Genomic DNA, 72,089 nt, shown 5'->3' with positions numbered 1-72,089 from the left:
ACGACTGCCTAACGGGGAACAGTGGGTTAACTGCCTTGTTCAAGGGAAGAACGACAGATTGTTACTTTGTCAGATACTGTTCCAACGCTCTAACCACTCTAACCGCTACCTTCCGCCCAACAATTGTATCTGCATCGTGTCTGTATTTTAGAATGCTGACAAAACTCCTGTAAAAACACATTTTAATTTAAATGCAAAGGCAAGGCAACAAGGCAATATGTTCCCAGTGTTTACAAATGTAAAATAATGCGCCAGTAGTACTTTCACGTTCTAGTTACTAATTATCCACACGGGTTATTATTTATTTACCTTAGCAAAATATCAACTAAACGAGATCTATTTATTATTAACTTACTCGATCTCTCTCACTTAGATTATATATGGCAGTGCAAGAAGAGAAAGTGAATTCACACCCACGCATTTGTTTATTATGCAGGATTAAATGTTGCACTAGATATAGGCTCTAATAATAATAATAAGAATATTCTGGTGAAATATTGCAACACTTCTTGAAGCAAATATTATTATGTTTTATGAATGTAGTCTATAAAGGACTTAATCTTTGTATATGTTGTTATTGTCTTAATTTATCTTCTAATATACATTTATAAATGTTCATTCATTACGCTAGTAACATGATCAAGTGGCCGGCAGAAAATCAAAACTAACCCACGTGTAGTTAAGTTATTATTAATTGTATTCTATAAATCATCAACTGAAAGATACACAGTGTCGTATGATTAGAGTGAATGGAGATCTGGTTATTCATTGTCGAATGTTATAAACCAACATCTAAACCAATATATAAACCCGCAGACTTAACTCTCCAAAACAAACAGTTGTGTGTAGATTTGCAAAAATTACCCATGTGAAGTCAAAACTTCATCTGAGATGACTGTGACGGTAGGATAAATGTAAGTGTTATTTTACTGTAATATTTTAAAGCACGCTGCGCATATATTCTAGGCCTTTTAAGTTGTTTTGATATATAGATTTTTTTTTTATCGAAATAAAGCCTATTGAGCTGTCATCCTTGGCCGCAATTGTGCAATTGTTTATAGTTGATATAATTGAAACATTGGAATAATTCAGAGGATTTTAGCCCATGTGTAAGTGTATTCTTCGATAATTGAATGCAATTTTGGATGGAAGCCTTGAATTGATACATTCAATTTATTATCAATGTATTATCAATTTCCTATGTTTAAGCAAACAACATGATCTTATTCAACCAAATCACCTATTTATTTATTTGATTCATACTCGATTCTGGGATTATTTAGTCTGGATTTGATTAGGCCTACGGGCCTATTGTCCAAATGGGAAAATGTGTAGACTATAACGTCAGTGTGTGTCAGACTCAGATGACATAAAATACTGTGCTTCTAAACCAATGTACCCTAGGCCTATCCTATTGGTGCTTAGTTTAGATTATATGATAGCCTAATTTAGTAGCATTTGTAATATATTTCTGTATCATATATCCTTAGTATCTCACATCTGCTATGAAATATTGACATTTCAAAAACTGTGGAAAATGTATAAACCAAGGTCTAGGATTTTGATTTTCAAATGCATCAGTGTCGCCTCAGCTACAGTCATAACACTGAATTGAAAATAGGCCTGATTCGGAGTATTTTCAGGTTTCTGAACGTATTATGAGTTCACCGGTGGTGGAAACAGTACCCAATTGTCATTCTTGAGTAAAAGTAAAGATACCTTAATAGAAAATTACTCAAGTACACTCCAACACTCAGACATAATTTACACACAAGCATGTGTGATTAGTGAGTCCGACAGATCATAGGCAGTATAGGGATGACCAGGGATGTTCTCTTGATAAGATCGGTGATTGGACCATTTTTCTGTCCTGCTAAGCATTCAAAATGTAACGAGTACTTTTAGTTGTCAGGGAAAATGTATGGAGTAAAAAGTACATTATTTCCTTTATGAATGTAGTAAAACTAAAAGTTGTCAAAAATATAAATAGTAAAGTACAGATACCCCCCAAAACGACTAAAGTAGTACTTTAAAGTATTTTTAGTTAAGTAATACACCACTTGAAGTCGTCCAGGCGATTTACACCAGCTCAGTAAAATCCGTAACCTTTGGAAATATTTACATACTATTGAATACAATGATTAATGGTCGTTTATTAGGGTACTTAACAATTGTCCCAACCCCCCCAAAATTGGGGCCTTGCAAAACAGGGATAACGTAGAAGAAGTCCGAGAGCAATACGAATAGAATAAACCAAGGGAAATGAATGTTCGTGCTGTATCTTGGTACTGAAGCAAGGTTAGGAATGTATTTGGCCAATGAATAATACATTAGATTAGCAGGGCTATTAGTATGAGTGTTATATGGTGTATACTGGTCTATAGCCTAGGAGTTGGTGCTAATTTAGCACCAACACCTATAGGCCATTATACACACAATACTATTAGGCTACTAATAGAACGAATAACATGTATTTAGCAAGGTGATTCGAAAATTGTTTTATGTGTGTTTTATGTAACCGCAGTGAGGACCCGTGGCGTGCCGCTCGCATAATTAAAGGCTACATGCAACAGCACAACATACCACAGCGCGAGGTGGTGGACGTAACCGGACTAAATCAGTCTCACCTCTCACAGCACCTCAACAAAGGCACGCCCATGAAAACTCAGAAGCGAGCGGCGCTCTACACCTGGTATGTCAGGAAACAGCGGGAAGTTCTCAGACGTAAGTTAATATTTGAGTTTCTCACAAAGCCTTTGATACAGTTCGAGTCACAGAGGTGTGTTGGCCTGGGCGTCATAATACTAATGGCCACCCACAACACAATTTGCGTGAAAATAAATGTCATATTTCGGCTCTACATATGGTCAGTATCATATTCTAGTAAGCCTATACCTCAAATGTGCCTGATTTATCATTAGGACCTAGGCTACATATTGTGAAATTGTCCCTCATTAAATTATGCCTGATTTCTTCTTATTGTCTTATTGATTTATTTTGTCTCCATTCCAGCCAATACAATGTTTTTATGTGACATGAGATGCATCAAATGTACCTTGTTCTTATTTTCCAGAATTCAACCAGGCAGTGCAAGGTTCTGTCAACAACATGACTGACAAAGGCAGTCAGGATCAGGTGCTGTTTTTCTTCCCAGAGTTCAACCCTCCTGGTCAGGGTATGGGGCAGCAAGGGGAGGAGGTGGGCTCTGAACCTTCCTGCAAGAAAATGAGACGGAACCGTTTCAAATGGGGGCCTGCATCCCAACAGATCCTCTACCAGGCCTATGAAAGACAGAAGAACCCCAGCAAAGAGGAGCGAGAGGCTCTGGTGGAGGAGTGCAACAGGTGAGCGGAGGACACTTTGGAGAATGAGAAAGTTACACCTTTTGGGCCGCGTCCCAAATGCCACCCTATTTCCTATTTAGTGCACTGGTGCCAATATGGCTCTGGTCAAAAGTAATGTACTATATAGGGAATAGGGTGCCATTTGGGAAAAAGTGACACAACTTTGTTCTTCCTTTCAATAATTGATTGTTTGGCACATCTTATTTGATACTAACTCCATTATTACAGCAGCATATGGCCCTAGCTTAGAATGATCTTGACAGGGTTGAATGTCTCTCGTTGTTTACTGTATCCAACTATCATTCCAATGCAACTACCATTATATTTCCCCTTTGTTCTTTTCCATTTTATTCCATTGATACTATTTAAATCTCTCCTCCTATAGGGCTGAGTGTCTCCAGAGAGGGGTGTCTCCGTCTAAAGCTCATGGGCTGGGCTCTAACCTGGTCACTGAGGTACGGGTCTATAACTGGTTTGCCAACCGACGTAAGGAGGAGGCCTTCCGTCAGAAGCTGGCGATGGACGCCTACCCCATACCCATCCACAGCATGAACCCTCTCCTGTCTCACAGCCACAACTCCCCACACCACCACAGCTCCCAGACCAGCGCATCCCCCCCTAGTAAGATGCAAGGTAGCGTCTCCACACCACATGCATACCACAGTTCATTACTCTGCTATTATATCTAATATAATACTACACACAATCATGGAATCATAAAAAATGTGGGCTTTCCTCTTTCTGTACCTGTCCCAGCCATGATCTGAGTGCATTTAATTACTATGGTATCATGATCAGGGACATGTCTTTGACAGTTAGAAGAACAATGGTTGGCAAAATAATTGGATGATTTTATTTTCATACCCAAGCAAGAGTGAAAAGAGGGAGAGAAAAATGGTTGATGAGATCAGGGAGAGAGAAGAGAGAGGGCAAGTGATCAATAAGAGTCACTGAGGGAGCTGAGCAAATGTCATTGTTATTCTGATATTTGACAACACACTGAGAACAATCCACATTGTACCTGCAATCTCCACTCCAAAGTCAGCAGGCAGGCAGGAGCAGGAGAGTGGCACAAAGTGCAGCAGTCCTGTGACAGGGCAGGGTCAGGGCAGGGTCAGGTAGGGATTCAGCGCTAGTTGAACCTATAACCACTACTTCCACATTCACTCTATAAGCATAAGGTCGGTCGGTCAATGGTGACTTTTTGGGGAATCAACAAAGTTCCTGAAGTTGTAAAGAGGAAATCCAACAAACTGACCGTTAAACATCATAATGCTGTTTGCACTCAGTGCAATTTAGCCATCTACCGGCGTCTATAAGAGATAACATGGAGCTGATATCTTGGCACAGCATTATCCTCAGTGCCATCGCTCACCTCCATAAAAGCAATGATTGGAGAGACTCAATCAAAGCCCCTTGTCGTTCTTTCAAGTTAGAACACGAGGTCAACTCTCTAGAAAAACAAACCGTTTGCCTCGGGTTGCTCTTTTACCTTTGGTTATACTGGGCCCATTAGCCCATGCTCTGTTTGCTTGTGGTTTTTACCAGCACACCTGACCAAGCATTGACCTCAGGTTTCAAATTGAGGAGCTAGGTTCAATGATAGGCTTGTGTGGAGGGGAGAGAGAAGGGGCTGGTTGTAGAGGGATAGGTTAAGGGTCAGAAGCGGAAGGTATTTTGCTCCCCTTAGCCCTCGGTTGCCTGCTTACAAGGTGTCCTGCCGGTGTGCTGCCAACAGCATCAGCTGTTTTTCAGTGTCAGCCACTGGCCTGACAATAGCACCCCAGCAGGTTGCCTCATCGCGTTGCTAGGCCACGGCCTGTGTTATGCATGCTTAATGGACAGTTAAAATCCTTGGCTACTACATCTCCCAGTCCTTTGATAAGTGGCTCCCCTGACTTCTCCTCTCTATACCCCAGCCTGGCAGGGGTCCCTATTGTCTGTGGCGTATTGGAAGACTGCAGTGACTGTAACCTAGGTTCATTTATCACTGCTGGGCCTTGGGGAGGGGCTATTTTAAAGCCTCCCCCCTCACCTTTATAGGGCGTCAGTATAGTGGCCGAGGGAGGCTGGGGCTGGGCGCTCTCCAGACCAGAGCAGCAGGGGCTGTCCTCTGGGGTATTGGCTCTTTTCTGGCCAGACAGGACTGATGACCCCTTGTGCTCCAGCCTATAGTGAGATGTGGGTAGCCCCCTCCTTCAGCGCCACTACAACAGTTATGTGAGGGAGGTCACTATCAGGTCACATCAAGGAAAACCTCTTACTCCTGGAGTTTTCATTGATTCTCTTACTTCTGTTGATAAGGGTGAGTTAACTTGATTGGTCACAATGGTAGAAACAGTCAAATAGTATTTTTTGAGGAAAGATGAGGTTATTCTACAGTCAGTGTTTGGTAAAAGACCAAACCAAAACAAATGTATAAATAGATATCTTCTGTTACTAGTCACGTGTTAATACATACATGTAATAGGTGATTCCCATACACTGTTGGTCTAATCAAACTGTTTCATCAGCTGAATGATCCATGTGTCTGAGGCCATAACACTTTTAGGGCCATAGTGTCCCCGTGGATCGTTCATTTAACCATACAACCTGCGTTTTTATTGAGAATAGGCAATTGGAATTGAACCCTTTTCTAAACGAAACAGATGCCAATACGTGTGTGTTTGTGTGTGTGTGTCACCATACGTTATGGGAAAGGATGTCACGACCATACTGTTATGTTGTGTATAATTGTTATGATTCTTTCTTTGAGAGTGAATCTGGAAATAAGTAGAGGGCGCTCAACCAATGTGAGTCGAGGTGCAGCCCAAAAATGTGATAATCATTGAAAAGGAAAAGGCGCAACGCTCGCTCACCATTCAAAACTCATTCTTTTATTTTAAGCTAAAAGATGAACGTTTCAGCCACTTTGAGGGTGAATCTGAAAGCTAAGCTTAGGGAGCAGTTTCATACATCTCTCAGCAAAGTATAGAGGTGGGCGGATTTTCTTTTTTACTGCTACTTCTGTGTCAATAATATTGAGTGTGTTGTCCAGAGTTCTAAATAGGCCCTCCCTTTATGTTGACCTGCATCAAAGCTGAGATAAAGACGTTGACGTGCCAATCAACCCAGATAATTCAGCAACAGTAGCATATTTTTCACCAGAATGTGCTAAGAGATTGAATTGAACCTCTGATAACCTGCTGATATTTCATTTTTTTTTTAGCATATTCCCTCGTCTCACACGGCAAAGCCTGCTGATTCAGGAATCTCCCACCTAATCTGACACACTGGAAAGGTTTTAGCTGTAAGATTAAGACGGCAGTGAGGGGAGTGTGGTTCAATACCTGGTAGACTGGTGTAATGGGCACGTTCTATTCATTTGGTAATCCTCTGAAAACAGTGTTATTTCATTTAATAACAGTGAGAGTAAAACCCCATATTATAGGAGGGAAAAATGGTGAGCAGGTTGTGTTGCCTCAATGCCTTGTGTCACCCAAGGCTACAGTATGTGGGAGTTTGCCTGGCCAAGGGATAGAGAGGCAAGGCCTGCCTACTGCCTGGTCCTGCTCTGACCACTGGGAGCCCCAGCCTGGTCAGAGAGGTACCAAGGCCTGCTACGTCCTACAGAGACCCGGGAGGTCTCTAATATGCACCGAAGCTTCAATGACCAGTGCCTGGGGATGGGAAGAGGGGCTTTGATATTACATGGGTCACACAGAGCACTGAAGCCTTTTAAACCTGCTGTAACTCCCTGCTGCCTACGCTATCACTCCCCTTCACAGGGTTCTCACCCTCCCCCTGGTCTACTTCTAGTCTCCCCTGGTCCAGTGCTCAGTGTGCTTGGTATTGTAGTTGATTTAGCTCAAGCCATATTTCAGCTGAGAATTTGGTGATAGAGAGGAGCTAGCAAACTTTTTTTAGGATGTAAATAAGAGTGGATGTAGGACACAGTCTGAAACTGGCCAAATGTCATGCAGCTAGAAAGTACAGTAGTTGTTTAAATTTTGGGTTGTTTTTGTCTCTAATATAATGTTATTTTGAGGAAGAAAGATTTCTTAATCTCAAGCTATATTGACAGCATCTTTATAATATCCCAATAACAAACTGGGGGTGCATAGGTTGGTATGTGGACACCGCTGGCCACCCCACTGGTGTCCCAGAAATGGAGCCCTCCTCCTCCTTCCAAATGACCAATTGCCTCAGACAGACTAGACAACGGAAGCTTTCCTGACTGGGATTGGGGTTCCCTGCAGCCAGATTTACTGCCTGACACAGGAAAACAAAGCTGGCCTGAATAGCACCTCTCTCCCCTTGACACTTTACAGGATGTCCAGCTTGGAGATAAATGCCTGTTTATGAGTCCTCTGCCATTGTGAGGGTATGGGGGTCATGGGCCTGATGGAGTGCGTTATTGTTCTGTAGCGGTGTTAACAAGTGCTGTGGGGTTGCTAGTGTGATGTTCTAGACAATATGAGGTCTGTATGTGGTTCTCTTGTGGTCTGCCTGGACAGACTGGACAACATGTTTGTTGTTAGTGGATGAAATACAGTCAAGATGAAAATGGTAAATTCTCTGGTCTGATTTAGTCGTATTTCCCAGGCAGTAAAGCATGTTTTTACTAAGGTAAACTTTATTTTGAGTGAGATACGGTCTCCCATTCTTTTATGGCAGACATATGATGCTTGGTGTCTCCTGTCTGTGACTGTCTGTAGCTGTTTGGGACTGTCAGTGGCTGTCTGGGACTGTTTGGGACTGTCTGGCTGTCTGGGACTGTCTGTGACTATCTGGGACTGTGACAGACAGGGCACTCAGTGTGACATGCGTGGGTCAGGGACAGAGGGCACAGGGAAGATCTGGGATCTGAGAGTAAACACTGTCACAGTGGTTTTGTCCCAAATGGCACCCTATTCCCTACATAGTGCACTACTATATGCCCTGGTCTAAAGTAGGGCACTATATAGGGAATAGGGTGCCATTTAGGACTGGCCCAGTGTCACAACCCACTGCTCTGCTCTGCAGGGGGGAGGGAGGGAGACTCTGTGTGAGACTGAGACTACAGGATAAGAATGTGTTTGACATTGGTTGTAAATGTGTAATGTTTGCTCTGTTGGTATCAAAGGGGGCCAGGCAAACATCTGTTTGATAGGAGGAGAGCAGCATTCCTTTGGCCCCCGGTGGCCAATGGAGGTGGGAGACAACAAGGGGTCTAGACACGGGATTAAGAGATGGGTCATTCAATGATGTCACAGAATTCACTGACTAAGTGTTTGGAGAGTGGAAGGATAGGTGAGAACATAACAGGGTTCTCTATTGATGACATACTGCACATAGAAGGCATTTCTTCACTTCCATACCTTTACCTGGGCACAGAGGGATCCTTTCCATGCTGGGTAGGAATCACTGTGCTGCCATATTTATAGACCTATCCAAGGCCTTTGATACTGTCGACCCTCCCCTACTCATTCAAAGGTTGTCTAAAATGGGCCTCGACCAGGCGTATTACAAGTGGTTTGGGAACTATCTGTCAGACAAGACACAATGTGTGCTTTCTGATGGTGTCAAGTTACCTCGATATTACAAAAGGTGTCCGGCAGGAGTCTATTTTTTGACCTGTCCTCTTTTCTATTTGTATAAATAATATTGGTCTATCTGAAAAAGCCTGTAACATCGATCTGTATGCAGATGACACTATTGCCCCTATGGCTGACCAGGCTATGTTGGAGCTGCAATGCTTTGATTTAAGATTGGTACGTAGTGCGGGAAAAACGAAATGTTTGCTGCTTTATAATTCTCATATAAATATTTCAGATGCTTACACATTTATGCAATGGATGATTCTTTCATCAAGCAGATTCCCGCCTATAAATATATGGACTTTTGGATTGACAATAATTTTACATTCATAAAACATACGGATGAGCTAGTTATAAAGTTGAGATTTACAGTAGGCTTATTTTATAGAAATAGATAATGTCTCTCTCTATACAGCAGGAAGCAGATTGTACAGTCAACTTTACATGCCCGTCCTTGACTATGGTGACACCATTTATCGGAATGTCGCAGCCACAACTCTTAAACCTTTGGATGCCGTCTATCATAGCGCCCTTCGCTTTATCACAGGTGACAGTTTTAATACGCATCACTGCATCCTGTATCAAAAGGTTGGCCGGTCCTTATTAACGTCCCGTAGACCACTTCATTACTCCCTTTTTGTTTACAAAGCTCAACTACACAAGCTTCCGACCTACCTCACTTCACTGTTAAAATAACAAAATATGAGACACCAAACCGGTTCACAGGGATGGTTATGTACTGATCTAGGTAAATCTGCCTTCAGGTTTTGTGCCCCCCATTGTTGGAATAACCTACAAAACTCCCTGCATTTTGACTCTCTGGTGCCTCTATGGCAGTTTAGGACTTTAATGTTGAATGAATGTAATGAGAATTACAAATGTTTGGATTGAATGTAAATAATTGTATTTGTGGTGTTTGAAGCTGTAGTGTTGATTTTCTAAAAAACAATGGTGCTTGAGTTCATAAAGTCTAGGACTGGGGTTGTGGGGGACTGGTGTACGGTGTATTGTACTCACTAAATGGCCTTGGCTGAGCTGGGCTGATAGCACCAGTGGAGGGGTCAGTGTGTTTGTTTGCTCTCCCTGTTTGAGTCAAAGAGCAGGTGAGTCTGATGGGTTGGAGCACCTGCTGACATAGCACACTTAGTCATACTGAGAGGCCTGCTACCGTCTCTCTACCCTATATACTGTTATCCTGTGTAACACAGATGTTGTTAGGTCAAGAAATAAACTCTCAATCTAACAATCTGTCAATTTCTCTCACTCTTTACCTCCCTCCCTCCAGTGCGGTACAGCCAACAGGGACCCAGTGAGGTCAGCTCCTCGACGACCATCAGCCACCATGGCAGCATGTCGACCAGCCAGTCGGTGTTACAGCAGGTGTCTCCGGGTGGCTTGGACCCCAGCCACAGTCTGCTGTCACCTGATGCCAAGATGGTGAGTAACACACCTGGGCCCTCCTGGCCTCTGATTAGATAAGGACCAGGGCTGCGTTTAACATGAGGTCCGTTCCAAATGGCACCCTATTCCCTCTGTACTGCATTACTTATGCCCTATATAGTGTACCATAGTGCTCTGGACAAAGGTAGTGCACTATATAAGGCAATAGGGTATAATTTGGTACGCAACCATAGACATATAAAGCAGGTCCCGGAGCCAGACTGCCATGGAACAGTCTGTAGGTAACAACAGTTAGAGCATTGTGCTTCTCTCTGTGGAAAGTGCAGATAGGCAGGCATGCGGCAGGCCTTGGCTCAGGCCATACAGAACGCCTTCACCACTAAAGTGAACCGGGTAGGTCCAGAGCTGAGCCGATAAACCTGACAAAGAAACATCCTGCATTATGCGTTTATTGATTAAATGCCCTGTAAAAAGAAGCGGAGATTGGAGCGCTCAGCACTGCTTGCTCTGCCAGGGAAATGACGACAGCGCTTGATTATGTTCAATGTTTTTTCTACCTTCAGAAAAGGGAGCGCGAGGGGAGAAACTCAGCCCTCTGCCCTAGTCCAATATTTGATGGGTGAAAATGAAACTTGACAGTACAGTACATGCAGAAACTAACTCTTGAACGCTGGTGCCAAAAAACAATTATATTGTATTCTTAGTATCAGAATAATAACGAGTTTATGACACTAACCAGATTTGCCATGTTTAAATCGAACAAAGTTGAAAATAAACCTTTTTATTTAGTGAGAGATCCCTGATGATTCATAGTACATTTGTCATCCTCTCCTGTCAGTAGGATGTTAGTTTTTCGTAGGGAGGGCAGGTCAGTATAGTGTGGAACAGGTCAGAGCAGACAGGTTGTTATCTATGGGTACCGTACAGATGACTGTCTGAGTCCCAAATGGAACCCTATTCCCTCTATAGTGCACTACTTTTGACCAGGGCCCATAGTGCACTATATAGGGAACAGAGTGTCATTTGAGATACATCCACTGTCTGACCATCCCCTCCTCTCGGAGTAGTTGGCAGGGAATATGAAAACATACTCGCGTGCGTGAACATACACACACCCACGTGCACACACATGCATACACACTACTACTTTCAGTCTGTGCTTTTACACTTTATCATCAGATTTCTTATTTTTTATTGTCTTCCTTCTCGGGATTTGCTCGGTGTAGATGACTGGAGTTACACAAACACAGTGTTACGCAAACACAGTGTTACACAAACACAGTTACACAAACACAGTGTCACACAAACACAGTGTTACGCAAACACAGTGTCACACAAACATAGTTAAACAAACACAGTGTCACACAAACACAGTGTTACACAAACACAGTGTTACACAAACACAGTGTTACACAAACACAGTTACACAAACACAGTGTCACACAAACACAGTGTTACACAAACACAGTGTCACACAAACACAGTGTTACGCAAACACAGTGTTACACAAACACAGTTACACAAACACAGTGTCACACAAACACAGTGTTACACAAACACAGTGTTACACAAACACAGTTACACAAACACAGTGTCACACAAACACAGTGTTACACAAACACAGTGTCACACAAACACAGTGTTACGCAAACACAGTGTTACACAAACACAGTTACACAAACACAGTGTCACACAAACACAGTGTTACGCAAACACAGTGTTACATAAACACAGTTACACAAACACAGTGTCACACAAACACAGTGTTACGCAAACACAGTGTTACACAAACACAGTTACACAAACACAGTGTCACACAAACACAGTGTTACGCAAACACAGTGTCACACAAACATAGTTACACAAACACAGTGTCACACAAACACAGTGTTACACAAACACAGTGTTACACAAACACAGTGTTACACAAACACAGTTACACAAACACAGTGTCACACAAACACAGTGTTACACAAACACAGTGTCACACAAACACAGTGTTACGCAAACACAGTGTCACACAAACATAGTTACACAAACACAGTGTCACACAAACACAGTGTTACACAAACACAGTGTTACACAAACACAGTTACACAAACACAGTGTCACACAAACACAGTGTTACACAAACACAGTGTCACACAAACACAGTGTTACGCAAACACAGTGTTACACAAACACAGTTACACAAACACAGTGTCACACAAACACAGTGTTACGCAAACACAGTGTTACATAAACACAGTTACACAAACACAGTGTCACACAAACACAGTGTTACGCAAACACAGTGTTACACAAACACAGTTACACAAACACAGTGTTACACAAACACAGAGTTACACAAACACAGTGTCACACAAACACAGTGTTACACAAACACAGTGTCACACAAACACAGTGTTACACAAACACAGTGTTACACAAATACAGTGTTACACAAACACAGTGTTACACAAATACAGTGTTACACAAACACAGTGTTACACAAACACAGTGTCACACAAACACAGTGTCACACAAACACAGTGTCACACAAACACAGTGTTACACAAATACAGTGTTACACAAACACAGTGTCACACAAACACAGTGTTACACAAACACAGTGTCACACAAACACAGTGTCACACAAACACAGTGTCACACAAACACAGTGTTACACAAATACAGTGTTACACAAACACAGTGTCACACAAACACAGTGTTACACAAACACAGTGTCACATCCTCTCACAGTGTTACACAAACACAGTGTCACACAAACACAGTGTTACACAAACACAGTGTTACACAAACACAGCAGAACTAACACAACATTTATCTGTGTGAGCTGCATTGCTGAGAACATCTGGTTTCACTTCTACAGTGATTTACTATACTCTATACCCTGATTTAACCATCCTTATATCAGTTAGCATGTTAGATTTAGGATATTGTCAGTACATGACTTCATTCTTGGTCCATAATGGTATCACTAAGTTTCTTAGTGTGTCTCTCTCTCTAGATGTCTGCGTCAGGTGGAGGCCTGCCACCTGTGAGCACGCTGACCAACATCCACAGCTCCCACCATACACACCAGCAGACACAAAACCTCATCATGCCTCTCTCTGGAGTCATGACCATTGCACAAAGTGAGTCAACCAATCAACCAACCAGCCAGCGCTTTGCATTTCCCATATTCTCCTCTGTTTACATTCTTGTATTATTTTCTTGTGCGTTCGTATGAACACAATGGTTGAGCTCCAATGGCACCCAAATCACTTTTGACCAATAGGGGTCAAAATAATGCACTATATAGGGAATATAGTCATGCTTTTATTGTCATGCTTTTGACATGAGCCAAATCACTGAGGTTCTATTTGTTGTAGGTCTGAACACGTCGCAGTCCCAGTCGGTGCCAGTGATCAACAGCGTGGCAGGGAGCCTTGCAGCTCTGCAGCCGGTGCAGTTCTCCCAGCAGCTCCACAGTCCCCACCAGCATGGCCTGATGCAGCAGTCCCCCAGCCAGCAGCCTTTCATGGCCACCGTGACTCACTCACACAGTCAGTACCTGCCTCTTAGTAAGCACTAAACAATTGCTAATGCCATGTCATAGATGGGATATAATGGAGATTTACCCTGGTCCCAGATACTTTTTCACTCATTGACATGCTTTGTTTAGCATGACAATTCCATAAGGAGTTGACAAGAGTGCAGAAACTGCCATCCAGGCTACTGCTAATATGCAATTGGCTTGAAACTCAATTTCAGTATGTACAGATGTAGCCTAATCCTAATCCTAATCCTAACCCTAATGCTAACCCATTAATAAAGGCGAATCTATTGGGTTAAAATTAACAATGAGACGTTCTCTCTATGTCTTTGTCTATGGCAGTGTACCCTCACAAGCAGGAGCCCACGCAATATTCCCACCAGTCACGGTTTCCCTCAGCCATGGTGGTGACAGACGCCAACAGCCTCAGTACTCTCAGCTCCATGTCATCCAGCAAACAAGTCAGTCACTAACATGCTTCAGTCTCACCTGACACAGGCCACAATCAGCCCCCCCCCCCTCTACCCTGGCCCTGACTCAGTCAATACAGTCTCCTCTCTCTGTCTGTCCTCAGTGTCTGTGCTCAGTGTTTGTCCTCAGTCTCTGATATTTGACCTATCTGTGTATAAGAGCATGTACATATATAATGGGAGGAATAATCCCTTTCGCTGCACTCTGAGATATGTTTGCACAAGTTGCTGTATTTAAACTAAAACGTTTGTGAAAATAGGTGGTTGGAAATGTAAGTTGTAAAGCTTGAAAATCAATTCCGAGCTTGCAGAGGTTAGGCTATGTACTGTATCTTGTGCAAACCTCCCATTAGAGATCGGCTTGATTAATTTCTTTATCTACTAACACACCAAATCTTCCTCACAGCCGACACACAACCCCCTCCCCGAACTGAGCACTCACTAACAGTAGGCTGATAGACTAGGTTAGATACAGTAGGCTGATAGACTAGGATAGATACAGTAGGGCTGTGTCTCATATGGCACCTTATTGCCTATATAGTGCACCATAGGGCTCTGGATAAAAGTAGTGCACTATGTAGGGAATAGGGTGCCCTTTAAATTGGACACTAGGTCTGTGTGTTGTGATTGTTTGTTGACTTGTTTAATCCCTCTTACATTAGGATTCTACCGTAAACAAGATGGTGCAACTGGGGGGTCTCTCCTGGGTAAATACTATTTTCTAAGTACGGTCACTTAAAAAAGTCCCTTAGTTTTAGCCCGAGTGCCAGTCTGTTTGTGCCATCATGCCAACTCTATTTGTCTTGAAAATGACAGCAATGGAGTTGGCAAGAACACAAACCGATCTGGTACCAGGCAAACTTAGTTTAACTGCACTGGCTCAGTGAATTCACCCCAATGTGATGTGTTGTTGTCCCAAAGCCAAGGTCATTCAACTGAATATTTGTGTGCAATATACCATATTTTGCGTTATAAATGTCTGCGCTTTAGATTACTATATAGGCATAAATAAATGTTTATACAGACTGATACAGTAACCTTAATTCATGTAATCCATCATCTTACGCATCTAAAGTCAATGAATGGCAATATGAGATCAGACTTATTGAATAATACAATCTTTATTTATTCACATAATGGTTTCACAGCTAATGTTTTTGTGAGGCTCTGGCTTTGATGCTGGGTTTGACCCTAGTCCTCAGTTCACTCTGCTTTTGTCTGAGCATGTGGACCACAAATCTCAATCATTGGCCCAAGGAGTCGGGTGTATGGATACTCCTCAGAATTCCTATTTCCTTTGAAAGGCCGGACCAATCAATCACCCGTGCCCTCATCCTGAACGGCATTTGATTAATGATGCCTCCTTTCGCTTTCCTCTCCATTGGGGGAGAAAGAGGGCTGGTCGCTCCCTGGCCTGGCAAGACCTAGTGTCCTGATCAGGAAATGAAACCCACTGTTAATCAAAGTTCAGGAGGCTTGTGTCCTGCTACTTACTTCGCTCCTATGGGGGTTGATGGTGGGGGAGTATAGGGTGAGGGTGGGGGGTGTTTTTTGTTGTAATTACAGCTCTTCCCCTTTCCTACATCTCCCTGGTCCCAGTGATCGCTCTAGCCTGAAATGCCTTCCTCTGTGCTTTGCTTTCACACGCTCAATTTCCCACGCTGCCTGAGACAGAGCACTCTATGCTGCCCGGCCGCAGCACTGTCACTGCTCATTGGGTGGCAGGCTGAAGTGCTGAGATGTCTCGCTCAGAGCAACATTCTGGCAGATGCTCCGATTGGCTTGAAAGCAAACTGTCCCCTTATTAGAGTGGTTTTGGAAAGATACTGACCGGGGGCTTTTGGTTTGATATGTATGTAGAACCCATCGCTCTACAGTGTTGAGTAACGAGACCTAAGACAGTCATCATTAATGTTTTTTCAGAGCATTGAAAATAAACCTAAACATATTGGTGTCTAGCTTTGAGCTATGCTCTGATGATATCATGGTATATTTGTAGCTTTATAGGTGGAGCAGCATTTAAACGAGCCAGCGTTTGGACAGCAGGCTCCTCCAGGCTGCCTCTCAGGTCTTTATTTGGACTGGGTGGTGCAGAGAGGCCAGTGGGCTCTTCTCATGACATGACCAACATGCTCAGACTTTATAACTCTCTTGTTTGCTGAGGACACCCCTCCCACCCCATGTTAAACTCACCTCCACTTAGGGTTAGACTGTGGTCTGAGCAGCTGGCCTCCACCTTTATCAGGTAGGGCTGTTTGCTGGCCAGAGGGTCACGCCAGGGTCAACTGCCTCCACCCCTTGAGGGAAAGGAAAACATGAATTCCACAAACAATCTCCAAAAGGCCATTTGAATGGAACCAAGGCTTTTCAGTGAAGTGGAAGAAGGATGTGGAATGTATTTGGTCAGGTGTGGTGTAGGTAGGCAGTAGGCCATAGGGCTGATAAATCTGCTGTAGCCGTTTACATCCAATCTGAATCTGACACCATGGGGAAATGGGACCTATTATCATGACAATACATCTTAAATACATCCTCACCAGAAACTGTTTCTTGTGTTATTGAATAGGTTTTCTTAATTTGTTTGTGTGATATACTCACTCTGACGTTTTTTTCCCTCTCTCTCGGTCTCTCTTTTTGCAGTGTCCTCTTCAAGCCTGGTGAGAGTACACACCTGACTTCCTTGGTGCCTAGCAACAGGAGCACATTTTTCCACCCACTCACTGTGGTAACCATGACAACTCCTAATAACTGGCAACAGCGCACTGGACGATGAGTCAGTCAACAAATCCAGAGCAGCGGTGGCGGAGGGCGAGAGGAGAGGAGGAGTGAGAGAAGGGGAGAGAAATGCACATTGCAGGTTTTGCGTTAATAGACACCCAAATGAAGGGAGGAGAAACTGGATTTCCCCTGACATACAACAAGGATGTATGATTTTTCACTACAAACACAATCTTGAGAAAACATTATTCATTTCTCTATCTTTTCATTGAAAATGTGTGCAAATGACAAGTGATCGCTTCTATGTGGCCAATCATTTGTGACATTATCAAGGAACAAAACAAATGGATCTTCACATTATGCCTTACATGCTGTGGTATGTAAGAATAGGACTGGTGGAGTGGATGTCCATGAAGAACTAACATGTTACTGTGATCTGATGTGGAAAGATGAAGGCCTATGGAGGCTGGGGTGAGAGGACACAATCTGCCTCAGTCGGCCCAGCTATGTTGGGCTGTGGTGGGGATGGACTGTATGGGGGACTGGGTGATTCCCTCTGGCATGGGGCCCGGACTCATGATGGGCAGATCTGAATAATCTGATCCCCACTATACTGTATATTATCAACGGCAATGCACAACCATCAGAACTACTGGATGACAATCATATTAACTTTGTCCTGAGCAACTGTATAGGTTTTTGTAGATAGATATTTCATACATGTACATGCCTGTTCTGTTTGAAGGAGTCTTCCATGTTTGTTTTTCATTATGTGATTTTCTGTACTGAACAGTCAATAGTGCAGATAATTATAACTTTGTTCATGTGTCTAAAGGATTTCAACATTTGTCATTCCCAAACACGGGGGAAATATAATAGACAATATATATGTATTTTTTATTTGGTTCCAATTGTAAACTGTGATTGAAAGATATGACAATCTTTAGAACTAAAGGACTACGCAATGTGCATATGAAGTGCATATGAAGTGCATATGAAGTGCATATGAAGCCTCAGAAGACTGAAACGTGTACAGTACTCCACAAACAGAAGACCGAGGGATTTCTGAGATGCACCATTACTCTATGAACTTAGTGCCCCTCATGTTGTTTCTTTCTGTTGTCAGAGCTGCCCGCAACACGACACAAAACAATAAACCAAAATGTTCAATTATTTAAAAAAAAATATATGTGTACAGTAGATACTGTATATAAAGTAGTCAGAAATTCAGTTGGACACTTTGGGTGTTTTTCTTTCACCCATTTCCCATGTTTCGTTCTGAAGAGAGAGTCAGTGTGCTATGATATCATAAACAAAGTCTGCCCTGTGGGCGTGTTGACTCACATATTCACTGTATGCCTTCAAACCCATTTATAGGGTTTGTCCCAAAGGGCACCCTATTCCCTATATAGTACACTACCCTTGGTTAAAACGTAGTGCACTATATAGGGAATAGGGTGCCATTTAGGATGCACACATTGTCCCAATTCTAGGGTGGCCCATGCCTGCCTGCCTAGGAGACCTCTCTCTGACTGATGTTTGCTCATAGGGTTCAGGTGAATTTCAGGAATGAGCCCTCCCAGGCTCCCTCCCCTCTCCTCCCACTTCCTCATTCCCAACGTTTCCTAATTTAAAGACACATATGGAATTGGACCCTTTTTTGTTATTCTCCTTTATAAATCATAAAAGCCCCTCCCCTTGACAATGACAATATTTACAGGTATTTGCAAGCAAAACAGTGATATGAGTCTTGTAATTTGTGAATGGGTGGAAGATGAAAGCATCTATTGTTGTGACAGCAACCAATGTAATCAGGCTGGATTCCACAGAGGTTGAGAAATGTTATGGAGAGTTGGATACTCAGCCGCACTTAGTTACTTATGAAATCCCAATCCACCAGAGAGTTCCAGAAAAACAAGCACAGGGTACAAACAATCAGGTTTTTATACTGAACATTTGTATAGTCTGCATTTGACTGCGTGTTTTCTGAATAATTATTTGACTTCATATTTTCTAAATTGAAGTCATACCCTCTCCACCTCCATATTTTGGTTGGCACATACTGTACAGACTCCCTTTCAATAGGTCACTATCTTGTTATTACTTGTACTACCTTGTTTCAATCTGAACATACCCACTGCCATCTAATCAGAGGGCATGCATGTCCACTTTTAACTGTAGATGACAGGCAAAGACAAGTTATTTTCTCTTTGACGTATTTTTGTATAAAATGGAAATCAATCTTTTAAAATCATTATTTATACTTTCTGAGAAAATGTTGATATTCAAGTAAAGCTTTTTTTCAAAATGAATGAATTAGTGTTGGTCAGTGTTTTCTGTTTTTGTGTGTCTTAACAGAAAGGTTATATTTGTTGATGACATAATAACCCACTGGGCACAAACGTCAGTTCAATGTCTAGTTTTGATTTACATTTGGTTGAGTTGTCAACTAACCTCAATTCAACGTGAAATCCCCAAACAATTTCACCGATGTCATTGGATTTAGCATAAAAGTTGGGTGAAAAAAAGACAAAATTCCCTTAAGTTAACGACTTTTCTCAAATCCAATCAGTTTTCCACATTGATTCAATGTCATTGAATTTTCTTGTTCAAATGACGTGGAAAAATGTTGATTCAACCAGTTTTTGCCCAGTGGGAAGAGTGGTTGACAGATTTAGCAATAGATTGATTCTTCCTCCCTTGCAACATGTATACTTAATCATGACTCATGAGGGACCTTGAGGTAAATGGTTATCACCCTAACCTAAGCACAACATTTCCTGGCATTTTACAACATTAACGTCCTGAGTGTTACCTTTTCACCTCACTGTTTCCTTATGAGAAGTGTGAAAGGAATGTATTCCTATCGACTAGATGACCCCACACCCCTCATGCCTTTGCAAATCATGTTTATTCAAGCTATCTGATCGACACACTGAATCCCCAGGTGTATACATTGTCCCTGTGTGTGTGTCTGTGTGTGTGTGTGTGTGTCTGTGTGTGTGTTCCTTGTTAGTAGGAGCAATGTGTAACACAATGCACATAACCCTTGAAGCAATGAGCCCTGTTGGTCAATTTCTGTGTTTATTGGCCCTCTACAAAGATGTGTTGTATTTCTATGTGATAAGATGACAGCGCCCTCTACAAAGATCTGTTGTATTTCTATGTGATAAGACAACGGCGTCTTTGAAGTTTGTAAATCTAAAGTGCGTGTTCAATTTCCAACAGGAAGGCACCTACACCAAGCAATCTAGAAAGTTCATGTCAACTACCATGGTGTGTTCTAAACTTTAGTGTGTATAGGCATCATCGGTATGTTTCTTGTGATCTGAGCAAACCCATGAACACATCCCCTTATTCAATCATCATTTTTCAAAGCAGAGGATTATTTCCCTTACTTCCCTGTGTGACAGACAGACCAATAGTACAGGGAGTCAGTGGAAGACCTTTCCCACTTGTTTGGAACAACAACCGAAATATCCCCCAGGAAGAACAACTTGAAAGGGCCAATCTGGTGTCTCGGTAAGCACAGTATCGGGAGTCTCACATTGTTATTATGAATGGGCTAGGTCTTTAGAGGGCACACAGAGGGGAGGCCACTGCTAACAACATGTATGACGTGTAATTCATACATGGACCCTGGCCACTGTCTCTCACATTGCTCAGCTGAGGTTAAGCATGATTGTGTTGCTATGCAAGAGGCTATGTGTGAGGGTATGTGAGAGGCTATGTGAAAGGCTATGTGAGAGGCTATTTGAGAGGCTTCCACAAGCTTCCAAAATCTTCCCACAATAAGTTGGGTGAATTTTGTCCCATTCCTCCTGACAGAGCTGGTGTAACTGAGTCAGGTTTGTAGGCCTCCTTGCACGCTCACACTTTTTCAGTTCTGCCCACAAATTTACTATAGGATTGAGGTCAGGGCTTTGTGATGGCCACTCCAAAACTTTGACTTTGTTGTCCTTAAGCCATTTTGTCACAACTTTGCAAGTATGCTTGGGGTCATTGTCCATTTGGAAAACCCATTTGTGACCAAGCTTTAACTTCCTGACTGATGTCTTGAGATGTTGCTTCAAAATATCCATATAATTTTCCTGCCTCAAGATGCCATCTATTTTGTGAAGTGCACCAGTCCCTCCTGCTGCAAAGCACCCTCACAACATGATGCTGCCACCCCTGTGCTTCACGGTTGGGATGGTGTTTTTCGACCAGAGGACATTTCTCCAAAAAGTACGATCTTTGTCCCCATGTGCAGTTGCAAACCATAGTCTGGCTTTTTTTATGGCGGTTTTGGAGCAGTGGCTTCTTCCTTGCTGAGTGGCCTTTCAGGTTATGCCGATATAGGACTTGTTTAACTGTGGATATAGATACTTTTGCACCTTTTTCCTCCAGCATCTTCACAAGGTCCTTTGCTGTTGTTCTGGGATTGATTTTCACTTTTCGCACCAAAGTACGTTCATCTCTAGGAGACAGAATGCGTCTCCTTCCTGAGCGGTATGACGGCTGCGTGGTCCCATGGTGTTTATACTTGCGTGCTGTTGTTTGAACAAATGAATGTGGTACCTTCAGGCGTTTGGAAATTGCTCCCAAGGATGAACCAGACATGTGGAGGACTACAATTTTTCTTTCTGAGGTCTTGGCTGATTTCTTTTGATTTTCCCACGATGTCAAGCAAAGAGGATATGACTTTGAAGGTAGGCCTTGAAATACATCCACAAGTACACCTCCAATTGACTCAAATTATGTCAATTAGCCTATCAGAATTTTCTGGAATTTTCCAAGCTGTTTAAAGGCACAGTCAATTTAGTGAATGTACAGTTCTTACCCACTGGAATTGTGATACAGTGAATTATAAGTGAAATATTCTGTCTGTAAACAATTGTTGGAAAAATTACTTGTGTCATGCACAAAGTAGATGTCCTAACCGACTTGCCAAAACTATAGTTTGTTAACAAGAAATTTGTGGAGTGGTTGAAAAATGAGTTTTATTGACTCCAACATAAGTGTATGTAAACTTCGGACTTCAACTGTACTTACAAATATAAAACCAATTGGTTTACACTATTTCATTATCAAAGTAATAATTACATTTTACTCGCTATGGTTGAGAAAGAAGTGATTGAGAAATGCATTGCACTTCAAACGAATGAATCATCCACAAGTTAGCTTAACGTTTCTTTGCTTGAATACTCAAGGGTCTTTCCTTCATACAAACTTTATTACAAACGTTGAACATTGGGAGGATGACACATGGAAATGGAAATATTCAAATGTAGAAACTGTTTTGAATGCACAGTTATAGCGGGAGTCAGTTAGGCAATACTAATTCAGCTGTACAACACTACAACATTCTCTCAAAACTACAACAAACATACAGTGTCTCAAATCTGAACGTAAACTGCATCCTCTGTGGAGTAATATGATATGGTTTTAGAACTGCATTCATCCAGTTTATAGTGTCCAACTCTTAAGGTCGGCTTTCCCCCACTGACACAAGTGAGTGTTTTGCATATCATTTGTTTATGACAGGATCTCAGCCATACAAAAAGCAACGTTCAAGATTAGCCCCTGGGTTTTTTTGTTCTCTGGAAGGGGACAACTTTGATAAATTCATCTGTGAGTCAGTGAGCATGTTATCTTACAAAGTGTTAGAATGCACTTTGTTGTGTGTTGTCCAAGAAAACCTGAATACACAATGAGAGACCGCAATATACAGGAGGGTGAATGGATATTTATTGTAAGAGTTAATGTAATGTGATGGCAAATTACTGTAGTAATACTCTGGCTGAGCTATTCTATCCTGAGTTTAAAGAGAACTGAAAGACCCTGAAAGAGACTGTCCTCCATAGTTCTAAGAGGAGGAGTCACGCTGGGGAAGCCGTTGTAATCCAATGATGTTGCTCTGTTTGGCTATCAATGAGCCCTTTGATTTTAGGCCCAGGGAGTCACTAAAGATCTGACTACTGCTCTTTAACTACTTTTCACTGAAAGAAACACAGGTTATAGAAGAAAGAGCACTATACTCATTTGCATCCTTTTGGAAAGGGGAATTTACAATGCTATACGATACAGCATTAAAGTCACCCAATAGCTTACATAATCTCTATCAAAATTGCTGTGTGAAAACTTAACACAACTATTTCAATTAAATTATAATTCAGCAGTTTTCTGGGGCTAATCTGATTTTTTGTGTGTTATAATTTAAGAGTAATTTATAACTGAAATCACAGATTATGTTTGTTCATGTGAGCACATGTTGACAATAGCATTGGACTGAATATTTAATATTGTACATTATCATTGTGTGTTTTATTGCATCATTTTGGCTACGTTTGCATTTTGGCTCTGTGAGAGGAACTATTTGACTGTCTATCTTTAAATATTGTAGTCTAACTAAAATTGGTGGGAAATCTAACTGCCAGGCAGCTTCTAATATCTCCATATCTGAACTCAGAATCTAGTGATTCTATTTGTGCATTTATTTTAGTCTTACATCATTGCCTTTTGTTTCAATAGTATTTGATGTGATGTTGATCCATCAACCATTGTTAAACAAATTAACCTACAGTCTCTTCCCTGACTTCTGCCCCCATTTGTCATCCAGTCTGTCTCTGTTATGGAATCTCTAGCCAGAGAGCTCAGGTTAATGACCGACATGGTATTGTCATCATTCATGTCATCGACCACATTGTGAAAAACAAAGAGGACAGAAAAAGGAAGATGTGGAGTTGGTGATAAAGGGAGGTAGAGGAGAAAGTTAAGCCGGGAAAGAGAAAAGTCATGCAGATACCGATTACAGCATAGCTAAATTGTAATAAGAGAGTAGAACATGTAAGGATAGGTTTCACTGACCAGAGAGTTTGACACTTGTTCACTAGTGTATTGCCAAGACAGAGGAGGGAATCTTCAGGTCCAGAGGTCAACGCAAGGAGCGAGATGGACACGTGGGGAACAGAAGGAAGGGACACAGGGACGGAAAGTGGAAGCGGCAGGGTGAATGTGGCCGTGTGTTTAGCAGTCCCAAAAGAATGGGTACTACATCAACTCCAGCTGGGGCCCAAGGGGTTAATGGATGAGACTGCCCAGCAGGGGTCAGGGGTCAGGAGGCCACTCTCTACCAGGGCTAATTGGCCACAGCGAACAGAGTTCAGGCCCACCGGCCGGCCCTCCATGGAGAAGTACATACACATGTATACAGCAGCTTTGATAGAGGCGTCTTCCATCAAAGCCCTTGATCTGACTGAGAGAGAGCTCCTCTGTTGTGCTTCTGTTCTCAGACAGGCCTGAGTTAGAACAATCCTAGCCCTTCACTGTACATCTCCCTCACTACCACCTACAGTGATGCAGTTTGACAAATATAGACAGTATAGGTGGCCTTTGGTTCTTTCTTACACACGCATTTCAATGCAATTCTTTGTTGTTGTAGGTCCAGATTACATTTGAAAACTCTTTTTCTTTTGCGTTTATTTAAAAAAACATTTCATCCCCTTTTTCCTCATTATATAATTAATCTGCAGTAACTGTCAGAAATTGCAATGTCAAGTAAAAAGTACTGTAAATTGATGTAACCTGCTCATTGTTGTGGGACTACTTTATTGTCTTCAGTGTGCAAGTATATAAACCCTTATGCCATACTAAATGAAAAGTAGTTGTCCAGGCCAACACAAAGGGCTCAATTAACATGTAAAAAGTAGGACAAATCCTCCTGGAAGATGTTCTATCTATTACAAGCCATAATTTAGCTGAGAGTCTGACAGTTGTGTATCATAAACACAGGAGACAACACGACTGAAGTAGAGAAACAAACAGTCAATAGAACAAAGTGCTATACATCTGAGAGTTGTTGTCACAGTACACTATACTGTACTTTCTGTCAGAAACAACCATTCCCAGGACACAAACTGCTACAAGTAAATTACTGCACTAAAAATATAAACAAATGAGTTTTATCCAGTAGGCCATAAACCCTCAGATGTGATACATTACATTGTTAAAGGATAAATAAGTCGAATGGGGAGTCCTTTCACAGCCCGAGCGAATCAATCTTACTAGCAGGCCATCAGAGGAATAGGTCAGAATAAGAATGAAAGCTCTTTTTGGCCCATTGTTTCTAAATGGATAGTAAATGAGATGTGTCTCATCTTGTCTTCTACCGTCAGAGACAGATCATATACAGTACAGAAGGATCCTGACAGATTGCAGTTGTCATGCTGATGCTGTCACTGGCCTGGTACTGAAGAGGTTGATGATTTATGGAGAATGGTGGGATGCCCAGAGTGGGCCTGGGTTAATGTTCGACTCTCTCACAGGGCCACCTCTGGGGTCTGCCTGCCCACAGCCTGCCCAAGCAGCTCCACCGTAGGGGGACCTGCCTGACTCTGCCGGCCTCCAGCTAAACTCTATGCTCCCAGCAGGGTAGGAGACCCATGCTCTCTTCAAGGCCTGTGAATGGATTCAAAGAGCTGTGTAGGAGGGACTGAGGAGACTGACGAGGGGCTGGTGAGGAGTTTCACAAGTAGCAAAAAGTAGCAAACAAATTCAATTCCTTCAAAAGATATTGTATAAATCAGCACTTCACACTAAAACAAATCACAGGATAGGACAACTGCTAATCAGTGTATCTGTAATTATAGTTTAGTAATGAGTAGTTAGTAGTTTCTTTCAAAGAATGTATTGCACCAAGCATCAGTTAAATTTGTGTCAGTAGCCATGTGTCATTGTACCAATATGGACGCAATATGGACCAATGGGTCATGTCATTTGTTTATATTTGTTGTGCAGTCATTTATTTGTAGCAATTTGTAACCTGGAAATTGCAGTTTCTGTCAGAAAGTTCAGTATACTAATGTGGATGCACACTGGTATACTCAAAGGCATAAGTATGTAATATCCTCCTTTGCATATTTGGGTATTATTCTACACAATCAGGATATACCCTGTCTGTGATCTATTGAAAGCATCAGATGCATTCAGAGTAAAAATGATATAAATGCGGTCAATCCTAGCTGGTGGCTACCCTCATTAAGCTGTAAATCTTTCACAATAACACCCACAGAACAGTGGGAGAAGGGTTCATCCTTGTAACTCCACCTTGTCACTGGTGCAACAATGAAGATGCTTGCTGAAAACGTTTATGTGAGGGGCCACACAATAGCCTCAATACCTCATTCAGCCAGTATAAATGTAGGACAAATCCCTCAGGGGACAAATGCAGGTGCCATGAAATACAACAAGCTGTAAAAATATCAGTTTATTTGACATGCTGATAATGGATATACAGATGTAGGATCTAAATTTGACCCAGTCTGAAATGTCAAAGTGGAAATTACAAACTTCAGAAGGCTTTTTAAACCTCAAATACACTACAAGTTGCAGGAATTGCAGGAAAGTTCTGCAAAAGGGTGATCAAATGAAGATCCTACATCTATATTAGGGAAATCTAATTTGATCAATTAGGAAGAATGAGGGGTCAAGTCAATGTTGCAGTAGGCCTATCCACGAAGATAACTTTTCCCATGTCATCAAATAATATCAGAGTGTTTGAGGGACTGAAAAAACACCATGATCGATGCATGTGTTGAACTGACAGTATTTATGTAAAACACACATTTTGCAAACCTTGCAGAGGCAGGTTTAATTCTATCCAGCCCAGGATAGGGGTTTAATGTCAGTGATATGGAAGACCCAGGGAAATTAATCATCAGCATTGACTTAGTGACGTTAATTAATATTTTATTTATCTAAAATCAAAAATACCTTAGAAATGTGGGACTTTTGAAAGGTTTGTCTTGTGATATGAGAAGCATCTTCTTCATATAATCAAGACAGGTACACAATTGACATATTTACTGTAAACTTTCCAAGAGCCTTGGCATCATGTTCCATGGACGCAATGCCAAATATTTTAGTGAGTTTGACAGAAGCACCACAGGGACATCTTGTGGAGGAGAAACAACAGTGACCCGGAAGATCCGTCACACACGGTCACTGCCGACGACATCTTTCTGTCACAGACCAATGTTATCAAGATGGCGTTACGGCCAGGATCTGGGGGAGGTGGCAGGTACTTATTTTCTGTCTGTATAAATATTTAAGAAACGAGTCAATTATTTGTCTTACGATATTCTGCACTTGACAGCTGCGGTTTAAATTTACACACGGAATAGCGAGTGAAGAATGAGCGTTGCAATACGTTAGGCGAGGCAGGCTAGCCATACAGCTAATAATGCTAGATGCCTAAGTTAGCTAGATATCATAGGAATGCAGCTTTTTAGGGAAGTGCTAACGGTTAGATGTATTGTCACATCTTTGCTGTCTGTCGAATAATAATAACAAATAATGTGTTATAGTTTATATAAAGCGTATTTGCAGCACAGTATTGTAGTTAGCTAACTAGCCATCCAGCTAACGTTAGCGAGTAGCTAGATCAGCTGAGTTGTCAGATGTTGTTTGCTAGCTAACGCTAGTTGCTTGTGCGAACAGTCCAGGTATGGATTGGCAGGCTAAGAGGATTCGATACCTCAACACACTGTCATCTTTAGGTTGTTGGATTGAGCTGACTAGCTAGCGAGCTAACATAGCCCGAGCTAATAAGGACGGTAGCAACTAACGTTACGTCAGAGTATCCACACTGCACACATTCTCCCCAACCTCCTTCAATGGTGTTGGTGCTTTCAAGACAACTGGGAACTTGTAAAAAACTGAGGTCAAATCATGCTAATATCCCATAAGATGTTATCCCCTAATCATTCAAGCACTAAAGCAGCTAACCTGTGCTGCCATGGTGAATCTTCCTGGACTAAGCTGATGTCTGATCAGGTGTTGGATGACATCATGAAGCAAGCTGCCATGCCCTCATTCTTTCAGTGGCCAAATCTAGGCTTGATCATGATCTCAACACACATGCATATAACCTAGATCTCGTTTTTGCCCCCATGAAAGATACATCCTCTCTGCTTAGACTAAAAATAATTTTGCTTTTCTGATCTTTGCTTCTGGTCTGATGTCATTATAATACAACTATTGTAGTTCAGTCAGTCAGATCTACCAGTCGTGTAGAACAATAGAACCGCTATAGGCCAACGGCCACTGACGTTTGATTTTGTAAATTAAACAAATTGGCCCAAAAGGAATGCAAGGTCCTGAGCCTTCCCTAACTTTTCCTAAATGTTTCTATTTTACATTGCTCATTTGTTAGGATTTTTAAATCACAAACAGAAAAGTATTTAGAGACTTTCCCCCCGTTTTATCCCCCACCTATTTCCAACTTAACCCACGAGACAATGCGCTGTAGAACGTTGTTACCCAGCCAGGCGCTAATGAGTCTCACTGAATGAATGGTAATTGTGCACATTACTTCACAATTGAATTTAAATCAGCGTTGATGCTTATGTTTATAGCAAATCACTTGACCAGACTCCTTGCGGGTTGATATTATTTTCTTTTATATTTACTTTGTAAAAAATAAGCTGTTACAGGACTGTTTTATTTACTACAACTCTATTACTAATCAAATGTATTGTAAAGGAAACAAAAACATGCTACGTCGTTGCAGCTGGCCTTTAGAATAATGAAAAACATATCCTTGACTCTGAGTTGATGAGCAAAGGGAAGTAAACAATGCCAACCCACTGAATGAATGCCAAATGGATGAATGGGATATAATTGTGCAAGTTACTTAACAATCAAATGTAAATTTGGCCCAACTGAATGATGAGGGTGAAGAGGCTGATTTAATTTAGAACAACAATAGTATAATGATGAGTTTGTGTTAGGCCTTTTTATCACCGTTAATAATTTGACCGCACGCCTTGCGGATTCATACCATTCTCTTTTACGTTTTACTTTGTTAAAACAAGCTGTCAACTGACTGTTTTATTTACTATAACTCTATTACTAATCACATTTATTGTACTGGAAATGAAAACATGCTACGTGTTGCATCAGGCCTTTAGAATAATGCAAAACATATAATTGACTATCCAAGTGGATGAGCAAGGGGAAACAAACGATGCCAGTCAGCCAGAAGCAAGGAAAGGAGGATCACTATCAAATCCTCCTTCAGAGTCACATGCAGGTAACATGTTTTGATGTCTATATCTACAGTGCCTTGCGAAAGTATTCGGCCCCCTTGAACTTTGTGACCTTTTGCCACATTTCAGGCTTCAAACATAAAGATATAAAACTGTATTTTTTTGTGAAGAATCAACAACAAGTGGGACACAATCATGAAGTGGAACGACATTTATTGGATATTTCAAACTTTTTTAACAAATCAAAAACTGAAAAATTGGGCGTGCAAAATGATTCAGCCCCCTTAAGTTAATACTTTGCAGCGCCACCTTTTGCTGCGATTACAGCTGTAAGTCGCTTGGGGTATGTCTCTATCAGTTTTGCACATCGAGAGACTGACATTTTTTCCCATTCCTCCTTGCAAAACAGCTCGAGCTCAGTGAGGTTGGATGGAGAGCATTTGTGAACAGCAGTTTTCAGTTCTTTCCACAGATTCTCGATTGGATTCAGGTCTGGACTTTGACTTGGCCATTCTAACACCTGGATATGTTTATTTTTGAACCATTCCATTGTAGATTTTGCTTTATGTTTTGGATCATTGTCTTGTTGGAAGACAAATCTCCGTCCCAGTCTCAGGTCTTTTGCAGACTCCATCAGGTTTTCTTCCAGAATGGTCCTGTATTTGGCTCCATCCATCTTCCCATCAATTTTAACCATCTTCCCTGTCCCTGCTGAAGAATAGCAGGCCCAAACCATGATGGCCCAAACCATGTTTGACAGTGGGGCTGTGTTGCTTTTACGCCAAACATAACGTTTTGCATTGTTGCCAAAAAGTTCAATTTTGGTTTCATCTGACCAGAGCACCTTCTTCCACATGTTTGGTGTGTCTCCCAGGTGGCTTGTGGCAAACTTTAAACAACACTTTTTATGGATATCTTTAAGAAATGGCTTTCTTCTTGCCACTCTTCCATAAAGGCCAGATTTGTGCAATATACGACTGATTGTTGTCCTATGGACAGAGTCTCCCACCTCAGCTGTAGATCTCTGCAGTTCATCCAGAGTGATCATGGGCCTCTTGGCTGCATCTCTGATCAGTCTTCTCCTTGTATGAGCTGAAAGTTTAGAGGGACGGCCAGGTCTTGGTAGATTTGCAGTGGTCTGATACTCCTTCCATTTCAATATTATCGCTTGCACAGTGCTCCTTGGGATGTTTAAAGCTTGGGAAATCTTTTTGTATCCAAATCCGGCTTTAAACTTCTTCACAACAGTATCTCGGACCTGCCTGGTGTGTTCCTTGTTCTTCATGATGCTCTCTGCGCTTTTGACGGACCTCTGAGACTATCACAGTGCAGGTGCATTTATACGGAGACTTGATTACACACAGGTGGATTGTATTTATCATCATTAGTGATTTAGGTCAACATTGGATCATTCAGAGATCCTCACTGAACTTCTGGAGAGAGTTTGCTGCACTGAAAGTAAAGGGGCTGAATAATTTTGCACGCCCAATTTTTCAGTTTTTGATTTGTTAAAAAAGTTTGAAATATCCAATAAATGTCGTTCCACTTCATGATTGTGTCCCACTTGTTGTTGATTCTTCACAAAAAAATACAGTTTTATATCTTTATGTTTGAAGCCTGAAATGTGGCAAAAGGTCGCAAAGTTCAAAGGGGCCGAATACTTTCGCAATGCACTGTATACTCACCTTTGTCAAATTACTCTCAATTCAAGAGATACAGCACTATTTACAAATTTGACTTTTTCCAAGAATATTTGCGCTGTCCATGCGTTCAGCACATGACCACTCGCATGGCAACATTGTTCTGGCTACTAAGCAAAGACTAGTAACATGTCAAATATTCTATTCTGTTTAATTTTATTTATTTATTTTTCTTATTTCCACAATGTTTCTTTTGACCTACCAAAACGAAAATTATAATGGAGTCCTTTGTGATGGACTTGAACTAGTGGTTTTTCGTTTTTTTCTTAGAGCCTAAAGTAACATAAACGAATGAAAATGCTATTATGTTCTTTTGAAATAATAGTTTTTTAGTTTTCTAATGTGACCTAAGACCTTCATGAACAACCAAATTCTTATTCTTCCGATAGCATTATATGAAATGTATTTATTAGACTGTTAGAATATTAATATGTCGAAAATGTACTTTAGGCTAATGTTTTTTTGAATTGTTATATTTTTACATCGATATATTTCCACAAGTATTTATTAATGCAATTCATGCTTTACAATGGTTTATGTGCTGTTTATCAAGTCTAGGTGCTTATGTTTGCGCACCTTGTGGGTTGATGTGAATCTGATGATTATGCTAAAGAGGATGGCCGGCAACGTTCTCAACTTTCTCTAGTGGGTACTTATAGGCTGAAAGGCCAGGCGGTTATCGTGTTAAACCTGAGCTGCTGTAGTGAAATAAAGCCTTTGCTTTAAATCTCCTCTCAGTTTTTAGCGATTGATGTAGAGGTCTATGAGAAATGGTGAATATTTAGTAAAGTCTTCAGTCCTGCATGAGCCTGTTGATATTGGTGAAGCAGCAGCTCGTCCTACATTAGACTTGAAAAGGCTATCCTCATGACTTTTTCATCAGCAGCTTGGGCCTGAGCTGAGCGGTGTGAATAATGAATGTCTGCCTGCAACGTGCCTATGGACCCGACCAGCCAGGTGATACGGATACTGATGCTGGGGAAACCAAATAGCTTTAGATTAGGCTGGGCCTACAGATTAGATTGGCAAGAGTAGCCTATCTCATATATGGTCTCATTGAAAATAACAGGTGATGTTTGTCTCTGACTAACAAACGTTCTGGAGACATTTCTTGTCCTGGCATTGGTGTACTTTAAGACCATTGGTGGGGGTCAGATATAGGTGAAGTGCTGATTTAGAGTGCTGAGCAGCTGTAGAAACTCCCAACTGAACTCATCTATATTGAAAGCTAAGATCTGTAGAGAATAATGTTTTTCTGGTTCTATTGGTATTATTCAGGCCTCTCCCCCTTCTCTATTAGTAAGCTGTCTACACCCAGCGGGCTGGCTAGTGGTCTCAGATCAGCGAACGTGACCGGGGCTAGCTATGCATAGCTCTGCTGGGTGTGTGTGACTGTGTTAGTGTGTGGTGAAGGCTCTGCGATGTGGTGGACATACTACTTGATGACAATGTTACACACTGAACCAGGGACGGGGAGCAGGCAGGCAGGCAGGCGCTGTGCTGGCAACCTAGCCTGAAATTAATGAGAAACATCCTGATCCCAGGCTGTCAACAGTAGCCAGAGGCGTGAGTCTACTCTTCACGGGCCCTGCTGCCTGGCATAGCACTCTGAGGATGTGTCACAAATGGCACCCTATTACCTATGTAATGCACTACTTTTGACCAGAAAGTCTCACAACATGGGACTAGCACTCTGCTTTGGGCTCCCGAGTGGCGCAGCTGTCTAAGGCACTGCATCTCAGTGCTAGAGGCGTCACGACAGACTGGTTCCTGGTTCTAATCCAGTAACAACTGGCCGTGATTGGGAGTCCCATAGGGTGGCATACAATTGGCCTGTGTTTGGCTGGGGTAAGCCGTCATTGTAAATAAGATTTTGTTCTTAACTGACTTGCCTAGTTAAATAAATGTTAATTAACCTTTCTAGCGCTTGACAACATTCCGCTGAAAAGGCAGTGTGCGAAATTCAAAAATATGTTTTAGAAATATGTAACTTTCACACATTAACAAGTCCTATACAGCAAATTAAAGATAAACATCTTGTTAATCTACCCATCGCATCCAAAAATGCTTTACAGCTAAAGCACAACAAACGATTATGTTAGGTCAGAGGCAAGTCACAAAAACACACAGCCATTTTCCCAGCCAAAGATAGGAGTCACAAAAAGCAGAAATATAGATCAAATTAATCACTAGCCTTTGATGATCTTCATCAGATGACAGTCATAGGACATCATGTTACACAATACATGTATGTTTTGTTCGATAATGTGCATATTTATATCCAAAAATCTCTGTTTACATTGGCGTGTTATGTGCAGTAATGTTTTGATTCTAAAACATCCAGTGATTTTAGCAGAAATACTCATAATAAACATTGCTAAAAGATACTAGTGTTATTCACAGAATTAAAGCTAGACTTTTCCTTAATGCAACCGCTGTGTCAGATTTCAAAAAAACGTTATAATCTGAGAACGGCGCTCAGAACCCAAAACAGCCAGAGTAAAAGCCACCATTTTGGAATCAACAAAGTTAGAAACAACACCATAAATATTCACTTACCTTTGATGATCTTCATCAGAAGGCACTCCCAGGAATCCCAGTTCGACAATAAATGACTGATGTGTTCCATGAAGTTCCATTATTTATGTCCAAATAGCCACTTGTTGTTAGCGTGTTCAGCCCAGTAATCCATCTTCATGAGGCGCGAGCATTTCATCCAGACAAAAACTCAAAAAGTTCCACTACAGTCCTTTAGAAACATGTCAAACGATGTATGGAATCAATCGTTAGGATGTTTTTAACATAAAACATCAATAATGTTCCAACCCGGAGAATTCCTGTCTTCAGAAAATGCACAGGAACACGAGGTAACTCTGTCAGGAGCGCGCGCCATGAGACCGAGGCACTATGCCAGACTCAAACAGGTCTCATGAGCCCCTCCTTTATAGTAGAATCCTCATTCAAATTTCAAAAGACAGTTGACATCATCCATATCTCAATGTGTACTTGGTAGGCAAAGCTTTGAAAGACTACAAACCTTAGATGTATCACTTCCTGGTTGGATTTTTCTCAGGTTTTTGCCTGCCATATGAGTTCTGTTATACTCACAGACATCATTCAGACAGTTTTAGAAACTTCAGAGTGTTTTCTATCCAATACTAATAATAATATGCATATATTAGCATCTGGGACAGAGTAGGAGGCAGTTCACTCTGGGCACGCTATTCATCCAAAAGTGATGTGCTGCCCCCTATCCCAAAAAGGTTAAGTAAAACATCTAAATGAGGCCTATAGGGAGTTGCGATAGGAGAGCTGTACTGTAGCAACAGGTACTAGCTACAGTTTGGAGTTGTGTTGAGCTTGTGGGAAAAGCTCAGCTATGTGTAGCATTCATCTTCAGTTAAAGTGCTTTGATGGGTGAGACTGAGAAATTGTACTCGGATGAATTGCTCAAGACAGGGTTAAGTGTTATTTAATAGGTTCATAGTTAAGTATCATATTAAAGCCGAGCTGTTTAATCAGTCTTTGGGAGGGTACATGACTGGTGCTGGTGCTTCCAGACTTTCAGTATGCACTTTATTTATTCATTATGTCCAAAATGCCAAAAGAGTGAAAGACTTGCAGAAGTATGGTTTACATTAGGTTGCAGTGCAGTCAGTGCACATTGCAGTAGATGGATGCATTACATCATTTAAGGCTCATATGAGGAGTTCATTGATGTTAAAAGATCAGTACTTTTGTTTAAATTCGTTACCAGAGTGAAAAGGAGAAAGCACGTTAGGTCTAATGATACACATGGATCTGGTAGGCTAGTTACTGTGGTAGAAGCACCTTTATGCATGTGACACGGCCCAAGCCTTATATTAGCCCAACAATGTTGGTTGTATCAATGAACACAGGCCTTGTACAATGCAATGGCCTATACAGAGCCCACAGCTGGTATCACTGGCACTGCTGATCTCATTCTGGGTTAATCTGCACTGTTGTTCCAGGGGGTTTCATTTGCTGTGGTTGCGTAGCATAGCACTGCTATGAAAGCTCTGTAAAGCTACAGGCTAAATCTGAGGGAGAACAGATGTGAGCCAGAATGTCTCACTCCACATCAAGCTCAGGTTATGGGAAAGGATCCTGGTATTGTTAATGCATTGTATTATTCAATTTGTAAACAAAGGAATACTGTTTTCTTTTCAAATTATAATTATATGATTCTGGCATCCTAAAATAGAAAAACATAGTTTTTTGTCTCGTATGGCATTTTGATACCTCTGGGAAAGGATTATTTTGACAAGATGGATAAAAAACAGCTTGCAAGTGCTATCTGGATGGATTGATGGATTTGCCTGAAATGGCAGTTGTAAAGTGAAGCTCTAAGGTCCAGTGTACTGCTCTGTAGGATGGACTGGGCTAGTGGGCTTACCTGGGTATTAGTAGTCTCTCTGGATGTTCAGGTGTTATGATGGGCAGCAGGTAGACTAAAGCTGACTGCTTGCATCCTCATCCATCTCTTTTCTCCTCCAGCATCAGTAGGACCATAGAGCTAGTGAGAGGAGGAGTCAGACAAGAAGCAGACTGCATCAAAGTTCCAAGCTGGCCTTGTTGACTCGTTATCCCTCTCTCTTACCTAGTTCTCTGACACGGTCTGTTCTTAGAATCTAGTCTATCTTTTGTGTTTCTATAGATAAATACGTTTCTATAGATTCCTGCTCTTGTCTCCATTTCCCTGCCGTGTCCCGATCTAGACAGATTCTCCATCAATTACGGCACATGAAACGACCACTGACGTGCATTCCATTAAAATCTTTGTCTAGCTGTTATTACTTTACCACTATGGGAAATGACAGAGCATGGATATGCTTGGAGAAGCATTCCAGAACGACTGTTTTCAGAGGAGCTCATTCCCTGATCGATAAATGTTCTTCCGAGCAACAGCAAAGGGTTATTGGATAGATTTTTCTTCCTGCCTGTCAGGTTTAGTGTTCGCGGTCAATGCAATATTTATTCATGCATTCCCTGGAAAGCAGTGAGCTAGAACAATAAGGGCCACACTGGATTCAAGTCCAGGCTGCCTAACCGAACAGAAAAGTGTCCAAAATATAAAGACGGAACAGAAAAAGGGAGGCTAGGTATTGCCACATCACCATACAGCATGTTTATTGTTTTATCTCCAGTTTTGCTAATTCTTTGTGATGTGAATGATGACTCCTTTGTTAAAATGATAGCTATTGTGTCACATTGTTTAAAGTCTGACAAATTATTGGTGTGAACTGATAATGATCCATTTGCTGAATGGTTTTTGATGACTAGTCCAATCTTTCCTACTTTTATGCGATAGCCTATTGTGAGAGAGTTGAATGATTTCAGGCTAAATGTTCTCCATTAGTCTTCCCTTTAGGCTAGTCTCTAGCTGTGTTATTGACCTGTGTTTTTCCTTCCCTCCTGCAGTTTTATTTATCCTGTTGGAGGGGGCCTGGGACCGCCACAAGGTGAGTCATCCTGCACGCTACGTCCCACATGGCACCCTATTCCCTATTTAGTGCAGTACTTTTGACCAGTAGTGCACTATATAGGGAATAGTGTGCCATTTGTGACGCGTCCTGTCAGTCAGCGCTACTTTTCCAAATCTCCCCGGGCACTTTACTCTCTTATGTGCCCTGGTTTCTTGAGACGTTTTTGGATTCAGTAAATAGGCCTAATCAATAACTCATAATGATGTTTATCAGAGTAAAGTCAGTTCAGAGGTGCAGTCTGCGCTATCAACAACAACATCAGTCAAATACAATACATAGGACTTAAACCTAGGGCCTATCTGTTTATAATAGTAGTTTAATAATAGTTTATTAGGTAATTGGGATATTTGATCATCTCACATTGTGATAGTAAGCTCTGGAATTGACCTTGATGACTTAACAATACTAAGCGTTGGTCATTACCCATGACAACTCTCTGGTATCATGTAGCTTATGTTGTAGCTGTGTTATGTATAGGGTGTTTGTTGAGTTTACAATGACACTCTTCATAAACAAACTAGGGCTGGGCAATTCACAAGATATATCTTGATTTACAAAATCATTTTTGTCTCTAAGTAAGCATTGTTGTACAATTTAAAGGTAAAATACACTGCATTTAAAACAGTCAGCAATACTCTAATGAATTCAGGACTAAATATAATCCTTCCACAACCATAAGACCCTCTAATAATTACATTTATTTGATTTAAATAGTTTAACTTGCTTTTTGTTGCAATAATCACTTTTCTGGCTTTCAAGTCTGTCTATGAAAATGCAATTTTTGGTTACAAATTTAACTAGAATATACACAATGCGTATTGACCAATAATGACTGACTTCTTGTAGCAGGTATTAGCCTATAGAGAATGAACACAGGTCTCATCAACAACCTCTCAAGCCCTCGTGCTAGTGATGAGCCAGCTAATCTTTATATTTCAAGTTTAGCCAACTTGAATCTATTTGCAAGCTAACAAAGTTGAACAGTGGAATTGTTATGAACTCACCCTTCTGTCTGTCTCCAACTGTTTGAACAGCATGCTAGCCTTTCCACTTTGTTCAGATGTTGAAATCAACTGGTCTACCTTATTTCTGTGTTATGCTTATTGCACATCTATAAAACACAGACTAGACAGATAGTATAACAGTCGTTGGCTAAAATGCTGCTAGCGGTACGTGGTTCCAATGCCGCGTTGCGACAACCTGAGCATTCATTTTCCAGAATCAATTTTCATTGATCATCTCGTTTTAGTAGTGTCTGCTCATTGCACAATTTGAGTAGTTGAGACATAAAAAGCATATAATTTGAAAAGCTATACAGATCTCTGGTGTAAATGGGGAATGTGCACACAGCGGAGTGAAAGAGAGGAGACTAAAAATACAACATGAGAACAAGCTTATAAACACGAAAAATCATAGAACCTCTTCTTGCGATACAGGCATTTGGAATATCGTGCAAAAACATAAAACGCACGCACACGCACACACACACACACACACACACACACACACACACACACACACACACACACACACACACACACACACACACACACACACTTGTGTCAGTGGCTGTGTTAGGGGTCCTTAGATGTTTCAATACGCATCAGAATGCATGCAGCACTTTGTTTGGATGATCCATAACCCATTATTCAGCCTGGTTGGGGCGTTATATGGTAAATCATGTGGAGGCTCCAGGAGGACTGTCAGCCAGAGCATCTGTGCAAACAAACACACTCTCTCTAGTTCTATTCCCTAGTACTCCTCTGTTTTGCTCTGAGCTGTTACAGCACTCCACTCACACAGGCAAAACAGATTGGGTTGTTGCTGAGCTTCTGTTTACTCTTCCCTGTCCAGGAAATGTGTTTGCAATAATAATTCACTGCACAATGTACATCTAGTCTATGTCCAATAACACACTCCATTCCAGTTGGGCCAACTCTACTTATATTGTCCTCCTTGACAGTACATGTTCACGCTTTAGTTACTACATGCAATCTTTATGGTTTGCAACAGACCTTTGTCAGTGTAGCCTTTTGTAGTGCTTGTGGTTGACTGTACATGTGTGGTGTGTTTTCATCCAGGCATGATGCCCATACAGCAGCAACAACAACAGCAGGGTTTCCCTGGTATGGTCCAAGTCCAAATGCAGCCCAACATGCAAGGGATGATGGGAATGAACTTCGGAGTCCAGATGCCTCCTGGTGCCATGCCTATGCAGGTGTGTTGTGTGTGCGTGCACGGGTGTGTGTATTTGAATGCAATGGCCACAACATATTCCTTTCATTACCCTAGAGTGAAAGGTATTCTGTTTTACATTGCTGTCTCTTTGGTCCTCTGAGGTATTAAATAAGCCAAAAGAAGAAGAAGGGCAAGACAATCTCTCCTGTAATGCTGCTCTTTATAAGAGAGCAGACTGCCTCAAGCTACCGCTCTCATTCAGGCTAGACATTTAGAAGAAGGAGCACTTTGCAGGGCATTGCCTCATCCTCACCAAATCCTCTGCCTTTATCTCTCTTTCATTCAGGCTAAACATTTAGAAGAAGGAGCACTTTGCAGGGCATTGCCTCATCCTCACCAAATCCCCTGCCTTTATTTCTGTCTCTTTGCTCTTTCTTTTATCAAATGACAACTTTTCCTCCATTCACTGCTGAAATGTTAGGACCTCTGTGTTGCATATTGTTAATAGCACACATTATTTCCAGTCTAATCGTGCTTATGTAGTGATTTCTGTGTTAAAACAACTTAGAAAGGCATTGGTTTCCTGACATTGCACTGTGATAATAATGCATGAAAGGAATGCTATGAATGCTAACGAGACCTCCGCTTTGTGTGCGTGCGTGTGTGTTCTGTGCAGGGTGGGATGGCCATGGGGATGCAGGCCCCTGGGATGCAGTTCATGGGCCAGCCGCAGTTCATGGGCATGAGGGGTCCCGGGCCCCAGTACACTGCCGACATGCAGAAACAGATGGCTGAGGAACACCAGTAAGAGTCTCTCTTTCTCTCTACATGTTGTTCTGTCTGTCTATGTGGTCAGTGTGTGTGTTAGCTGTATGCTCTCTGTGTGTTATGTTGTGTAGGAAGCGTCTGGAGCAGCAGCAGCGGATGCTGGAGGAGGACAGGAAGAGGAGGCAGTTTGAGGAGCAGAAACAGAAGCTGAGGCTGCTGAGCAGCGTCAAACCCAAGGTGAGCCACATCATCATCATGCCTGGCTGCTGCCTCAGTCCTGCCTAGTTCCCACAGTGTGATAAAGACACATGGGGCGCAATTTAGGATGCTTCAATGCTGTCATTCTAGATACACTCCCCTCCTGAGCCCTGCTTTTTCCCATCCACAGGGACAGATGGGGGCGAGTCGGGACGACGCGCTGGAGGCCATCAAAGGCAACCTGGACGGGTTCAGCAGAGACGCTAAGATGCACCCCACGCCATCCTCACACCCCAAGAAGCCAGGTACACTCATCAGTACAGTCATTGTCCTTCACTCTGTGTTTCCTCCGTATCTGTCTTCCAGGAGTCAGGACACAGCTCCACTCCCCTGCTGCCTGACTGAACAGCCTCCCCCGAGATTGATAAGGCTGCCTCTGGGGTGTAGGCAGACAGACAGACAGACAGACGAGACAGGCAGACAGACAAACAGGCTGGCTATCAACCTACCTATGTGACAGCAGTTGTTGCAAAGGACAGAGCAGCTTGTATCTGCCTCTGTGTCTCACAAAGATTCTAGCATACTAAGAGAGCAACATAATCTTCTGTTTCTCTGTCACGTTTCACTTTGTTTTAGATCTTCAACTTGACCTACTGTGTGTCTCACTGTCCTTATCTTGTGCATTACAAAAATATGTCTTTTAGCAAACATCAAACTAACCACCGTATTTATTTAGTATTAATTGATCTGACGTCCTTAGTTCATATTAACTATGGACATTATCATATTTATTCATTCATATGATGAACATATTCAACAGTAATTTGCTTAAGAATCCATGGTACGTTTTCTGATCCTGCACCAAATAGCCTTTATGTGTCACTGCTATAGCACTGTGCACTGTGTCCACCTCCCGTCATCGTAGCCTGTGTTGTCTTCCTCCATTTTTACAGACTCATCGCCATCCCACTCTTCTGTCACCTCTCACTCCCCCCCCCCTGCTTTTGATGATGACGAGTTTAGTGACTTTATGCAGGGGCCCGTAGATGCCTCTTCCTCCTTCCCTTCCTCCTCCTCCCTCTTCCCCTCCTCCTCCCAGGTCCATCCCCAGTCTTTAGACCCAGTTCGTAGTCAGAGAACCTCCTCCCCCCCCTCCTTCCAGGTCCATCCCCAGTCTTTAGACCCAGGTCCTGGTCAGAGATCCTCCTTCCCCCCCTCCTCCCAGGCCCATCCCCAGTCTTTAGACCCAGGTCCTGGTCAGAGATCCTTCTCCCAGTCCCTCCCTGCCTCTGTGTCCATTCCTACTGCCACCCAACACTCTACTGGAAACTCCAGCTCTCAATCTGCATTTCAAGGTAACAGTTTTTTTGTTTGCATCAACCTCATAAGTCAGTGTTCATAATCAACCAATAACACAGTTTGGAAGTTATCACCAGTGCTGCTGATGCGACGATAGGCCGTACCGCATCGTGGTGTTGAAAACCCTCTAGCGTCAGACTCGGCTTGTAGTCAGTTTACTGTGTGTAAGCATACAGACGGTACGACAGATGGTCAGATTACTTAAGCCTTTAAGTTAATGCACAATAGAAAGTAAACCATGTGAGTGCCGTACCCAACAACCAGTTCTGTGTTACTGACATTTAGTAAAATACTCCCAGTGGCTCATGTATTTGTACCATCCAGTATGGGCTGGGACTGTTAGTGCTCACTCTGGCTGGCAGATGCCCTGATAAGCCAGTGAGGAAGAGATGGAAGACTCTGACAGACAGTAAACACACCAGGAGGACAGGAGACTTAGGCAGCATCCCAAATGGCACCCTATTCCCTAGTGGAATAGGCAGCGGAAGAGGGTTCTCTTTGAGATGCAGCCGGGCTCTTTGTGTCCCCTGCCTTGTAATCTCCTCGATCATTCCCTGTGTTCTCTGTACGGAGAAGGCCTACAGAGGACACATGCCAGCTGAGAGCTGGTACGCACACGTCTGTCTCCAATCCTTTAAGGAGTTAATGACCTACTTGTCTCCCATCTATAATAAGCCAATTAGGTGGTAGATACATACTGTAGCAAAAAAATGGTCAAACATACGGCCGGATCCGGCCCGCAAGGGGTCCAATCCGGCCTGCAGGTGGTTATTATAAAACATATTTTAAAATGACTGAAACCAAATTGAAACACTGTAGAAATGATAATGAACCTACATTCATACAGTTTCTTGTCTGTGTCCTGCTCGCTAATAATCACTAAAAATGAAAGCTAGACTGTCAGAGAGCATCGAAAATTCAAAAAACGATGGATAGAGGACTATTTTTTGCAAATTATAACACATTTTCAGTGCGGCCCTGTGGACCTCGCTGAAGACCGAATGCGGGCCCCCGGGGCAAATTGAATTTGACTCCCCTACTCTAGCTCTTTGATATGCTGCTAGTGCCATCGACCTAGAAACTGATAGGCTAGCCTATCTGTAGCATTCAGTAAGCGGCCAGAAGCTCCACCTAGGTGCAAAGTTGAACATATTTGTCATGTAATGTGTGAAGCTGCTGATGCACTACAGTTCTACACTCTTACAGTGTCCCTGAGTTTAAATTTGCACACTGAATGACAGCTGTAAAGCAATGATGGTCAGTTTCTGTGAAATCTAAATTCAATATAACTAAGAAACAGGCAGTATGAATGGTTGGGATATCAAGCAGCTATGTTCCTCCTCACCCACCTCTCTAGGCCCGTCCCTGGAAGAGAAACTGTTCTCCTCGTGTGATTTAACGGCTCAAAAGAAGGCCCAGGTTAGCTTTAAGTCCCAGAGGACCCTGGCCCCTTACAGAGCTACAGTCTCGGCCCAGTTTCACTCCAGCACCAAGGCCCGGAACTGGGCTGAGGCTCCTGGGGACCTGAGTTCTGCCTTCACTATAGAAACACCACAACCAGAGGCACCAGCACAGGGGCCCACAGCCCCCTCACCGCAAGCCGACACCCGTCCTCCCCAAACCAGTAGTGACGGTGGTGAGAAAATAAACAATTTCTTAACAGTCTCTCTCTCTGCCTTCGTTCACTGCAGTATTAACACAGTCAACGCAGAGCATGGGGCCTATCTATTTTTTCACTCTCCACTCAAGCTGGCCGAATGCCGAATGCCCCCGATTCCTCTCTTATTTTTCAGCAAACACTTCAACGTTGACTGATAAGACTTCAGAAAATGTGATTTTACTGTTTCTAACCCCGTTACTTCTCTTGATTTTTCAATCTGTAATGGAAATCCTACTAACCACCTCTGGGCTCACAGATTGGTTTGGCAAAGCCTAAACGCTTTTGATGTAATTGATCCTGTTTTGTATGAGTCACTCATAAGGACTAGAGTGTCCCATCTCTGCCTCCTTGGGTAACTGCTTCGGGACTCCTATATAGCTGAGGAATCGTTCTGCTGGGTCTCTTCTCCATCCAGATCTCATTAGGCCTGTCTCACGCTAGCCTGCACAATGTGGAGATCCCCTGGAGGAATACCTGCCTGCTGACTAAATAATTCTCTGTCTGTTCTTCTACTGGGGATCACTTTCCTGCAGACGAACCTCTCTCGCTCTGGCTGTGTCCCAAATGGCCCCCCGTTTTCTATATAGTGTACTACTTTTGACCATAGGGCCCTGTAGGTAATGGGTGTCATTTGATGCAGTCATAGAGAGACTGGCGCATGCTGCTGACTGTTTAGGTTTAACACGGATGAGATGCTACGCTTGGATTGACCCGTTCCTACTGGGGTCCCCTGGGTTTAGACCTGGGGCCTCATTCTTATTCTGCATGCCACTCTGCTACTCTGCTGCTGTCTATTTGGTTTCGTTTGTTGGTCTTTTTCCTCAGTCGCTTGCTGTCTGTCATCCAAGACAATGTAGAGGCTCCTCATCAGAGACTGGGTGAACTGTGATAGAGTTATTTAAGTGTCTGAGATGATTGAGCTGGTCTGATGAGGGGATGATGTAGCCAAGTAGCTGCTTGAGTCAACATTTGTCATTTCGACGTACTAGTCTAATGCATCCATTAAGGCATCTTCCTCTCTGAATGCACCTTATTCAGTGTGTTTTAGGAGCTGCTTTTACACCTGCTGAATCAGTAACTCCACCTTAGTACATTCATGAAAAAATGACCTCATGATTACACAGAATATTTAGATCAATGTCACTATGAATTAAAGAGAGAGGCTCATTTATTTGTTTGAAAACCCAAATCCAACCTTCTCTTCCCCCTCAGGAGCTGTCGGAGTAGTTGGTTCTGGTACAAGGACACATGAATAGTTGTATGAAGCTTAGGGTGTGGAATCCCAAATGGCACCCTATTCCCGTTATAGTGCACTCCTTTTGACCAGATCCATATGGGTTAAAGGTAGTGCATCAGAGTGCCATTTTGGATGTGTCCTTAGTGAATCAGTGCAGTGCAGCATTACATTTCCACTCAGATCTCCAGAAGGTGGAGAATAGTATACAGGCAGGCTCTGGTCTGGTGAGATGCAGAGCAGGTAGTACACCCAGCCCTAAGTCTCTACTTCAGCTCCTAACCTAACTGTCCCTGTGTTGCTGACAGCAGGTGTTGGTGGGTACCCTCAGCCCATGGTACCAGGCTGGCTCTACAACGACAGCCTCATCCCAGGTAAACACCTACGTTTTGGAACAGGTTTCTGCCAATGATGCATTATGTCTATGGTGTCTACTCAGATCCTGTCCAACGCCTTCTCCATTGAGTCAGAGAAAACTTCCTAGTTCTACCCAGTCTTTCTGTAATATGATTGACCTGTTGCTATGCCTTCTCTTTCTCCCTTCCAGAGATGTTCAAAAAGGTCCTGCAGTTCACCATGACTCCGGGGGGCATCGACACAGCCAAGCTCTACCCCATCCTGATGTCCTCAGGCCTGCCCAGGGAAGCACTGGGCCAGATCTGGGCCTCAGCCAATCGCACCACACCTGGCATGCTGACCAAGGAGGAGCTCTACACAGTCCTGGCTCTGATTGGTGTGGCACAGGTAGGCATTTGCATCACCTTACATTTTTTAAAGGGTCAGAGTTATTAACAACAGAAAGATTTGAGGATCTGTTCTGTCATTGGGGACACAAAGTCATCCTTCACCGTCACTGTGATCTTTTCTTCACGTGAAGTAAAGTCCCTAATATTATGTTTCATAGCACCTTACCCACCTTCTGTAGTTAGGCCTACTGCATATTATTATGTGTGCAGTTGATCTTCTAAGAACCGTCTTACAGTCAGTCACCCCAGACATGTGAAAGGGAGACTGATAGTGAGTGACTGTGCTGAATCTCAGCTCTGGGCCCTGGGAGGGTGGTGGTGGTGGTATGACTGAGCTCAGGCAGCCAGGTGAAAGTGACTGAGTCTCTTCTCAGCCTAGTGTGACAGCAGACCTCTTATCTCCCTCGGCCTGGCCCGGCCCTGTCGCTCACCAGCACCCCTGAGAGACTGACAATCCTCTGCACTGCACAACTCACTCTGCACGCCACCGCCACCTGCCACAGCGAGAATAATATCACTTATTCTGTTATGTACGAGTCTTGAGGGAGCGCCGGCATGAGTTGCATCCTTTGTACAATGATGAAAAAGATTGGGAAGCCGCCGCCATTGATGGCTGTTAAAATGGAACTTGACTAATGAATGATTTATTTCAGAAAAACATCTGTCTGGCTCCTGCTGGATGGAATGCAATTATAATAGATGATTGGGTTGGATGAATGGAAAATCTCAATTTTCCAGTGTCACTGCTTTAAAATGATGATGCACTTACAGACAGCACTGCCTATTCACTATATGATGACGGGTGTCTTTGCAAAGTTAATGCCCCTGTCTATGTAACTTTCTAAAAGTCTAACATGTAAAAATCGACATTAACGCATCAAGCAGTTACTGTGACTTTCAGTGATGTCACGCTAAAAGTCCATCATTCAGGGCCTCCCGAGTGGTGCAGCGGTCTAAGGCACTACATTGCAGAGTTAGAGGCGTCACTACAGACCCGGGTTCAATCCCGGGCTGTATCACAACCGTCCGTGATCGAGAGTCCCATACGGCGGCGCACAATTGGCCCAGCGTCGTCCGAGTTAGGGGAGGGTTTGGCTGGGGAGGTTTTACTTGGTTCATCACACTCTAGCGACTCCTTGTGGCGGGCCGGGCGCCTGCAGGCTGACCTCAGTCGTCAGTTGAATGGTGTTTCCTCCGAAACATTGGTGTGGCTGGCTTCCGGGTTAAGCGGGCGGGTGTTAAGCAGCGCAGTTTGGTGGACCATGTTTCAGAGGACTCATGACTCAACTTTTGCCTCCCGATCTCGTTGGGGAGTTGTAGCGATGATACAAGATCGAAATTTGGGAGTAAAACGGGGCATAAATACCATTTAAAATAAATATATCATCATTCAGGAGACGCAGCCTTATCTGAACCTGACCACTGATCCCTGTTCATCCCTCCCCTGCAGAGTGGTCTTCCAGCCATGAATGTGGAGATCCTGAGCCAGTTTCCCTCTCCCCCGGTGCCCAACCTGCCTGCCCTGGCCATGGCTATGGCCACTGTCATGCCCCAGCAGCACCAACACCAGCAGCCCATGATGACTCAGCCCCCTGTCCCCGTGTCCATGGCCATGCCTACCCCAGCACCAGCAGTCATGGGCAGGGCTCCTCCTGGAGCTCCTCTACCCTCTGCCCAACTTCCCACCAACTTCATCACCAACTTCCCACATTTGCAGGTATCACATCCAGCCAATGAGCCAACCAAGCTTCTCCATAGTACAGTGCCTTGCGAAAGTATTCGGCCCCCTTGAACTTTGCGTCCTTTTGCCACATTTCAGGCTTCAAACATAAAGATATAAAACTGTATTTTTTTGTGAAGAATCAACAACAAGTGGCACACAATCATGAAGTGGAACGACATTTATTGGATATTTCAAACTTTTTTAACAAATCAAAAACTGAAAAATTGGGCGTGCAAAATTATTCAGCCCCCTTAAGTTAATACTTTGTAGCGCCACCTTTTGCTGCGATTACAGCTGTAAGTCGCTTGGGGTATGTCTCTATCAGTTTTGCACATTGAGAGACTGAAAATTTTTCCCATTCCTCCTTGCAAAACAGCTCGAGCTCAGTGAGGTTGGATGGAGAGCATTTGTGAACAGCAGTTTTCAGTTCTTTCCACAGATTCTTGATTGGATTCAGGTCTGGACTTTGACTTGGCCATTCTAACACCTGGATATGTTTATTTTTGAACCATTCCATTGTAGATTTTGCTTTATGTTTTGGATCATTGTCTTGTTGGAAGACAAATCTCCGTCCCAGTCTCAGGTCTTTTGCAGACTCCATCAGGTTTTCTTCCAGAATGGTCCTGTATTTGGCTCCATCCATCTTCCCATCAATTTTAACCATCTTCCCTGTCCCTGCTGAAGAAAAGCAGGCCCAAACCATGATGCTGCCACCACCATGTTTGACAGTGGGGATGGTATGTTCAGGGTGATGAGCTGTGTTGCTTTTACGCCAAACATAACGTTTTGCATTGTTGCCAAAAAGTTCAATTTTGGTTTCATCTGACCAGAGCACCTTCTTCCACATGTTTGGTGTGTCTCCCAGGTGGCTTGTGGCAAACTTTAAACGAAAGTTTTTAATGAATATCTTTAAGAAATGGCTTTCTTCTTGCCACTCTTCCATAAAGGCCAGATTTGTGCAATATACGACTGATTGTTGTCCTATGGACAGAGTCTCCCACCTCAGCTGTAGATCTCTGCAGTTCATCCAGAGTGATCATGGGCCTCTTGGCTGCATCTCTGATCAGTCTTCTCCTTGTATGAGCTGAAAGTTTAGAGGGACGGCCAGGTCTTGGTAGATTTGCAGTGGTCTGATACTCCTTCCATTTCAATATTATCGCTTGCACAGTGCTCCTTGGGATGTTTAAAGCTTGGGAAATCTTTTTGTATCCAAATCCGGCTTTAAACTTCTTCACAACAGTATCTCGGACCTGCCTGGTGTGTTCCTTGTTCTTCATGATGCTCTCTGCGCTTTTAACGGATCTCTGAGACTATCACAGTGCAGGTGCATTTATACGGAGACTTGATTACACACAGGTGGATTGTATTTATCATCATTAGTCATTTAAGTCAACATTGGATCATTCAGAGATCCTCACTGAACTTCTGGAGAGAGTTTGCTGCACTGAAAGTAAAGGGGCTGAATAATTTTGCACGCCCAATTTTTCAGTTTTTGATTTGTTAAAAAAGTTTGAAATATCCAATAAATGTCGTTCCACTTCATGATTGTGTCCCACTTGTTGTTGATTCTTCACAAAAAAATACAGTTTTATATCTTTATGTTTGATGCCTGAAATGTGGCAAAAGGTCGCAAAGTTCAAGGGGGCCGAATACTTTCGCAAGGCACTGTATATACAGATACATGTGGTTTAATTTCACATTATGTATAATTATAGAATTTATGCCATTTAGTAGACGCTTTTATCCAAAGTGTGTTCATTCATTCTGTGTTTACTCACTCATGTGTCCATCGTCTTGGTGGTGTGTTTAGGGGAAAGCAGACGATGATGACTTCCAGGACTTCCAGGAGGCCCCCAGGGCAGGAGGAGGGGACCAGTCCTTCACTGAATTCCAGGGGGAGTCAGGGCAAACCTTCCCCACCAACACACCTTCTCTGCACCAGAACAGGTACGGTACAGACTGACTGACTTCAGTTCAGTGGCTGGATCAGTGTTTGATATTACTTTAAATAAGATGATGCATTCTGTATGGAAGTAAAGCTGAATGCTACATCTTATACAGGTATTGTGGGTAACAAGTACATGGTCTCTTAGTTGCTTGTAATAGTCTCTCCAGCGTTACAATTGCATCTCACCATCTCTTAATGAGTTTCTTTATATTACTTTTCAAACCCTGTGTGGGGAGTGTCCCTCAGGAAGAGGCAGCCCAAAGCCAGTTATCTTACAAGACAAAGAACAAAGAGAATGTGGAAATAAAGGTTCTCACGTCTGAATGGCATGGTGGCATAGTCCTTTACAATCCCCTTCCTCTCTCCCCAAAAACAAAATTGTTTCCTCCTGCGTATCTCCCCCCCACCCCGGTATCAGATCACTGTCTAATTGAAAGGGAGACTGAAAAACCCCACGCTGAATCGTCAGGATAGACAGCTGGCTCTCACAGCAGCTGTAGAATGGCTCTTAACAACATGATGGTCAGTTGAAGGCAAGGCATCAGGAGAGATCCCTCATTCCCTCCAGGCTTTTGATTCCCTCTGTCTTATCTGTGGGACTGTATGGTGTAAAACTGCCATGAGATCTCACCATTGTAAGTGTCCAATCTACTCAGGCAGCTTAAAGGGATTAAGGTAGGGGAGATGGGTGCAGCATTGACCCCCAGACTGCGTCCAAAAATCCCTACATACATAGTCCACTACTATTCCCTACATACATTTCCTACAAACATAGCGCACTCTGGTCATAAGTAGTGCACTATATAGGCAATAGGGTGCAACTTGGGACACAGCCCCAGACTCCCCTGTGGACTGAGCATGGTGTATTGTCTGTCTGTCTGCAGTGCTCCTGCCATTCTGACTCCGGTCTCTGGCTCCTCCTCGTCATCTTCTGATAAGTATGCTGTCTTCAAGCAGCTCTCGGTGGAGCAGCCTCCAGAGCCCTCTCAGCCTGCCTCAGGTACACACCCTCCTGGCCCTACATCACACCTCAACTATTCACTGCTCATCCTCCACCACAACTAACAGATGTGTAGGAAATAGACATTGTTCATGTTGTTTGTCATAGAATACTTACCTAATAGTCTTTGTGTGGTATTGTAGTACAGTACATTTCTTGCCTGCCAGATATGCTGTCATTTATCATTCAGCTGTTTTGTTTATCTCGTTTGACCCAGATTTTGGCGGAGACAAATACAGTGTGTTCCGACAGCTAGAGCCACCAGGTGACAGGAAACCAGTAGGTAAGTAGAGCTCTCCCTCCTCCCTGGCTCTGGGCTGGGTCACACACACACACAGAGTTCCCAAGCCAACCCCTACAGCTCCCAAGCCTTCTCTCAGAGAGTGCATAGTGGGGACTGGGCTCTGAGATGGTCCCTGTACTCAACAGATGGCTAGAGGAAGAAACTGACAGACCTTCAAACACAAAGTCACAGCAGCCTTGGAGGAGAAAATATGTTTGATGACTTGTTTTTGTAGGTAGACCGAAATAGCCATGTGTTCTACCTAGATTTAGACCAATGTAGAGCTGTGTAAATGGGAAGGGGTTAGAGACTGAGTACCAAGAAGAATACTATTTCCGAGTGCTGTGTTTGCTCTGTAGTGTGTGTGCTTTTATCTTGCGCACATTTCCAGAGTGTTCAGTACATTCAGAAGTCGCCCTGATGTAGGTCTGTTTCCTGCTGTTCCCTGTTTCACTAGAACAGTTTCCGATGGGGACAGCAGCTCTCACGACTCCAGTAAGTCCCGCCTGAGTCTGATTGCAGTGACCTTTCCTGTGTGCTGCCTGCCAGGCTCATTCTCCATAATGAGCACATTAGTTCTCTCTCTCCCACAAAACAGCAGTGGTGTGAACACCATTTCCTGCTTCTGTTACTGCAGAGGTGTAGCAGCCACTACAACCACAACTCTACCCACTTTTCCGCTGTGCTTTTCTAGAGCCCTCCTGTCATGATTGAAGTAAAATGTGTGGTTTGGGAATAAGATGCTGTTCTAAAAATCGAAAACACTACTGAGACTTGGGAGGAAGTCTGTAGATGGTAGGGAGTTCTTTCCCACGGTTAGGGACTGACAGACGACTGTTGCATGTTGTGGTGTTGTGTGTGTCTCTGTAGAGAGCCCAGACTGGTTTGTGTACTGCTGTGTGCTGCTGCTGTTCTTTCATAGCAGTGTGTCTCTGGACTACAGCCCAGCGCAGGTCTCTTCACTGCTTGAAATTCACCACGCGTCTCTGTTATGTTACAGAGGCGTAACTAATCCGCCTCTCTCTTTCTTGTAGGATTGTGAAATGATTAAAAAAATCTGGAACTGAGGCGACTGATGTTACTCTGTGTCATGCCAATGTCCTTCCTGTCTGGCTGCTGTGTTAAATGCTTTTGCAATCCTCTTCAATTGTTCTATTTGTTTCGCAGGGGAAGGATTTGCCGATTTCAAGTCTGCCAGCGTGGATGATGGCTTCACAGACTTTAAAACCTCCGACAGCATCTCTCCACTAGACCCTCCAGACCAGGCCAAGATGTTTCAGCCAGCCTTCCCTCCTGCTTTCCCTAACTCTCAGTCTCTACCGCAACTACAAAATCAGATACATCTACATCAACAACCAGCAGTCTCTCTCTCTCAGCCTAAAAACCCTCTCAACATGGCTGACCTGGATCTCTTCTCCTCTATGGCTCCCTCAGCCCCCACCCCTGCTGAGACCAAGCCCAGTCCCTTCCCCTCTGTGCCCCCCTCCCTAGTGCTCCCACCAGGTGGGGCTAAGCCCCCTGGGGGAGGGGCTGAGGACTTTGGCAACTTTGCCCTCTTCGGCCCCGCCTCGTCTTCTGAGGCTGTTCCTATTGGCACTGCTCTGGGAGGGGGCGTGGCAGCATCTCAGGATGACTTTGCAGACTTCATGGCTTTCGGCAGCTCTGGGGGGGAGGCCAAGGGTGAGGGGTTGAGGTCTGGAGAGGGCAGGGCAGAGGGGAGAGGAGAGACCACCATCGCTCCACAGCTGCCCCAGCAGGGCTCTGACAAGTACGACGTGTTCAAGCAGCTGTCTCTGGAGGGAGGCTTGGCGTACGACGACAACAAGGAGAGTGCCGGCGGCTCGTTCTCGTCACTCAGGAGCGAAGCAGATGACTTCGCCGACTTCCAGTCATCCAAGTTCTGCACGGCGCTGGGGGCCTCGGAGAAGAGCCTGGTGGATAAGGTGTCAGCCTTCAAACACGGAGGCAAGGAGGACTCGGCTTCAGTTAAGTCCCTAGACCTCCCATCCATCGGGGGCAGCAGCGTGGGCAAAGAGGACTCTGAGGACGCTCTGTCAGTGCAGCTGGACATGAAGCTGTCGGACATGGGTGGAGACCTGAAGCACGTGATGTCAGACAGCTCTCTGGACCTGCCGGGTCTCTCGGCCCACCAACCCCCCGCCTCAGGTGAGGAACTAGTGCGCCTCCTCTGGTGAGGCCCCGTCCAGTCACACATAGAGAACCAATCGTAGGCCTGGCGGTGGCCTCTCTGTCTCCACCCCCCTCAGTGCCCCTTAGCGCCCATTAAACTAGGGTTTAGACTAGAGGGCAAAGCAGTGAGCTAGCTCAACCACATTACTGCTAAATCATGATGAGACACACCCACCAGTCATTCATTCCCAAACCCATCATTACCTGGTATTAAATTCAGCATTTTTATTCACCTAATATTTATTATTTATTTATTTATTTATTTATTTATTAAACTTATTAAGATACTTTTGATTAATTAATTATTTATTACTAATTTGTTTAGAATTTGTAGCACAGTCAAAAAGCACAGGCCTCCTCTGATGAGAGACAGTCAGGTTGATGTGATGCAGTCACGCTGCTCTATGAGACCACTGGCCTTCATTCCCTGTCTGTGCTGTCATAGCACACATCGCTCATCTCCTCAATGCACCTTTTGTCTCCCCAGCCTTGGTTGTGTGTTGAGTGATGCAACTAAAATGGCTGAATGCAGATTAACGCAGAGCCATGTAATGGTGATGGGCCTCTGTACCAGGAGATGGATTTTATTGATCACTTTCAGAATGCCCAGTTACTGTATGCTGCAATAGGCTTTACCTTTACTCACAGCAAGCCAAATTCTTCCTCAGATTTATTATATTGATGCTTCATGCTCAGTTATCAAATCAAAACATGATGATAATAAGAGGCATACAAGGAACATTTGTAAAGATGTTCCTTGAGCGTGGACATACACTGCATTCGGAAAGTATTCAGACCCCTTGACTTTTTCCACATTTTGTTACATTACAACATTATTCTAAAATTGATGTAATTGTTTTTTGTCCTCAACAATCATAATCATAATGACAAGGCAAAAACAGGTTTTTAGATTTTTTTGCAAAAATAAATATAAATAAAATGAAATGTCACATTTACTTAAGTATGCAGACCCTTTACTCAATACTTTGTTGAAGTACCTTTGGCAGCAATTACAGCCTCAAATCTTGTTGGGTATGACGCTACAGGCTTGGCACACCTGTTTCTTAAATGATTCTCTCCAGATCCTCTCACGCTCTGTCAGGTTGGATGGCGTCTCACCAGAGAGGTTTGATCGGGTTCAAGTCCAGGCTCTGGCTGGGCCACTTAAAGACATTCAATGACTTGTCCCAAAGCCACTCCTGCGTTGTCTTGGCTGTGTGCTTAGGGTCATTGTCCTGTTGGAAGGTGAACCTTCGTCCCAGTCTGAGGTCCTGAGCGCTCTGGAGCAGGTTTTCATCAAGAATCTCTCTGTACTTTACTCCGTTAATCTTTTCCTCGATCCTGACTAGTCTCCCAGACCCTGTTGCTGAAAAACATCCCCACATGATGATGCCACCACCATGCTTCACCGTACGGATGGCAAGGTTTCCTCCAGATGTGATGGTTGGCATTCAGGCCAGAGTTCAATCTTGGTTTCCTCAGACCAGAGCATCTTGTTGCTCATGGTCTGAAAGTCCTTTCGGTGTCTTTTTGGTAACTCCAAGCAGGCTGTCATGTGTCTTTTACTGAGGAATGGCTTCCGTCTGGCCACTTTACCATAAAGGCCTGATTGATGGAGTGTTGCAGAGATTGTTGTCCTTCTGGAAGTTTTTCCCATCTCCAGAGAGGAACTCTGGAGCTCTGTCAGAGTGACCATCGGGTTTTTGGTCAACTTCCTGAACAAGGCCCTTCTCCCCTGATTTCTCAGCTTGGCTGGGCGGCCAGCTTTAGGAAGAGTATTGGTGGTTCCAAACTTCTTCCGTTTAAGAATGATGGAGGCCACTGTTCTTGGGGATTTTCAATGTCGCAGAATTATTTTGGTACCCTTCCCCAGATCTGTGCCTCCACACAATCCTGTCTTGGACCATTCCTTCGACCTCACGGCTTGGTTTTTGCTCTGACATGCACTGTCTTCTGTGGGACCTTATATGGACAGGTGTGTGTCGTTCCAAATCATGTCCAATCAATTGAATTTACCACAGGTGGACTCCAATCAAGTTGTAGAAACATCTCAAGGATGACCAATGGAAACAGGATTCACCTGAGCTCAATTTCGAGTCTAATAGGAAATGGTCTGAATACTTATGTCGATAAGGTATTCTTTTTTTATTCTGTTTTTTATTTTCAATCATTTCTAAAATCCAGTTTTTTCTTTGTCATTGTGGGGTATCTGTAGATTGATGAGGAAAAAATGTATATAATAACTTTTAGAATAATGCAACAACGTAACAGAATGATTACTTTCCGAATGCACTGTACTTAAGTATTATGTGAAAAGAAAGTATTTATCAAAAGGCAAAAAGTATTTATGAATGGCAGAAATCACCTACAGTTTATCATATCACACAGTTTATCTTATTGCATTGAGTAAATTGTTTTGATTGCTCGTTGTGTTTTGGTATGTGTGAGTGTGATTGCTTGGTTGTGTTTTGTATGTGTACGAGTGAGTTTTCCTACTGTGTGTGAGAGAGTACCCATATAGTATTCCTTGACACTCCCAGTGTTGGGTATCAGTCTCCCATAGTGCTTTTGCTCCATCTCCCTAAACCTAAGTGGTCTCTTGGCCCTGACCCCACAAAGCCCACATCACTACAAAGAGATCAGAGGTTAGCGGACCAGGGTACTGAACCTCTAAATGGAAACACTCTCATGGAATCTAATTAGCCTTAATGTCCAGGCATTGTCCATATCAGCACCCTTCTCCCCTCTCATGATCGTAATTAATTTACCAAGCATTTCATCTTCCATGTCACGTCTCATATTCCTCTGAGTACATTCAAGGTCTCTCCTTACATCCCCTGTGTGTGAGCAGCACACTCCTTTTAACACCCATGTGCTTATCTATTGGCATAAGTGTGCAGTGAGATGTCCTTATAGCCTATAATATTTCAACACTAGCCAACATATCAGTTTATTGGTTTTAGCAGTTCGGGCAAAGAGGCATCACAATCAAGTTCCGTCTAGGAATTCACCATTTTAGTTATTCTAAATTGGGAAATGATCAATGTAATGACACCCATTTTTTTTGTTTAAGTTTTATTGCACATGAGAATAAATCAACTTTCAGTTGAACTGAAATGGTTAGGCTACTCTCGAAGGAGAGAGTAAGACAATGAGCAATGGCAACGGATCCCGGAGCTGCAGCAAAATGGTTGCCGTTAACATGATGGAGATAGTGTAGTGGAGCGGTGAAAACATTCCTCAGAACCTGTTAATTGCTGCTCTCTTTTATTCTGGCCCAAGTTCATCCAATCAGTATTTTTGTTTCTGGACAGCACCAATCAATTCTCATCTTTAAGAAAGCGTACAGTAGCAGGCCTTGGAGTGTGAAAGCCTCAACATGCTTGCACTGTGTTCAATCCTGGAGAAAATGTAACCAACCTTAAAGAGACAGTATTTATTTCCCCCACCCGGGCTCCTTTGGGTCAGAGCAGCTCAAAAGGAAGCCTTTTCATTTGTCTTTGATATTCAGGTATGTTTTGCTATGTGTTGGTCTACGAACAGGCTCCTTGAGAACACACTGAAGTTAGTGATACCCTCCCTGCCTTGCTTTTTTGCTGCAGTGTGCCTGCCTGTTCAATTTGTGAAATTGACAAGAACATATTATAGGATGCCATTTTTCTGCTTAACAGTGTTACTAGTTGTTTTTATTAAAGAAAATTTTAAAAAAAATACTAAATGTATACAGATTTAATAGTGTATTTTTATTACAGGAAAATGAATTCTTATTTATTTTCAAACTAGATAGACTTCCTGATATTGTTTTAAACTGTGTTGTGTAAACTATTTGAAGATGAAATGTATTTATGAGGATAGCCTAGTTATGGAAAATATTTTAGATTGGTTCAGAATCAAAGATGGATTATTATCTTGAGAAACCCTGTCTTGCTGTTAGTTATTGAATGAGTCTTATTAAGCTTGTACACAGGAGCGTTGAACTAATAGGTAGCAAGAGAAAAATTATACTGTCTCTTTAAATCTATTTTGTCACCTGTGATTGGACAAGATGAAGAACCTCTGAGGTCTTGTGGTAAGATAGCCTGCTTTGTTTCTTTAACCCTTTGAGAGCTTGAGCAGAATGGTTTTATGAAGAATCATAATGGAGAAAAATGGAGTTGGATCACTTGACAAGTTTACACACACCACCGTTCAAAAGTTTGGGGTAACTTAGAAATGTCCTTGTTTTTGAAAGAAAAGGCTATTTTTTTGTCCATTTTAAAATAACATCAAACTGATCAGAAATACCGCGTAGACATAGTTAATGTTGTAAATGACTATTGTAGCTGGAAATGGCTGATTTAAAAAAAATGGAATATCTACATAGGCGTACAGAAGCCCATAATCAGCAACCATCACTGCTGTGTTCAAATGGCACGTTGTGGTAAGTAATCCAAGTTTAGCATTTTAAAAGGCTAATTGATCATTAGAAAACCCTTTTGCAATTATGTTAGCACAGCTGAAAACTGTTGTACTGATTTAATGAAGCAATAAAACTGTCCTTCTTTAGACTAGTTGAGTATCTGGAGCATCAGCATTTGTGGGTTTGATTACAGGCTCAAAATGGCCAGAAACAAAGAACTTTCTTCTGAAACTCGCTGTTCTGTGAAGAGAGTAGTACGTGATCTTCAGTTTCTTGACAATTTCTCGCATGGAATAGCCTTCATTTCTCAGAACAAGAATAGACTGATGAGTTTCAGAAGAAAGTTCTTTGTTTCTGGCCCTTTTGAGCCTGTTGGAGCTGATGCTCCAGATACTCAACTAGTCTAAAGAAGGACAGTTTTATTGCTTCATTAAATCAGTACAACAGTTTTATTGCGTCTTAATTAGCACAACAGTTTTCAGCTGTGCTAACATAATTGCAAAAGGCTTTTCTAATGATCAATTAGCCTTTTAAAAGGATAAATCTTGGATTAACTAACACAACATGCCATTGGAACACAGGAGTGATGGTTGCTGATAATGGGCCTCTGTACGCCTATGTAGATATTCCATAAAAAGTCTGCTGTTTCCAGCTACAATAGTAATTTACAACATTAGCAATGTCTACACTGTATTTCTGATCAATTTGATGTTATTTTAAATGGACAAAAAATGTGCTTTTCTTTAAAAACAACGACATTTCTAAGTGACCCAAAACTTGTGAATGGTAATGTACATGTGCTAAACAATGGATTTGGTGATCCATACCTCTCCTCCAACTTCTCAGAAATAGAATGTAAGGCAATGTAATGCCTCTGAGTCCTATTGGATGTAGTAGACTGTAGAAATGTATCCTATTTATATGATGTTGTCATTATGTAGTAGGACACAAAGTTTTGATTTAAAAATGACAAAACCGGTATTTATTTTATCTCTAAAGTCTGCCGTTGACATTTGAGTTTCTATCATGGCGAGAATAGTAGAGAAGCGTTCAGGTCCTCAAAGGGTTAATCACTCTCCTGCCTTGAACCTGTCCTTTAAATCACCTTGGCTTTTTCAAGTGTTCTGTATTCAATTATCTTTCTATCAATCAACCTGTTGCTTTCCACCCTGTTAGTACAACTACAGTGTGTCGTCTTCTACCGAGATTTACTCATTTTAGTCTGTGAATGTGCCTTCTCATTCTGCTTTCTGCAGCTATATTCTTCTGGGGGGTTTTCTTTCTTTTACCGTTTTCTCTGTTTGTTTCTCTTCTTCTTTTCTGACTGCATGCCCTTGTGTTCTAAATTATTCAAATATACTTTTACAAGTGTTAGTTTGGCAAACCTCTTGTAACAATAGACCTCTCTCAGAGTATTTTGTGATCTTTCTCGCTCTCTTAACCCATGTTGTCGTAATAAATATTACTATTGGTATTGCTGAAATGCGTACCGTCTTATTTTCTCCCTTTCCTATCCTCAGAGGCCAGATAATGTTTAGCTACATTAGGCTTACTACTACACTAGCTCCTTGTCAATTTCACAAATTGCTTTTTTGCGTGCAAGGGTTCTGTCACTCATGAGGCAACGCTGACTGGGGTCCACACATTCCTGCAGGTTATACTGGATCTTAGGAGGAGTGTGTATCTCTGAGTGTTTGGGTGTGTGACTGTGCGAGCACTTGTAAGACTGTGTGCTTGTTTATGTTACCGGTAGTTATACAATTCCTGCCCGATATATTATGAATTGAACAGTGTTCTGCTTGTACAACACAGTTTGTGGGGTAGACAATCAATACAGAGACAGAACGGCTCCACTCCACTACTGAGGTTGCCATGGCAATCTGTCATGAAACGGATGTAATTTTGTATCATCATGTTAGCAGAACTGTCTGCTCCTAATAGTTTGTGCTACGGTATTGTCACACACCTAGAGAAAACACTAGAGAGGTGTTCTACAGCAGGGCCTCGTCCTATCCTGTCTTATCTGCCTCAGAACTGTCAGATCTCCAATCTACCTCACAACCCCAGCAGCCAACCCTGACGGGACATCTATTTCCTTTGGATCAGAGGACAGCTAACACAATCCTTGGTTAATTTATGCTAGCAGGTACCCATAGACTTCCAGACGTTGTGCTAACGCTAGTTAGTATTGGCTCACAAAACTACCTCTAACTTCCTTCATACTGGACACTGACACATACAAGTTCATCTGATTCTGGGGAAGTATATAAAGGGCCTCATTGCCAAAATCCCAAAGTATCCCTTTAATTTAAGGATCGGACACTTTTTTTAAATTTTCGCCTAAAATGACATACCCAAATCTAACTGCCTGTAGCTCAGGACCTGAAGCAAGGATATGCATATTCTTGATACCATTTGAAACGTTTGTGGAAATGTGAAATTAATGTGGTAGAATATAACAAACTAGATCTGGTAAAAGATAATACAAAGAAAAAATAGTGTTTTTTGAAATCTTTGAAATGCAAGAGAAAGGCCATAATGTACTATTCCAGGTTAGGCCCCGTTTAGATTTGGGCCACTAGATGACAGTAGTGTATGTGCAAAGTTTTAGACTGATTCAATGAACCATTGTATTTCTGTTCGAAATGTTGTAAGACTACCCAAAAGTGCCTAATTGGTTTATTAATACATTTTCAAGGTCATAACTGTGCATTCTCCTCAAACAATAGCATGGTATTCTTTCATTGTAATATCTACTGTAAATTGGACAGTGCATTTAGATTAACAATGAATTTAAGCTTTAGGCCCCCATCAGATATGTCCTGGTAAATGTTGTTGTTACTTATAACCTCACGCTAATTAGCCTACGTTAGCTCAACCATCCCGCGGGGGGATCCTGTAGAGGTTTTCAACCTATTGGTATTATCCAAACTAATATTTCACTGTATCTGTATGGGATCAACGAGCGTATGTTGTACCCCTCCCTATATTATCTGTCTTCTATGTCACCAATTGGAAATAGACTGGTGAAAAAACATATTTTTAGAACCCAATCAATTTCTGCATTTTATCCCTCCTTTAAGCTGGTGATCACATCCTAGTAAGTGAACCCTTACACACACTATAGTGCAGCACAAGATTAAATGCAGTGCATTTGATCTCACTGTTACAATGTAGAGGAGATGAGGTGGTACTCTGAGCAAAGTAAAGTCAACACACATTCAGCGTCAGACACAGAATATGGCTTCCACAGTAAGTATTTTTCATATAACATATCATAGCTTGCCCAAATGCCTTTTCACTTTATCATGGCTGACTGAGTAGTAGCTATAATTTCAGCACCTTATGCTTTTCCCACTTAGAGGTACCAGTGTGTATTTTTTGTTGTCATTACAGAAGGAGACGACGTAAAGTTTAACCCCTTCGGAACATCAGCAGTCAGCAGCGTGGCCAGCTATGATTGGTCAGAAAGAGAGGAATGCCTGTCCGCTCAGGATCAGGCCAAGAAGCATGTTTCCTCCTCTCTCCCCTCAGACGTAGTCCACAGGAAGGAGACGTCGTTCGGCAGCACAGAGAACATCCTCATCACACACATCGCCCAGACTAAGATCACCACCTTCTCAACAGAGGATAGTGTGTCGACCGACAGCAAGTTTGAGGCCTTCGCTGACTTTGGCTCTTGTGAGCCGGAAGGTTTGGGTGGGGATGAGAATGATGACTTTGGGGACTTTGCCAGCACGGTGTCAGCGAAGTCAGACTCCCCCGCGGCAGCGGCCGAGCTGGACTCCGAGGGGAACCTGAACGAGGCCTCGGATGAGTTCAGGGCCTTTCAGGGGGACAAGGCCAAGTTTGGGAAGTCTGACTTTTTGAAGGCCAGCTCTCAGACCAAGGTCAAGTCCAGTGAAGAGATGATCAAGAGCGAACTGGCCACCTTTGACCTCTCTGTACAAGGTGAGTTATCTGACCTGTACTCTGTCTCTCTTTCCTCTTGTTGATTTATTTTCTGTAGATAGTAGATATATGTACATTTTCTGATCCTCAGTAAGTAGATGGTGGTATATTGTGTCCAGTTACTCCATGCCTTCTAGTTCTGATGTAGTGGTGTAAATCAGATGAGCTGGCTGTGATGTGACATAGCAGGACTTTCATCACCTCGTATTGGAGCTCTGTGCCTACTCCGGCAGCTCAGTGCAGTTCCGCTGTCAGACAATAGATGTCAGTGTTGTGACTACAACCCAGAGACTGTAAAACACATCCTTGGTACACAACACAGGCAAATGAGATTAATTAACAGCACAGCCCAGAAAATCCATGCCCAGACGAAATTAACCGTATTCACTCCTTGTGTGTTCATTTTTTACTGCTGTTTTCCGGTGTTATGTTTCATGCATAGTTAATTAGCGATTCCTACCTCCAAAGTGATAAAGGCTCATTTGCCTCAATGATTTCTCTCCCAGCGTTAACCCTAATTACTTTTTACTTGTTATTCTTCTGTCCTTATTGAATGGTAATCTGATCAGTGTGAGGTAATGGGGGAATGTATTAGTGCTGTCATGCTGTGGGGAGGATGATGCATGTCTCCGCAGGGGGTGATTACCTTGTTCTCTCTCTCTCACACACACACACAAACAGAGAGAGAGCCCCTGTGGCATGTGACTGTGTGTCTTTTTTCATGTGTCTGTCTGTTTTTTTCTGTGTGTGTCTGTCTGTGTAAGTGAGTGAGCCATCATGAATTATTCATACTTGCATTGGTTGCCGTGGTGCTATTTTGTACATAATTATCATTTGTTGTAAATGAAGTGTTTTGACGTCTGTGTCCTTGTCCGGAAGGAATTAGCCACAACAGAAAATGAGCTCAGTAAAAAGTCCCAATTATGCCATAGTAAACAAACAGGTGCATATCTGGAATTACGTATCAAGACACTCTCTCCTCTTCTCCTTGCCTCAGGCTCCCACAAACGTAGCCACAGTTTGGGGGAGAAGGAGATTGGGCGCTCGCCCCCCACCCCGGCCCCGGAGCAGCCCTTCAGAGACCGCTCCAGCACCCTGAGTGAGAAGAAGCCTGCCCTGCCCGTCATCAGAGACAAGTACAAGGACCTGACTGGGGAGGTGGAGGTGAGACCCACACACAGTCACACTATCCCAGACATGTTAACTACATTTGCCAATTATCCAGATGCTCTGTAGAGTGTTTAGAAGTTCAGTAGACATTGATTTCAATAGCAAACCACAGAGGCTTTGGCCTTAATAAGTTTATACGTTTTTTTTTTGTATTTATGTAAGTGTCTTTATGGAAATGTGTAAATGTCTTCTCATATCTGAACTCTTTCTAACAACTATAGCATGTTGTTTCAGGAGAGTGAGCGCTATGCATATGAGTGGCAGAGGTGTCTGGAGAGTGCTGTACAGGTAAGATAGTGTGCAGGACTGTTCCCCCTCTCCTGTTTTGCCATATCTGAGCGTGTGTGTGTGTGTGTGTGTGTGTGTGTGTGAGAGAGTGTGAGAGAGTGAGTGAGAGAGACCCTAACCCATTCTGCTGTCTGTCTCTGTCCCCAGGTCATCATTAAAGCCAACAACACCCTAAACAGCATCAGCTGCTCTACTGTTTGCACTGAGGTCATCCAGTCTGCTCAGGGCATGGAGTACCTGCTGGGTGAGAGACACAGACAGAGGTCCTGAGCTTGTTAACAAGGTCCAACAGTCTTCAGCTAGAACCCCAAACTCTGCCTGATCCCCTCTTGAGAGATTTATTCAGCGCTCCAGTGTTGCCTGTGGATCCTAGTGGGGGCTTGTCTTCGCTCGGCCTGACAGACTGTGGATCCTAGTGGGGGCTTGACTTCACTCGGCCTGACAGACTGTGGATCCTAGTGGGGGCTTGACTTCACTCGGCCTGACAGACTGTGGGGGCTTGTCTTCACTCGGCCTGACAGACTGTGGATCCTAGTGGGGGCTTGTCTTCGCTCGGCCTGACAGACTGTGGATCCTAGTGGGGGCTTGTCTTCGCTCGGCCTGACAGACTGTGGATCCTAGTGGGGGCTTGACTTCACTCGGCCTGACAGACTGTGGATCCTAGTGGGGGCTTGACTTCACTCGGCCTGACAGACTGTGGATCCTAGTGGGGGCTTGACTTCACTCGGCCTGACAGACTGTGGATCCTAGTGGGGGCTTGACTTCACTCGGCCTGACAGACTGTGGATCCTAGTGGGGGCTTGACTTCACTCGGCCTGACAGACTGTGGATCCTAGTGGGGGCTTGTCTTCACTCGGCCTGACAGACTGTGGATCCTAGTGGGGGCTTGTCTTCACTCGGCCTGACAGACTGTGGATCCTAGTGGGGGCTTGACTTCACTCGGCCTGACAGACTGTGGATCCTAGTGGGGGCTTGACTTCACTCGGCCTGACAGACTGTGGATCCTAGTGGGGGCTTGACTTCACTCGGCCTGACAGACTGTGGATCCTAGTGGGGGCTTGTCTTCACTCGGCCTGACAGACTGTGGATCCTAGTGGGGGCTTGACTTCACTCGGCCTGACAGACTGTGGATCCTAGTGGGGGCTTGTCTTCACTCGGCCTGACAGACTGTGGATCCTAGTGGGGGCTTGAATTCACTCGGCCTGACAGACTGTGGATCCTAGTGGGGGCTTGACTTCACTCGGCCTGACAGACTGTGGATCCTAGTGGGGGCTTGTCTTCACTCGGCCTGACAGACTGTGGATCCTAGTGGGGGCTTGTCTTCACTCGGCCTGACAGACTGTGGATCCTAGTGGGGGCTTGACTTCACTCGGCCTGACAGACTGTGGATCCTAGTGGGAGCTTGTCTTCACTCGGCCTGACAGACTGTGGATCCTAGTGTGGGCTTGTCTTCGCTCGGCCTGACAGACTGTTGATCCTAGTGGGGGCTTGTCTTCACTCGGCCTGACAGACTGTGGATCCTAGTGGGGGCTTGTCTTCACTCGGCCTGACAGACTGTGGATCCTAGTGGGGGCTTGTCTTCACTCGGCCTGACAGACTGTGGATGTGTCTCAAATGTCACTTATTCCTTTTGACCGGGTCCTATAGGGCTCTGGTCATAGGCAGAGTAGGAATAGGGTGCCATTTGGGATGCACATGAGTGTGTATCTGACCAGACAGACAGCAGTGTGTCTTTTTAATGAGCGGTGAGAGTGGGACAGGCACCCATACCGTTGTGAGGGGCTGAGAACAGAACACAGTGTACCACCAATGAGTCTTCTTCCAAAAACACACCATTATAAACCTTTGACCTCTCAACGGAGAACAACAACATGTTAACCCTTCAATCCCCAGGGAGGGTAGTGTTACAGCCAACATTATGTCAGGTTGGTCTAATGATCCAACTTCAGAGGAGGTTTCAACATAGGGGAGTGTAGACATGTTAGCTGTTTTTCATTGTCCTTCTCACTGTCTATCTTTGGCTTATGTTGGAGCTGGCTGTAGGAGAGAACTGGGAGCAGAGGTGTTGTCTTATTGTCTAAGTGTGTTTATGTGGCAGGTGTGGTGGAGGTGTACCGCGTGACCAAGCGTGTGGAGCTGGGTATCAAGGCCACAGCCGTGTGTTCTGAGAAGCTGCAGCAGCTGCTGAAGGACATCAGCCGCGTCTGGAACAACCTCATGGGCTTCATGTCCCTGGCCAACCTGGCGGTAAGAAACACACACACACACACACAGACCCACGCACACAGTACAGTCAACACACACACACTCACAGACAAATGCAGTTGGTTAGGCTACACACAGACCTGAGAAAATGACACTTGATTGTAACAACTTTGTCTTGAAAATGTTCCTGATAAAATGTTGAGTGGATAAGGACTGCCTAGTAGGATTATCAATGAAACCTTGACAGTGTACTAAACCAAGCCCTATTCTGGTATCTGTTAGTGTGTGTAGCTGTGGGACGGCGAGTGTAGAGCTGTCTGTTGTAGGCTGTAGTGATGTGTTGAGAACAGAGGCAGAGAGGAGATGTGCTGGCCTTATCTTCTGCAGCCAGCCTCAGGAATAACATTGCTTCTCAAATGCCAGCAGATAATACAGGCTGGCCATCTCCTGACTGGAGATAATGTCAGTACAGAAAGAGAGAGAATTAGCGGAGAGGGACAGAGGGAGGTAGAGGGAGACGGTCAGTGAGTGAGTAGTAACGCTACGTTATCTCAGACCGTAGACCTGCAGCTGCCTTTTGATTCTGCAGTCTCCGTCCTCCTCCTCCTCCTCAGAGAGAGAGAGAGAGAGAGCGAGAGCGATGCCTGGGCACACTCACTTGTTCACACAGCTCTGCTGCCAACAGACTAATGGACTGTATTTACTTTCATTTCCCAGATTAAAGACATATTTCTACTTCAGTTCATTTAGCTGGTTAATGAACGTGTCTCTTCCTTCGAGCTATTGTTCTGTAGCTCAGTGTTGGAGAGGAAGCTGCTACACATGTAGTTACAGTGGTCTGTATCTAGGTATTGTAAACCAGGTTGTTCGAGCTTTGAATGCATTGTGTCGTGCCTAAGAATAGCCCTTAGCCATGTTATATTGGCCATATACCACACCACCCCGAGCCTTATTGCTTAAATATACAACTTATTTTTTACATGTAAATTGGTTGGCACCCTTATAAAATCCTTGCAAATATGGTACATTTCCTCAAATTTCAGAACTGTAGATCCCTCGTTTCATGCAGTGTTTTGTGAAGTTGTTGATGTGAGGCGTAGCAACATCGTGTGCCCCACAGCGGAGTCCTATGATCAGGTGACCAATCTGCCAGCACCTCCACACGGGGGGCAAGCTACCACCCTGTGTGTGTCTCGGTCACAAACATAGGCTTACAGTACGTGGCCTCCAGGTTGCAGGCCAGCCTAAGGCAAAGTAATTGGCTAGGTACTGCTCTGTTTCAGCTGTTATGAGAAGGGGCTTTCTGTATCCTTAAGTGTCCATGCATACAAAGACCTTTGAAATGTTTTGAATCCTTCTTGAATATAATGCAATTTGTGGATTCAAATAAAGTGTGTGTGTGTGTGTATGTGTGTTTGAGTACGTTCGCCTGTGTGTGTTTCTCCTTGTGTAATGTTGTGTGTTTCTCTGTACAGCCTGATGAGAGCTCGCTGGACTTCTCCTCCTGTATCCTGAGACACGGCATCAAGAACGCCAAGGAGCTGGCCTGTGGGGTGTGCCTGCTCAACGTGGATTCACGCAGCAAGGTCTGCACACACACACACACACACACACACACACACACACACACACACACACACACACACACACACACACAAACACACACACACAAACACTAATGTACAGACACACAACACAATAAGCATACAGTAATTCTCAGTTAACACATAATCATGATTGCCAACCAACACACCCTCAATCCCTCAACAGATGGACCCAACAACTGTTGAAACATTTGATTATAAATCCGTTCCAACAAATTTCTCAAGCTGAATAAACCATGAATCATTTTGTCTTTTGAGAGTTGTTTTTAAACTAGTGGTTGACGCATAATAACTAAATGATCGTTTCTTTGACTTTCAACATTTTGCAGAGCAAAGAAGAGACAACTATTGGACGTCTGTTTAAAAGAGTATGAGGCAGTGAACTGTCAACTGAATCTCACTTCACTCTCTACTACTGGGGGCCTGGGGGCCAAATTCTCCACTGATAGACAGGCGATGGGGTGCCAAAATGACAGCACACTCTTCTCCTCTCAGCTCCCTCCCTTCACACTGACTGCATCCCAAAAGACAAAATGGGCCCTGGTCAAAACTAGTGCACTATACAGGGAATAGAGTGCTATTTGAGACACTGCCAGTGCCGACAGCAGCAGCACTGTGTTCATGCACAGATGTGTTAGAAATGACCAGACAATCTGATTTCACCAAATATCCCTCCAAAATGAGTCTTACAAGAGAAGGTGATGAAACAATGATGATAAAATGACACCTGTTAAGATGATAACAATTCAGGAATGGAGAGATGGAGAAAAAGAGGGAGATAAAAAGAGTTGGAGGAGACAGACAGACAGACAGACGGGACGTGAGAGGAGTGAAGTTGTTCTTTTGGCACCTCTGGTTGAGCTGAGGGAATTGTGGGAAGGTTTCTGGAGGGTCAGTGAAGCATGCAGCTTTACTCTGACAATAACAGGCTTGTAAGCTCAACCTTCATCTGACAGCCACCTCTCACTTCACCTCTTACCAGCTACTAACAACAAGTCTATACATTACTCATCCGTATCTGTGTGTTCATTTGTTTCATCATTTGAGTTCTGCTATGGCTTAAAATGTGTTTGTGACTCTTTCTTTTCCACTTGTCAAACCCTGATCATCAGTAACTATTTGTCATATTGGGGTCCATTAATAGTATTGTTTGACTGGACAGTCTGCAGGGCAAGATTGCTTTGATTGTTTCTTGCGATGTTCCCCTGCATCATTTAGCTAGAGATAGATTGATGAGGCGAGGCGGAGGGAGGATGGCTGAGTTTAGGCAGCTGATGTGGCTCACGCATCAGATCAGTCAGGAGCTGGGAGCGCAGGTGCTAAGAAATCTGCTGAGGGTTAGGGTATTTCTCCATCTCTCTCTCACACTCTCTCTGTGTTCATCTCAATCTTTCTCTCGCTCTTTCTCCTCTCTCTCTTTCGTGTGAACTGAGTCAGGCTGAATAATAGTTTTATTCAGCCTGCCCCTGACATCAGATTAATAAGCCACCTTTTAATTAAACTTGTGTCCAGAGGAACATTTGTAAGAAGGCATAAAAGCCAAACAGAGAATAACATCCCCTGAGAGAATAATGAAATCACAGAAAGCGTTTTCATACAGAAGCTGATAATACTATTATCTTTCAGAGTACAGGTAATTTCTGTCTGTCTTCCAACTACAAGTAAAGGTGTGGTGTTGATGACATCACTGGCATAATATTATGATGGGCACCATTGAGAGACTGGTCCTAGGCTGTTGGTCTTTGATACTGCTGACTGGGTTCTGGGTTTTAACTTATCCAATGGAGACCTTTCTCAATGTTCTTCATCCAATCACCCTCATATGTTGAGTCAGGGATGGGCAACAGCAGCACCATGTAGCCTGGTAGCAGATCAGCCTGGGTTTCAGCCAAGTCCTCTGATGTGCTTGTTGTCATGTCAAACATGTCCTTCGTTGTCATACCATACAAGGGAGTTGGTTACAGCACACACAGATCTGCTGTCAGGCTAAGCAACAGGTAGCATCTAAACATAGTTTATTACTTGGCTACTGAAACAAGCTATAAACTCTCTGAGTGATAATTTGGGTTTAATGAAGTATTACTATTTTTGGTCAGTGATAAATGCTAATGAGTGCAATCATTCCCAAAAGTACTGGTTTGGATTTTTTCCCAATACTAATTTATGCAGTATGATGCATTATTATTCATAAATGTCAGATTCTGAAATATACTGTACCTCCAGGATTTTAAGTTATTTTTCAGTTTCTTTAATTTGGTTATGACTTCATCTGGAAATAGGCCAATAACATTCAAATAAGTTTACTTGGCAGTGGATGCCATGGCTTTGCAGACTGCACAGTATTTCTCTCAAATCTATTGCAGAGTCTGGAATCCTACCTATCCCTGTTTGAAAGATGCCCATCCCTGTTTGATGTTTATTGGAAAATTAGATGTAAGGTGGTACTTTAGATTCTTTCACTTTGGGGCTCTTGGAATGTTGCTCTTTCAGCTCCTTGGTGTACCAACGTTCCGTTCTGTGCAAACTGACGGACTGATCCTCAGTTACTGTAGAGTTTCACTTTGCTTACTCAGGACAATGCATGAAACCAGGAAAATGCTGACACCTCTTATGCTACTTACAGGCACTGGCTAAAGACCATGACAAGAGGTTAAGGGTAAGGGTATGCTTCACTTATTTCCGCCTCTTAAGCAGCAGTAGACTGTAGCCTCCCTCTTTAGGCATGATGCCCCTTGCATTAACAGGTGGTGTTTCTAGTCTGGAGCCCTGTAGCACCATGAGCAGCACTGTCGTCTTGGTTTCCTAATGGAGGGTCATTAACCTTTAGATTACAGTTAGAAAGGTTACCTAGGATTAATCATGCTGACCTTTCATTTTGGTTTTCAAATTGTCTAACTCTCCCAAGCATATCCTCTCTCCAGCACTTTCTACTTCTGTTATGTCTCACCACATTATATGTGTCGGCACAATCATGTTTGATGGGTAAATTGCACATCATTACAGTTCTGCAGGCTTGGACTGTGGAGGTGGAGGTGGGGGTGAGGAGGAGGAGAGGGAGGACGTGGAGACGAGGGGTTATGCCTTTGTGTTCTCTCCTTTCTTCTCGCTCTCGCTCTCCAACATTCCAGGCTTTGGCAGGCGGACTAAATGCAGGTTTGACAAAAGAAGTGGGAGGACGTGCAAAAGATGGAAGGAGAATACATTGTGTCTGTGAAACCTGAGTGTGTCAGTGTGTGTGAGAAAGACAACAGGTGTGCACAGCATAGTAAATGTACTATAAATGTTTGTGAGCAGGTGGACAGGTATGAATATGATGTGTGTGTTTCTAGGTTGTTGTCTGTGGGAGGATATGATTCACCACACATTACTTATTTGTCTTTCTTGCTTCAGTTCGGATATTTCACCAGGGATGCAAACTCTTAAACATTAGCATCTCCTCCTCATCACCAACCTGCTGCTACAGCTGGGCTCAGCTAAATGCAAGCTCGCATAACAGCTCTCTGCCCCTCTCAGTTCACTCAGTTTATTTTCTCATCGGCTATATTCAGATGTTATGTGGGAGTGCCATTCAGCTATCTCAATATATTCAACTAACAGTCAGGAGGACAGGCAATGAGCAGCAGTCTTATTGATCGGTAAACAGAATATTGTGCCAAACACGAGTCATATTTTCAAAGGACCAGTTTTCATTGACCCCTTGTTTATATGCCACAGTGGAGATACTGTATGCAGGTTAAGCTACCTACAAATCCCTGCTTCTACCATTACTCTCATAGATCAATTATTTAGTTCCTGTTGATCGTTGATTCATCTTTACCACTGCTTTCTATTTGTTAGCCTGAGCTACTGCCAAGTTCATCTGTTTATTAACTATTCAGTAGAACCTTGTCCTAACATCCCCCCTCGTTTCGCTCTTATTTGACCCTTCCGCCAGGCTTTCAACTCAGAGACGGACAACTTCAAGCTGCCGTACGGGGGCCACCAGTACCACGCCAGCTGTGCCAATTTCTGGATTAACTGCGTGGAGCCCAAACCGCCGGGCCTCATTCTGCCCGACCTGCTCTGAACTGCAGACACCGCTGCCATGGCAACGGGCGCCAGGTAATCAACACCGGCGAGGTGCAACAGCCGGGCTCTCCGCCACACACCTCACAGCCTCACACCTTGGGCTGCGAATACAGAGATCACAGAGGGAGAGACCTCAGAATTCACTGGAATCATCTTTATTTATTTGCCTTTTATTCTCTCTCTTTCTCTCAGAGGTACTCTGTGCTCTTTGCGGTGGTGAAGAAGTGCAAATCTGCTAGTTTGTACAAATTCAAGGCTTGACACAGTAAAGACTATTCTGTATCATAATGTATTGTAAAATTATACTTTATAAATAGTGTCATTTTCTCTCTTTTTTTTCATTGTCTGGTCTCATATACAGTAGAATGCAAGTTGGCCTTTTAGCATTGATGCTTTTGCGACTTCCCTGGCAGGATTTATTTTGGCAAACATTATTCAGATAATTAACCAATGTTGTGCTACGGTAACCCAAAGGAGGTCTAGTCCCTATGTCAGAGCAGGAGAAAATGTGGACAGTTATATGAATGGGGTAATGGGTGTCAACATTTTCTGTACTGCACTCTTTCTGTGACTCAACAAGTCCATAACAAACTATTAAAACTGTGCAATATACTACTAATGAAGGAACTTGGAGACAAACTGAAGTGTAAAGCTATCTGTCATTTCCCTTGATTGTCACTTGTTGCTTGGTTACTCTTTAATGCTTGAGCTCTGCAAAGAAAGAGGGACTTTATTGGTGTTTGGGTCTTAAAGTAGTATTTTCTCCTCTCTGTTCTTCTCGAATCAGGGTTGTGGTATCATCACACTGCTGGAACTGAATCCATTTTAAGGTCGGGTCTCTAAAAGGAGAGTCTATGGTTGCTAACATTTGAATTGATATTTCACTTTTTAAGTATTGTGTGACATTGACTGCTTTTTAATGTCTTTGTATTGTTTGATAAGGACTGCTTTATCTAAATGAATGTCCATGTCCTGTTTGAACATTTTTGTGACATTGGGGATTGAAAGGGGGTCTTAATTCTTGAAGATTGTTGGCTGTGGGTTTTGTTTTTCTGTCTTGCTGTGCCAGTGTATATATACTCGCGCTGTTGACGGGGATGTTTTTGCAGACCGAAGTCTTGAATGAAGTCCACTGTGATTATGGACTATTGCAGCAGCTCTTTGTGAGGATTACAGTATCATAGTATTGGAATTGCAATAACTAACTGTAATGTGAAGTGTTGACATTTACATAAATAATACATTGATGCATAAATTAAATACTTTTCATGGTCATTAATCAATTAATCAATGAATGTATTACCTGGAAGCCTATTACCGTACACATCAATTAAGAGTATTGTACAGTTCTGCTGAATTTTGTTTTTGTTTTCAATATTTTCTGAATATAATCGAGAAGGTTGGCTTGAATGCCAACATGAATCCTGAAGGCATTCTATAGTCCCAATAGCACGAGTCGTTTAATCTGGATGACATCTGGAATAAAGTCAGGTTCAGAGTCTAATGCAGCAATATCATATTAGCAGTACTTCTCCTAAAATGCCAAATGGTTTGAGATGGTCTCGTCTTTTATTTTTCACTCAATAACATGCTATTTCTCAGACCAGAGAGGCTTCATCTCTATCACTTTGTGACCAAATGAAATACATTAACCTCAGCCATCGCTGGAGGATGGAGAGCTAAGACAATCAAATGAAAAATATGCTTATAGTAGCGCCATGCATGGAACCAGTCTCATTATCATTCTGTCTCCTTATGTGTACAGGGCAGGTGTGTGTGTTCTCCAACATACATTTTATCTCTCACCATTCCCTAATTGAACATCCTGCTGAAAATGAATTCCTCTCTCTGTCTTCTCACCATGAGCTGCCAGATTACAGAAAATTACAAATGCTCAAATGACTGAATAATAAGGCTTTGTAAATTTGAAATGCAGACCCATCCATCTGTCCCCATGTCCTGTCTTCTTCATGCCTAGTATTGTCTGCAGGGCTGTGCCTCGGAGGATCACCTGAGGAGAATGGGTCTGGAGAGATGGGAGGGAGTGCTACCCTACTGTATTGACTGCTATTCTTCAGCCACAGGCTCTTTCATATTTTCTGCCCATTGTCAGTTACAGTATTGATTAAAGGCAGATTTTTTGCTCGCCTGACTCGCAAGTAATGCCTTTACCCTTAATTGTCAAGTGGAGATTTTTATTACTTTGATGTCCCTAGAAAAATGTATATTTTCCTTTTTTTCTTTAGAATTCATACAAACATCCTATCGGCCATGAAAGCTAGTGTTCACAGCCTGATCTGGGTGATATTTCAGACTGAGCTGTAGTTTTGCTGATTTGAAAAGGCTTGAGGCTTACATGACTTGAGATCTGTGAAGATTTTCACTTGAGTGTCCAAGATCTTGTACTTTGAAATTAAGGATTTGAAACCCCTGTCTGGTCAAATATGGGTCTTTGAAGAAGGCACTGACAAGATGAGTCAGATATCTCCTACAGACACTTTCAATTGTTCAGTTTAACAATGACAAGATGAAACTATTAGAAATCCTTACTATGTATTAATCACTAATTATTTATTACAAATAGATGACAGTATTCAGCATCTATGTCCTTTCTATAAACTGATCCAGACAACACAGTGAGGTAGGGCCATTGATTTAGAGATCATCAGTGTTCATTCTAAAGGGGAATGGATAGATGAGTCAAAAGGCAGGCTTGAAGAGAGGATAGAATCCCACTCAGTCAACCGATCACTGAGAAAGAATGACTTCATCCACCCTTGCTTAAATTGAATTACTTCAAGGTCAGTCTCCCTCTCTCGATTGAACTTCAATCTTTGACTATATGACTATGG

The 72,089-nt window shown here is 43.0% G+C and overlaps 2 protein-coding genes across 18 annotated transcripts in view; both read left to right on the top strand.

Annotated features, from left to right (window-relative positions):
* Nucleotides 1-19,341, top strand: part of LOC110503921 (hepatocyte nuclear factor 1-beta-A) — a 20,096-nt gene extending 755 nt beyond the window's left edge. The window contains exons 2-10 of one of the 6 annotated variants that reach the window (XM_021582568.2): nucleotides 2,525-2,724; nucleotides 3,074-3,344; nucleotides 3,730-3,977; nucleotides 10,188-10,339; nucleotides 13,314-13,440; nucleotides 13,678-13,869; nucleotides 14,184-14,302; nucleotides 14,974-15,036; nucleotides 16,952-19,341. In XM_021582568.2, the coding sequence (XP_021438243.1) occupies nucleotides 2,525-2,724; nucleotides 3,074-3,344; nucleotides 3,730-3,977; nucleotides 10,188-10,339; nucleotides 13,314-13,440; nucleotides 13,678-13,869; nucleotides 14,184-14,302; nucleotides 14,974-15,036 (1,372 nt within the window). In that variant the 3' untranslated portion in view covers nucleotides 16,952-19,341. The remainder of the gene's footprint in view (nucleotides 1-2,524; nucleotides 2,725-3,073; nucleotides 3,345-3,729; nucleotides 3,978-10,187; nucleotides 10,340-13,313; nucleotides 13,441-13,677; nucleotides 13,870-14,183; nucleotides 14,303-14,973; nucleotides 15,037-16,951) is intronic. The other 5 variants (XM_021582569.2, XM_021582567.2, XM_021582570.2 and 2 more) reach the window with 5 other exon arrangements.
* Nucleotides 19,342-26,956: 7,615 nt separating this feature from the next.
* LOC110503920 (synergin gamma) lies at nucleotides 26,957-70,497 on the top strand. Of its 12 annotated transcripts, XM_021582554.2 has the most exons (26): nucleotides 26,957-27,089; nucleotides 36,201-36,241; nucleotides 38,347-38,483; nucleotides 39,120-39,247; nucleotides 39,343-39,448; nucleotides 39,600-39,714; nucleotides 40,363-40,764; nucleotides 42,126-42,404; nucleotides 43,971-44,036; nucleotides 44,210-44,406; nucleotides 45,859-46,125; nucleotides 47,942-48,078; nucleotides 48,964-49,079; nucleotides 49,297-49,362; nucleotides 49,825-49,857; nucleotides 50,530-51,528; nucleotides 59,348-59,902; nucleotides 60,900-61,066; nucleotides 61,307-61,360; nucleotides 61,508-61,604; nucleotides 63,459-63,607; nucleotides 65,041-65,151; nucleotides 65,499-65,537; nucleotides 67,793-67,825; nucleotides 69,104-69,270; nucleotides 69,430-70,497. In XM_021582554.2, the coding sequence occupies exons 1-25, from the start codon at nucleotides 27,055-27,057 to the stop codon at nucleotides 69,233-69,235; spliced, it is 4,461 nt and encodes a 1,486-aa protein (XP_021438229.2). In that variant the 5' UTR covers nucleotides 26,957-27,054; the 3' UTR covers nucleotides 69,236-69,270; nucleotides 69,430-70,497. The 12 variants fall into 12 exon arrangements, with proteins under 12 accessions (XP_021438229.2, XP_021438230.2, XP_021438228.2 ...); XM_021582555.2 differs by having other exon boundaries at nucleotides 43,974-44,036; nucleotides 69,104-70,497; XM_021582553.2 differs by having other exon boundaries at nucleotides 69,104-70,497.
* The last annotated feature ends 1,592 nt before the right edge of the window (nucleotides 70,498-72,089 follow it).

The sequence above is a fragment of the Oncorhynchus mykiss genome, chromosome 24 (genome assembly GCF_013265735.2).
Source record: "Oncorhynchus mykiss isolate Arlee chromosome 24, USDA_OmykA_1.1, whole genome shotgun sequence".
In the NCBI taxonomy this organism is placed as follows: Eukaryota; Metazoa; Chordata; class Actinopteri; order Salmoniformes; family Salmonidae; genus Oncorhynchus; species Oncorhynchus mykiss.
This window is presented reverse-complemented; position numbering and strand designations above follow the sequence as displayed.

Bases quoted from the DNA above. Each gene is read 5' to 3' on its own strand.
- LOC110503920 (XM_021582554.2), top strand. From the start codon at position 27,055: ATGGCGTTACGGCCAGGATCTGGGGGAGGTGGCAG. The intron at 27,090-36,200 runs GTACTTATTTTC...TCCCTCCTGCAG, and splicing joins GGATCTGGGGGAGGTGGCAG to TTTTATTTATCCTGTTGGAG. The intron at 49,080-49,296 runs GTACACACCCTC...CGTTTGACCCAG, and splicing joins GCCCTCTCAGCCTGCCTCAG to ATTTTGGCGGAGACAAATAC.